General features: G+C 36.7%; 7 protein-coding genes across 11 annotated transcripts in view; 4 read left to right on the top strand and 3 right to left on the bottom strand.

Moving 5' to 3' along the window:
• Positions 1–4859, top strand: part of LOC126708031 (probable beta-D-xylosidase 7) — a 5071-nt gene extending 212 nt beyond the window's left edge. Inside the window, exons 1-6 of the mRNA XM_050407840.1 lie at positions 1–270; positions 403–684; positions 1730–1899; positions 2076–2173; positions 2994–3758; positions 4049–4859. The exon at positions 1–270 is cut by the window's left edge and continues 212 nt beyond it. Of these exons, the coding sequence (XP_050263797.1) occupies positions 1–270; positions 403–684; positions 1730–1899; positions 2076–2173; positions 2994–3758; positions 4049–4614 (2151 nt within the window). The 3' untranslated portion in view covers positions 4615–4859. The remainder of the gene's footprint in view (positions 271–402; positions 685–1729; positions 1900–2075; positions 2174–2993; positions 3759–4048) is intronic.
• Positions 4860–5796: 937 nt separating this feature from the next.
• Positions 5797–10888, bottom strand: LOC126709481 (uncharacterized). The gene is made up of 4 exons (XM_050409736.1): positions 10523–10888; positions 8775–9370; positions 8246–8332; positions 5797–6089 (listed from the first exon to the last, which is right to left on the bottom strand). The coding sequence occupies exons 1-4, from the start codon at positions 10757–10759 to the stop codon at positions 5828–5830; spliced, it is 1182 nt and encodes a 393-aa protein (XP_050265693.1). The 5' UTR covers positions 10760–10888; the 3' UTR covers positions 5797–5827.
• Positions 10889–31479: 20591 nt separating this feature from the next.
• LOC126709113 (uncharacterized) lies at positions 31480–40497 on the top strand. 3 transcript variants are annotated; one of them, XR_007649317.1, is made up of 9 exons: positions 31480–31642; positions 32626–34168; positions 35473–35661; positions 36229–36324; positions 36428–36590; positions 36740–36872; positions 36967–38721; positions 38857–39709; positions 39790–40497. XR_007649317.1 is itself a non-coding variant. In XM_050409208.1 (8 exons), exons 2-8 carry the CDS (start codon positions 32791–32793, stop codon positions 39283–39285), a joined length of 4143 nt encoding a protein of 1380 aa, XP_050265165.1. In that variant the 5' UTR covers positions 31480–31642; positions 32626–32790; the 3' UTR covers positions 39286–40497. The 3 variants fall into 3 exon arrangements, 1 of the variants encoding a protein (XP_050265165.1); XR_007649318.1 differs by having other exon boundaries at positions 39927–40497; XM_050409208.1 differs by having other exon boundaries at positions 38857–40497.
• A 4212-nt stretch (positions 40498–44709) lies between these two features.
• LOC126709151 (uncharacterized) lies at positions 44710–50979 on the top strand. Its single transcript, XM_050409261.1, has 6 exons — positions 44710–44939; positions 47224–47316; positions 47420–47596; positions 48788–48886; positions 49309–49551; positions 50178–50979. Exons 2-6 carry the CDS (start codon positions 47242–47244, stop codon positions 50583–50585), a joined length of 1002 nt encoding a protein of 333 aa, XP_050265218.1. The 5' UTR covers positions 44710–44939; positions 47224–47241; the 3' UTR covers positions 50586–50979.
• A 4321-nt stretch (positions 50980–55300) lies between these two features.
• LOC126709301 (2,3-bisphosphoglycerate-dependent phosphoglycerate mutase 1-like) lies at positions 55301–59993 on the bottom strand. Of its 3 annotated transcripts, none has more exons than XM_050409491.1 (9): positions 59869–59993; positions 58579–58829; positions 58064–58287; positions 57500–57618; positions 57251–57407; positions 56991–57092; positions 56746–56865; positions 55666–55727; positions 55301–55587 (listed from the first exon to the last, which is right to left on the bottom strand). In XM_050409491.1, exons 2-8 carry the CDS (start codon positions 58826–58828, stop codon positions 55683–55685), a joined length of 1017 nt encoding a protein of 338 aa, XP_050265448.1. In that variant the 5' UTR covers position 58829; positions 59869–59993; the 3' UTR covers positions 55301–55587; positions 55666–55682. The 3 variants fall into 3 exon arrangements, with proteins under 3 accessions (XP_050265448.1, XP_050265447.1, XP_050265446.1); XM_050409490.1 differs by having other exon boundaries at positions 59640–59961; XM_050409489.1 differs by lacking the exon at positions 59869–59993 and adding an exon at positions 59523–59633.
• Positions 59994–66324: 6331 nt separating this feature from the next.
• LOC126709178 (protein DOWNSTREAM OF FLC-like) lies at positions 66325–67655 on the bottom strand. Its single transcript, XM_050409292.1, has 2 exons — positions 67397–67655; positions 66325–66837 (listed from the first exon to the last, which is right to left on the bottom strand). The coding sequence occupies exons 1-2, from the start codon at positions 67548–67550 to the stop codon at positions 66512–66514; spliced, it is 480 nt and encodes a 159-aa protein (XP_050265249.1). The 5' UTR covers positions 67551–67655; the 3' UTR covers positions 66325–66511.
• Positions 67656–68989: 1334 nt separating this feature from the next.
• Positions 68990–70383, top strand: part of LOC126708083 (uncharacterized) — a 1727-nt gene continuing 333 nt past the window's right edge. The window contains exon 1 of the mRNA XM_050407905.1: positions 68990–69995. Within this exon, the coding sequence (XP_050263862.1) occupies positions 68990–69995 (1006 nt within the window). The remainder of the gene's footprint in view (positions 69996–70383) is intronic.

Here is a 70383-nt window from a genome sequence, read left to right on the forward strand (position 1 = left end):
AAAACCTCACTACCCATCGGTAAAAGAGCACAAGACCTCGTCTCTCGCCTCACATTGGATGAAAAAATCTCTCAGCTCGTTAACACAGCCCCTCCGATCCCCAGACTCGGTATCCCCGGGTTCGAGTGGTGGTCGGAGGCTTTACACGGCGTTGCCAACGCTGGCCCTGGAATCCATTTCAATGGAACTATCAAGGCAGCCACTAGCTTCCCTCAAGTCATTCTCACCGCTGCTTCCTTCGATACCAGTCTTTGGCATCGTATAGGCCAAGTGAGTCAGTGTTCCACTTTATACTCCACCAAATACAGTCGATCTTAAATATTTTTACTTGTTTTTAGTATTTGTCAACAATGCTTGGAAAGTGTTATCTTTATTGTTATTTGTGAATGTTTTGAATGAAAGGCTATTGGAACTGAAGCTAGAGCAGTGTACAATGCTGGGCAAGCAAATGGCTTGACGTTTTGGGCTCCAAACATCAATGTATTTAGGGACCCAAGATGGGGGAGAGGGCAAGAGACACCTGGAGAGGATCCATTGGTTGCAGGGAAATATGCAGTGGCCTATGTGAGAGGTGTTCAAGGAGACTCTGATCGGCATCTTCAAGCTTCGGCTTGTTGCAAGCATTTTACAGCTTATGATTTGGACGATTGGAATGGTGTGGACAGGTTTCATTTTGATGCTCGTGTGAGTGTTTTTACTTTTTCAAGAATGTTTTTTTTTTTTTTTTTTTTTTTTGCTCTTTCCTGTTTTTGTTTTTGTTTCAACGATTCCTCCTTGGTACAAGTGCGTTACCTTTTTTTTGGTTTTAAAATGAATTTAATGCAAATTAGATTGGTGGATGGGCTTTTATTGTGTCATTGCGTTTTGTGCTCATGATTTGTGGGTTTTGTTTAATTAATTTCTTAGTTAATGACAGAAATAATTGTTTTTCATCGGTTTATCTTTAAGTTTTGCGTCTGTTTGGGAGTAAAAAGCAGCTTCGATAGAAAAGTAGTAAAAGAAAAGCAAGCCACTAGAGAAATGGGATTCTTTTTTTACAAAAGCTGTAGTACATTTGGGACAAAATAGATATTTCCATAATTAACCTGTGAGAGACTGACAGGGTTGTCTTTAGTCTTTACAAAACTGCATCCTGTTTGGTTACTTGTGAAAAAGTTTTATTAATGAATTTAATAGTCACTACACTACTCTACCGACCTTTCTTTTTTTTTTTTTTTTTCTTCTTTTTTTTGAATATGACTACACTACCGACCTGAGTAAATTCTATGGCACTACTCCTATGTACCATAGTATGAACTTGAAATTTTTTTTTTTAAATAAAACAATTATATGAACTTTATAAATTAATGCATTAACTTTTGAGTATAAGATTTATTGTATTATGGGTATCAAATTATAATCATTATCACATCATTCATATTTGGTTTTTACTAACCCACGCCTTTAATATCTATGTTAGTAAATTATTTTAAGAAATTTTTTATAGAAAACTAATTTTGGTTGACAATTTTTTTATAAAAATTTCTAAAATAGATTACATTAACCGGATGCCTTCATATTTTATAAACAAACATTGTATTAAAATTATCTATTTAACATTTTCTTTTGTGTTTAAGTCAAGTCATTCTCACTTCAACAGCTTCTCTTTTTGTACAAAATCTTTATCTACAAGACTGTAACAGCAGTTACATTCAGCTTTTTAGCTACTGATTTTTTACCTGGGTTGCAGGTTTCATTGCAAGATTTAGCAGACACCTACCAACCTCCTTTCAAGAGTTGTGTAGAGCAGGGGAAAGCTAGTGGAATAATGTGTGCCTATAACCGAGTCAATGGGGTCCCAGCCTGTGCCGACTTCAATCTCTTGTCCTTGACTGCTAGAGGAAAATGGGGTTTCAATGGGTAATTATTATTATGTTATTCTATGCATTAATCAATTACAACGTGTGAAGAGGGTTACCAAAAAGAGAAAAAATTATGTGCAAAGAATTGTTGTTTGAAATGATAATTTGAGGAGTTGAAAACCCCTTCCATGCAAATAATTGCTGACTAAATTGCTGCTTTTGAAAAATGATCAGCTACATAGTGTCAGATTGTGATGCGGTCAAAATCATGTTCGATAGTCATGGATATACCAAAACACCAGAAGATGCTGTTGTTGATGTCTTGAAAGCTGGTAGGTGGGATCCCATTTCTTATTTCCTTACCTAATGCTAGAAACAAATATTGTTCTTTATTTTTGTTAATCACAAATATTACAATTTTGAGATTTTACCTTTAATTTGGTCTCTATTATTTTTAATTTGCAATCAATTTTCATTATTGAATCAATGGTAGAGGTCATATTGGCTCTTATCAAAACATAGAGACTATAACAATATTTTTAACTTCTTCTTTTTTGGGTCATAATCCATACGGTTTGAAATAACTTTACTTTTAAGGATAATCATTAACCTTTTTTGGGGTAAAAAGGATAATCATTAACCCCACTATAACCAATCAAATTAATTCTACTATAAAATATGAAAGACATTAAATCTTCCTATAGTACACATATATCTTATTTTCTTTATCTATTTGCATGCGTCTGTCTCTTGTCATAAATTTTCGTGTCATTTTATTCCTCCTTTACTCCTTTTATCCTTTTCCTATCGATTGGACCCTCGACTGCCTGTACACATGATCAAACCCATGAATGTGGACCATTGCTAATCGTGTGGTCCACTAAGTGTGCTCGGTTTTTTGTCCTAAACACTTGCAAAAGTCAATAATTATCAACAACTGGTCCATCACTTCTTCTATCATGGGCCCTTTCCTAGTTGGACTAGCATTCTAAGGGCCTTTATAGTACTTCTCTTTGGAATTTGGACTCTTCTGATTCTGACCAGAAAGAACTCTGCAAGTTAAAGTTGTCGTCTTTTTACTGTCTATGGATTTGAGTCATCCTAGATTCTAGTTTCATTTTCGATTTGATGGGTTTTTATTTATTTTTACAGGCATGGATCTCAATTGTGGATCATACTTGAAAGAACATACAAAGCAAGCAGTAGAGCAAAAAAAATTACCTGTGTCTGAAATAGACAGAGCCCTTCGTAACATTTTCTCCATTAGATTGAGATTAGGACTGTTTGATGGTAATCCAGCTAAACTGCCTTATGGCAACATTGGTCCAGACCAAGTGTGTTCCAAAAAGCACCAAGATCTGGCTCTTGAAGCAGCTCAAAATGGCATTGTCTTGTTAAAGAACCCTGATAGATTACTCCCATTGCCAAAATCAAAAACCTTGTCCCTTGCTGTAATAGGCCCCAATGCCAATGCACCACAAACACTTCTAGGTAACTATGCAGGCGTTCCATGCAAATCTATTAGCCCACTTCAAGCATTGCAGAGCTATGTTAAGAACACGATCTACCATCCGGGTTGTGATAATGTGGAATGTGCTTCGGCTACAATTGATGAAGCAGTCAAGATAGCAAAGGAGGTGGACTATGTGGTTTTGATTATGGGACTGGACCAAACTCAAGAGAGGGAATCGCATGATCGAGTGCACTTAGAGCTTCCTGGGAAGCAACAGGAACTCTTAACCAATGTTGCAAGAGTAGCTAAGAAACCAGTTGTTTTGGTTCTCCTTTCTGGAGGTCCAATTGATATATCTTCAGCCAAGGATGACAGAACCATTGGTAGCATCTTGTGGGCTGGTTATCCTGGTGAAGCAGGAGGAATTGCCCTTGCAAGTATTATCTTTGGCGAACACAATCCAGGTGGACATTTACTTTATTATATACGCATTTACAAATTGATGTACTATCAATCAAAAAAAAAAAAAAAAAAACCCTTAAAAACATTAAAAAAAAAATTAATTTTATGTTGTCGAGGCAATGCTAACCACATTATTCTCACATCAGTTTTTAAGCCTTTTGTAATAAAGTCGGTAGTAATTTTACTGTTTTCCTTTACACAGTTTATAAAAGAAATTCCAATAATTTTAGAAGAAAGATTATTCATTTCCTTCAAGTGCAGCTTTCATAGTGTACTACATTTTGCTATGCAGGTGGAAGATTGCCTGTGACTTGGTATCCACAAGATTACGTCAAAGTACCAATGACAGACATGAGGATGAGGTCAGACCCCTCATCAGGCTATCCTGGGCGTTCATATCGTTTCTACAAAGGCAAAACAGTTTTTGAGTTCGGTTATGGACTCAGCTACTCAAAGTATGCTTATGAAGTCTCATCTATCACAAAAAGTGTGCTCCACTTAAATCAATCATCAACTGTAGCCGATTACAAGTTAGTTTCAGAGCTGGGTCAGGATATATGTGACAAGAAGAAATTCTCAGTCAAGGTTGGTGTAAAAAATCAAGGGGAGATGGCGGGTAAGCATACGGTATTTCTATTTTTGAGAAAGGCAAAGCCTAGCAATGGGAGTCCAATCAAACAGTTGCTTGGGTTCCATAGGATTTTTTTGAAGGCAGGGGAAAGAGCTGAAGTTGAATTTGAGTTGAGCCCTTGCGACCACCTTAGTAGAGCCAACGAAGCTGGTTTGATGGTGATGGAACCAGGATTGCATTTCTTGGTTGTAGGTGATGAAGAATACCCACTTACCACCATAGTTTGAAATTGAGGATTTAAGTTCCAAAAGTCTGGGTTCATATGGTTTATGAACCCAGTTATTGCTTGAAGCTGAACCTCAAATATTCAAGCTGAATGAAATACTCATTTAGCAATAAAAGCAATTCAACTATTCCAAAAATATGTTTTATGTAGCATTTAGTGTTCGTGCCTATCATCTATGTAATCAGCTGAAAACTGTATCGAAATGGTGTACATCATTCTGTTGTAAACAGGAATTTTCAGTCATCATCTTAAAATCCTCAAATGAGAAACGGGAGGGGATAATGTAGACAATCTACGTGAGAATAGCCAGTAATAGAGCAATAGCCAACACTTCCCTCTCTGTATCTCCACCTGAAAGTGGCAGTTAGTAATAGAATCATTGTTACCTCACGAATTCTCTGGCATGCAAGTTACTTTCCAAGTTCCTCTGGCTGGCTTGTTTGAACAGATTCTTCGAAACAAATATTGGCCGGTCATCACCTTGCTCTAAACGATAGCTGCCAAATTGTTGGGATGTCTATGAAGGAATTCTTGGAACCCTTCAGTTCCATCTTATCTAGTACAGCCATTCTAGAAAAAGTTCATTTCTGGGATTCCTATCTGCTCTTCTTAACTGATGAACTGATTAAACAGAATCCTTCTTGAATCGATCTGAGAATTCAGCTGCGCTTCCATGCCTAAGACAACCTCTGAGTCAGGTTCCATTATCGCCCTTCTAGAGCCTAAGCACAGATTAAGCTTGAGACCCCCAACCATTCCCTTTAAAAACCACTACCTATAAAGTCTATGTTTGGTCTGAATCGCATCTTGAGATTACATATTTTACCAATAATCAAATTCAGACAATGACCTATTATAAAAAGGACTGCAAGGACTATCAAAGAAATAAATTATAGGCAGAAACACCCTGATTTGATTTTCCACCCCCACCCAAAAAAAAAAAAAAAAAAAAAAAAAAAGGCCCAAGAGTTTCATTTACCAAAAAATATAAACAAAAAAAGAGCAGTAAGCGTTATCTTTCCTAGGATCTTTAATAAATGAAGAAATAATTTAATTTAAAAATAAATATTACATAATTGGTACACACCAAAAGAGATTATAAAAACAATAATGCACAACACATGAATTATTTTTTAGATAGGTAGATAGTGGGAGAGAGAATAAACTGAAAAGACAAAACTCATTTGAGGCTCAACACATGAGGAATTATTAATTTATAATATTCTTAGATATCTCAAAAGAGGTATTGTTGACAAAAACAAAACTACAAAAGATACATAGGCTATTATAACGTGAGATTCTCTAGCAAGAGAGCAATAACTCACACTTACTGCCCTTCTGTTCCTATGGAAAGTGGCAACAACAAATCCAGGGTCATCCCTTGCATTCCAAGTCATGGCTGGAACAGAGACCTCACGGGTCCCATCTGAGTGAAGTTGATCACAGAATTCATGGGTGTGTGCACTGAAAACAATCCTACAAATAGAGGAAAGATGAACAATAAATTATATGTGAAAATGGAGACATCTCAAGACATAGGCATGGTACTTGAGTTATAAAAGGAGTAATAGAGCAATTCATCAACTAATATAAATGGTGGCAGCATCTTTTAGAGTAAAAGAATCGGGCACCAACCCATTTGAAACCAGTATCAAAATAGGTAAATTGTATCTAAGAGAACAAGAATTCCCTACTTAGTCAGTTTTGATGCAAATGAGCTTTAAGTCAATCCTAACATCGACACTAGTGGGAATCAAACTTGCATGTGGCACTAATTTTACATATGTAGACACTACACACGGTTAAAGGTTGACTACAGAAAGAATCAAATGACTAACAATAATTACATTATAAGTTTATATGGAAAGTAAATAACTCAAAATCAGAATCACACCAACAATGATTTATATATTACAGATGGGAATTCAAGATCTGTAAGCCATGTTACCCGAAAGAAACAACAATAACAACCAAGCTTTTAGTCCCAACATTTTTGGGGTTGGCTATGGATCCTCAATAAACTAGTCAGGGTTGGCCACATTTGATAAAAATGTCAAAAGCCATTTAAATATATGTGTGTGATTGAGGAAACTACTTACAGATTCCATGCACAACAGTAAATGAAAAAATAGCCAAACACTAAGAAATTTGTAACCATTCTCCTGTAATTATTTAAAAAGAATGCTGTGACAAACATTTTTACGCACCAAAGCTGCACAAAATTATTAAAGAGTACAACAAAAATTGCAGATTAAACCAGTGTGATTTGTGGCAAAATGACTTTACCATCTGAAATTCAGAACATGATACCTAACCAACATCAGTCCATCCAACCCCCCCCCACCCCCAAATCCCCAACCAAAAAAAAAAAGTCCCACCTACAAAAGCAGCAGAAACTTCAAAAAGGCATCCAGAATGGCATCTAGCTAAGAGCCTTAACTTGTTTTGATAGTTAAAATTTCCAGGGGTAGACAGTCCTTTGACATTCAGGGGCAGCGAGCAATTTGCCCCAAGGTTAAAAGGAAAACATGAATTTTTTCAGAAAATTCATTAAGAGTAAAGGTTAAGTAGAATAGTAAAACTAACTTAAATCATGCATTCATAGTCAAATAATGTCTTTTTTTTTATAAATCAAATAATATCTGTCAATGATTTTAATATCCAAACCATTGCAATGCGAAGTATACGAGCAATAGAATAAAATAAGCATTTGGTGTCTAAACCATGGTCAATCTCTAATAACCAAGGAAGTCATCTATCTGGTTATTAAATCATGTCTTGCTGGCACACTCTAGTCAGGAAATCATCTGTCGCTTCACCATAGATTTTGGAAAATGTAAAACCAAAGTCTGAATATCAAGAAATTCAATACAAAACAAACATCATAACATTTTACCCTTCCTCTATAAGCATAATAGAATTGTTTGCACTCTCTGTACCTAATCTCAATTCTTTGATTTACCTCAAGGTCTACAACATATCAACTGCTGAAAAGAAAAGACATTTAAAGGACTAGCAGGACAAAAGGCAGAAATTCTACAATGAACCCTTATGCCCAATAAGCTGCTTATAGAATAGCATAAAAAATATGAAAAGTTATATTCCACTGAATCATTTTCCACAAAGCCCACAACATATCAACTGCTGTAAAGAAAAGACATCTAAAGGATTATCATGACAAAAGGCAAAAATTCTACAATTAACCTTTATGCCCATGACCAATAAGCTGCTTATAGAATAGTGTATATTTCACTGAACACTTCTTTCCCACAGGAGTATTCTTTAAAAGAGAGAAAAAAGATGAAAAAAAAAAAATCAAGAGAGGTCACTGACACGACCATTGAAATTTTGGCAATAACAAGAATTCTTTTCACACTTCAACTATAAGACTAAATCTCCAAACTACATTACACCACAGGACTATGTGACTATATGAGGGACACGTTGAAGAGAATCTAAAGTATATTATATTACCACATAAAGACTATTTAGCAATAAGCCTATATAGGATAAACATATAGAAGATTAACAAACAGATGAGATGCAAATACAAGAAAGAAACAGGAGTGAGTAATATACATGTCTTAAGAATTCAAGGACATGGACCTGAAATCAAAAGCATGTGGAGTTACCTTGGTTTAAGAGCCTGAAAAATATATTTGGTAGCATTTCGTGGGAGAGTTTGCGATAACTTGTATGGCCCAGTCTCGGCAAGCCTCCTGAAGGAAAAGTTCAGCAGAAAGCAAAGAGAGCTTTATAAGTGCTTGAAACCAATTGGAAGACACAGTAAATGAGTGGCACATGCATGTCTTAAGATCAGAAGTACGGCTGGCAAAATGAACTAATGATATTGGGGTGGAAGTGGTTAATGTCTTTATTGAAACATCATTTCCCACCATTCCACACAACTTTAATTTTTAAGAGGCAATAATGATCGATAAAATAGAGGAATAGAAAACAGTCTATGATTCAATGAATTGGCATTGGCTGCCAGGAAAGTGGGTTCAATGCAATGCTCTAAGCTTATCATCAAACTCAAAACAAAATTTGCAGAGAACTTCTTTGCGAAAACAAGGTTACTACAAGAAGCAATGATAAATTATTTCTATCAAACTCCCATGAAGAATGAAAATGCTGTGTGATTGAAAGAAATACACCCACCTGCTACCCAGCATATTTGAACTCTCTCGCGAATGTTTCAAAGTCCTCTTAAAAGCATTAAACCCACTACAGTTACTATCTACTGTTTGGTATAAAGGAAAGTGAAGTAGGAGAACAGGACCAGATCCAGATGAAATAGAATTTTCTTTCCAACCAAAGTTATGTTCTGTCTCCCTCAATTTGCTAGCCTTATTCATTACTTCGGCTGCACCTTCAGTTTCTATTTGTAGATCCACACTTTCTCTCTCTACCACTTTTTCAACACCAAACCGTAGATTATTATTGCCACAAAGTAAAGCTACAGCATTAAGCGAGACAAAGCTGATGTTACTAATTTCAAAGGCACCACAACCGGCTGAGTCCAATCCTGGGAAATTGCTAGCCATCCAATTAACCGATCTTACATTTAACTCGCTGCATTCTCCAATGTCCCTGTCACCGAGAATAACATGATAAGGAAGGCCAATAAAAGGGCCTAACAGTCCATGAAACTGATGGAGCACAGATACCCATTTACTTCTTGTCAACTCTGAACCTTTTGCAGAAACATCTCCCAAGACTAGCAGCATATCAGGCTTCAAACTTTCAAAAGATTTCTGGTAGACATGTTAGCAGACTGCATCAATCAATAAATCAATTTCAAAGAAGAAAATCACAAAGAACAGCAGGGTTCTATATATATATAAGTAACGATATTTTATTAATTGAAAAATTACTTCCTGATTGCGATGATGAATACAACATAACCTAAAATAATTGCAAAAGAATTATAAACAAGAGCGAAGTGATTATGTGAAATCTAAATGGAAAATGCTACTTGTAGATCCCACGCACAAGACCAATCAAATAGAGTTCGAATCAACAATGATTTCAACTGAGCCACATATTCTGTATCATAAAAATACAACTATTTTGCTCTTTCCACAATAGCCACATTGAAAAAAAGGGTCAAAGCTCCAAATATTCAATGAGTTGTTATTGAGATTATTGCATCTACTTTCAAAACAATCAATTACACTCTCTTATCAGATGTGAATAATTACTACTACTTATAAGATGTTGCAAACGTAAATCAGCATCGTTAAGTTTTATTAATCTGGTAAAATTCTACCGTGGAAATTTAATCCATTAAGGCCAAGTTCATATGTTTTTAACTTTCCCCATTTTCCGTTTCCAGTTATTACTCAAATTTTATTTTTCAAAAGAAGTTTTGGGTTAAGCAAAGTTGAATATTTGACAACCACAATCGTAAACTGGTTATCAAAACACGCGTGCGCCCACACACACACACAAAATAAGCTCAAATATACTTGGTGGAGCTGTGGACAAGGAGAATTGATTGCAGTAATGTATCAAAAGTAAAAGACTTAAAGAAAATTCAAATAAATAAAGGTAGTGGAAGTGAAGATTGTGGCAGTTTCTTTGTCCACTAGGAACCATGAATATGTTAGAATACAATAAAATTCTAAAAGAGTAGGATCCAAATCCAATACAGTGACGAAATGCTAATAAATATGGATGCAAGTGCAACATTATAACATATCTACACACGTTATTGGGTTTTCAAATTGTTGTCAAATTGTTTAAAATTCTATCTTACATAGTGTAGTAGTTTATTTATGTCACTAAGTACACGACACGACAAAGATACGCTAATTCTTAAAAATCTAGGATAAGATATTATAATCAATTTAAGGTAAAACTAAATACATTTTTGAAGTACATATTGTGCAAAACAAAGAAAATACCCGAAAGAATTTGGACAAGTAATAGTCTCTGAAGTTGGAGTTGAAGAAAGGAGATTCGGAGCCCAACAAGAGCAAATTGGCGACCAACATAACCTTGAGGTCGTCAGGGTGGTCAAGGTCGAGTTCGAGGTCAGCGGTACTGGTTGGTACGAGTTTGCAGGAAGGGATGGAGACCCATTCTTCGTAAATGACGAGAGAGAAGATTAGGATCAGACCCATCACTGGCCTCCACGCCATTGTTGTGAATGTGGTGACGCTTGAATCTAGGGTTTGGGTTTTGACTTTGAGGAGGATGAGGAGGAAGAAGTGGGTTCGCCATTGTGGTTGACCACTTGACCCTTCCGCGTCTAGTTATGTTCCTTCGCTACGGTTCGTACAGCAGTTAGTACTCACTATTTTTTTTTTTTTTTTTTTAAATCTACTTACTTTTTTTAAAAAATATTTATATATATATTATTTTTTATAATAGATAGAAATTCTAATATAGTATATATGTGTATAAAGTTCCATCCTAGATATTTGAGCTTCGATTCTTACTCTCCAGATCCCAGAAGTACTTATACTTATAGACCATTGCTCCAAGAATACGCGGTGGTCTACTTATTAGTCATGAAGAGTATAGACTTTTTTAAAAAATATTATCAAAAAGATAATAAACTTAGTGCGGCCTAAGAACATCCACATCAGTGTGTGGAAACTCTTGTATAATAGAAAAAACTACCATTTTTACACATTTTGAAGCAAAATTACTCTACATCAGTGCTTCCAAAGTCTTGTATAATCATGTATATTTATCCACGAGCTACAGTAACCGTGAATATATACACGGTTACTGTAGCTCGTGTATACAATATTTTAATAATTTCTGGTTCGCTCGTTTTTTTCTCTCTCTTCTCCATCTGCACAACTAACCATCCCTCATCATGTTCTTTCTTCCTCTGATACACACTCCCACAGACACAAAATCAAAAATCAACTACAAATATCAAAAATCAACCACAAAATCAACAACAAAATCAACCACTAGAACAAAATCGTTTGATCGGTGATCGGTGATTGTGGATCGTGGATTGGAGAGGCGATTTGAATCGGTGATGTGAATCGGTGTTGATGGAGATCGATGATGGGTTGACGGAGATCGGTGTTGATGGAGATCGGTTTTAATGGAGATCGGTGTTGATGGAGATCGATGATGGGTTGACGGAGATCGGTGATAGGTTGACGGAGATCTGTGAGATCGGTTTTAATGGAGATCGGTGTTGATGGAGTGCTTGTGATGGTGCTTCTGGGTTGATGGAGATCGGTGGATTGGAGAGGTGTTGTGGTGCTTGTGATGGCTGTGGTGTTGATGGAGTCCTTGCTCTGCTGCCTCTGGGTTTTGACCGTGAAAGAAAGAAGAAGAAAGAAGAGGAAGAAAAGAAAGAGGAAACGGCAGAGATAAAAGAAAAAGAAAGAAAGAAGAAAGAAAAGCTCTGGTGCCTCTGGGTTTTGACCGTGAGAGAAAGAAGAAGAAAGATGAGGAAGAAAAGAAAGAGGAAACGGCAGAGATAAAAGAAAAAGAAAGAAAGAAGAAAGAAAATGATGTATTGGAAAAAGAAACGGTAGGTAAAATAATATTAAAAAAAGAATATAAAAATATTATTTATATAAAATATAGTGTATAATAGATGAACTGATGTAGGTGTTTTGTAAAAATAGATGTGTAAAATAGAAAAAGTAGCTTTTTTTATGTAAAATAGATGATAAATTTACACGAGCTGATGTGAATGCTCTAAAAATCAATTTTTACACTTTCCAATAATAACATCCCACATCATATTATTATAAAAATAAATAATAATAAAAAACAACAACAATCAAAATAAAAAACAAAAATGACATGTAGTCACCGCCCCTCTAAAATCTAAATCAACCTTTCCATAAAACAAAAAACTAAAAATCAAAGCCGAAACTTCTTAGCCTTAGAGTTTCGCAGCCCTTGTGCCACCATGCCAATGATCCACCACTTGTCATTCGACATCACTTTACTTCTCCACCATTGAGAAGCTTGCTTTGTAATTTTTTCTCTATATGAGTTGAGTAGTCTTTCAGAAGTCATAAGTTTTTTGTTTGAGAAATAACTTATTCACGGGTCTTAATCAACTAGAGTGAACCTAGTTAAAGAGTTAGAGAAGGTGTGAGAGAGAATATGAGAAGTTTGGGAGAGGTAGAGGGAGCCATCGCCGGTAGATGGTAATAAGGGGAACGGCAAAAAGTTCAACCTTGGAGGCCTTCTCCATGGTTGAGGCATGATTGTGTCTGTTGAGTTTCATTCCTCAGTTTGTAAGGATGTATAACATAATTTTATACTCAAGTTTTGTCAATTTTTTTATCGAACAAGCTTGAACTTGTTCACGAGTTACTTACTTGTCATTTGTCCACATATAGTAAAATCTTACTTTTTTGCTCGATCTAATTACTTGGAAGACAATTAACTTTTTAACTTTTGCTCATCAATATCCATGGGTATTGCACCCATAACATAGATATTGCACCTAAAACTATTACATAGAATCTCAATCCCATCACATCTATGTTGAGTGTGCCTCGCCCATCTTTGATGTCCATGCCATCTCAGATACTTGGACAATCCCAAAAATAGTTTAATCAATTCACCCAAAAAGAGTGGGTTCTAGTTAGCTCAACTGGTAAAGTCTCTTATGGTTGTATAAGAGATCTAGGATTCAATCCCCACCTACATCAAAAACTGATTGATGTCTTGGTCTGATGATAAAGAGCTATCATCAGGAGCGGATGCCATAAGTTGAAACTCTCTCAAAAAAAAATTCACCCAAAAAGAGAAGAAGAAAAACATATCGTGGAATATTTTAAATATCGTACAATAAAGGCGTTGTATTGAAGGTCCTATGTAAAAATTACGTTGCATCAACCGTATTAGGGCATATTAATAAGTTATAATAAAAAAAATGAAATCTTGTATATATCCTTATTTTTTTCACCTTTTAAATTTCAAATTGTTTTGTTTGGCGAAAATAACATTGAATAAATTCAATCAAAAAGTTTAACTTTTTTATTTAGAATTAAAACACCCCACAATTTTTATATTTTTATAATGACACATAATATATAACTATCACGTGTGAAAAGTCTAGCATAATATATATTATTGCAAAGAACTTAAGTCATGATCTTGTATGGATTGAAGATGAACCTAAATTATTGAGTGATAGATTGAGAAAAAGATAGAGAGTTATATAATTGATTTTTATTTGTTTAAACTTTAATGAAATCTCAATTTTTCCTGTCACAAAAGAAAATAAAAGAAATAAAGCATTCCTTTTTTTAAAGTTTCCAAAATGTCCAATAAGATATTAAAAGAAAGCGTGTGCAAACAAACACGCACACACACATATATAACTAAATTAATCGATAATATAAATGGGAAATGTTAACTAATGTTTTCGGGAGCATTGATTTAGAATAACTAATATATATTTAAAAAAATTATATTTAAATTATTTATTACATATTTTTATTAAAATAGTAAAATATTTAATTCCATTTACAAACACACTCATAATAATGTATATTAATAACTACCATAATTATTAAATTATACATATAAGCAATTTATAAAAATAGTTATAACAAAAGTTGTGTCTCTCTATACATATATTTTTTTAGAGTCATGCGTCCCTAGACCCTAGGCTTTTAAAAATAGGATTTGACTTACCTCTAATACTTTTTTAACTGAAATCTCTTTTTATTTTAATAAGAAACTGTCACATCACCCACTACCCAAATAAAATGTGGAGATTAAAACCTGTGGGATACATAAATTTAATAAGGTAATAGTGCCACGTGTCATATCCAAGGTCGAGGAGGCCGATGCAGTTCTAAGCAGACCATACCCTCGGACGGCATGGCCGGGGAGGTGAGCCTTGGCCACGTCAATGGCATATTACCAGAGGAGGTCATATTGTAGAGGAAGAGTTTCAAAGAGGGGGTTAATCCTGAAGTGTCTGAAGGGATGGTAGTTACCACCACGTTTAATGCACCCCACCAAACCCCCTGGTCGCATTATGTGGAGAAGACTCCTAAACAATGTTGTCTTGGTTGTCGCAACTCATAAAAGATTTGGGAAGGTGTCTGATGGGACAAGTACTCGAGTAGTGGCCTACATGATCAACAAATGGAGGGCCAAGATCAGCTAAAAGATGCTATATAATGTAAGAGATCCTCTTGAAAGGAAAAGGGGGGGGGGGAAGGTTCATTAAGAATCCCAAAGAGAGAAATATTGTAATAAATCGTTCTTGAGATCAATCTAATATGAGTATCTGTCCTCAGACCATGGCCGAGAACTAGTATTCTTCATTGTTCCTTATCTTTTTCTTCTTCTTCAATTGTGCTAGGTTATTTGATTCAAGTTCCCACCTTTACAAATTCATTGTATTATGTTAACTCATTCTTGGCACCTACAATTGGCGTCGTTTGTGGGAAATTTCACTTAATCTACACACGTTCAAGGAGAATGCCAAAGGATGTCCAGCAGGGAAGGATCCGTGAGTTCTCGTCCTAGGTGGCAGGACCAATTCGTAAACCTGGAAAACCACCGGGATCGTGAGTTAGCTAGGTCTGAGTCCAGGAGCTCGAGACTAGCCCGTTTTAGTCAACGTAGCCCTAGTTATTCGAGATTGCGAAGCCATCTCTCAAGTGAGACCGTTGGCCTAAGACGGGAGGTGAACCATCTATGCAGGCAAATAAGGCAGAACCAGAGAAACTGATGGAGTAGGAGTCTCACTGCAAGCTTGAGCTCTAATTTAGAGCTAGAATGGGGCCGGTGTAGGAGAAGTAGGACGCCTCCCAGCAAAATGGAAACTGGTTCTTCCAAAGATTCGCACAGAGAAAGGCAGCATCACAGGTAGCACAAACCCATCCCCCGGGGAGATAGGGGTAGGGACGCCATGAGCAAGACCCTTTCCTAGATATCCAAGTCGCCCTTCACGAGGCGGATCGAGAAGGCCGAGCTGCCTAAACGCTTCGCACAACCCACCTTCACCATTTACAATGGGAGGATCGACCTCATAGAGCACGTCAGCCACTTCAATCAGAAGATGGCCATATACACCGGAAATGAGACTTTGATGTGCAAGGTGTTTCCCTCCAGCCTTAACCTAGTGGCAATGAGATGGTTCGATGGACTACATGAAAGGTCTATTAATTTCTACGAGGAGCTCACCAGAGCTTTTGGTGCAAGGTCCATTACGTGCAGTAGGATGCCGAGGACATTGGACTTCCTACTAGTGTTGTCGATGAGAGAGGGAGAAACCTTGAAAACCTACTCAGATAGGTATTAGAAACTGTACAATGAATTGGATGGGGACTTTGAAGACGTTGTGGTACGCACCTTTAAGAGCGGGCTACCCACCGAGTCCGACCTTTGGGAGTCCTTCACCATGAGACCTGTTCGGACCAAGAAATAGTTAATGGACCGGATAGACGAGCATAAGAGGGTAGAAGATGACCGAGCACAAATTAAGGGAAAGGCAAAGGGTTTCCACGACCAAAAGGATAACCGCTTCAATAAGACAGGGGAAAATTGGCCCAAGGCAAACTTCCGTAATCAAGGACAATTGAGCGAGGTCTAACTGGTCAACTCAGTGTTTAGGGTCCCAATCTACCAAATATTGCAGAAGATCTGAAATGAGCTTTACTTCACTTGCCCACATAAAATGGGTGGAGACCCGACTCGAAGAAATCAGTTAGTGTATTACCAATATCATCAGGATAAGGGGCATACCACTAAGGAGTGCAAAACCCTACGATCGTACTTGAACCATCTGTTTAGGGAAAGAAAGCTGGGAGAGTTCACGAACGAGACCTCGACACAAAGAGGAGCCCCACATCAAGGATACCAAGGAGGGCAAGCACCACAGCCCCCTTTGGGGACATTCATGTTATCCTCGCTGAACCTGAACAAACATCGGCCACTTCAACAGGGGTGATGTTGACATCCCATTTTGCAACCCGCATTTAACCTTGTAAAAGGGTAATTTTGTCTTGGAAATATGCATCTTGATTCTGGTCACTAGTCCTTAATCTCACTTCACTAAAATGATCTTGATGTTGTGACGATCAAATTGACTGGTCATAAGCCCTAATTGGACCATCAAATTGAAAGTTATCATCAAATCAAGTTTTAATGGCCGAGGTGCACTATCACAAATTGAATCCGATTATATGTGATTATGAACAATTGATTTCAATTGATTATAATTATAATCAATTTGAGATTAATGATGTATCATGATTTGATTGGTTATGACTACATTTTATGGTGAGATTGCATACACTTAATTAATTAGATAGATAAACATTAATTATTCAATGAATAATTTGTGCAATTATCTTTTAATTAGGGTAATTTGGGAACCAATTAAGTCTGAAATGGGAGTGATTGGAGTCATTTAATATTAATTGTGAGCCAATTTGAGATCTATTAATGTTAATTGTGCTGAAACTATTTTCTAACAAATGACCTCTGTTCACCATTTCATCGATATCTCTCAGAATATTTTGAATATGTGAATGAGGTTAATTTTTCTAGAAACTAGACATCCGGGCTTCAATTTGAGCACAAGAGTGAGACAATTCTGATCAGAATTGAGTCAAATATGATTATTCGAAATTGGCTCTATAGGCTGTTACAGCAGTTATGGGAAAATCGAATTTTAGCTTGCTCCTCACTCCCACCAATCTTTCTATTTAATGCACCAGATTTCCCCCAAGACTAAAATGAGGTCTAGGTTCATAATTCATTTTCAATTCTCATTAAATGGTTTTCCATTCATATTTCCTTCATCACTACTATATAAACACTTCCTCTCCTTCATTCCAAAGCACACAAAAAACCTCATCTCTTCTATTCTCTTGAGTTCTAGTGAAATTGAGTAGTCTTGTCATATCTTAATCTTCCTGAGACTCAACGTATTGAGTGAGACTCACTCTCACTCTCCCTCTCCTAGCTCTTCTTTTCCTTCACCCTTAGGATCTCCATTAAGAGTCCCCTCCTCCACCACATGAATATTGCATAAATGTATAATCCCCTTCCCTAACTGTTTGTTTATGTTTCCATGATAAGAATTTAATATTAAAGCATGATAATTCCATTGAATATGTTTAAATGTTCTTAATTGTTCTTATGTGTTCATCACATGTTCTTGGTTGTTCATCACATGTTCATGCATATCACTAGATTTAATCTTAGATCTACATCAAAAATATGAAAAACATGTTTGTTTAATAATTCTTTCAAATTCTTGAATCTAGGATATCACCATCCACACACATTCACTAGAATTTATTTTTCAATCCAAATGAAATGCTTAATAAATGGAATTAGGGTTTATCACATGCACACACTTTAAATTAAACATGCAAATTGATTGACATATTGGATGATATGATATGATATGTATGTTGGCCACCATAGTCTAGAAGACCAGTTTAACTAGACAAGGTGGGTGCCTAACACCTTCCCACCTTGTAACATAGCCTCCGAGCTTAGGTCAAAGGTTAGTAGATCAAATGCTTATCCATGTAATTTTTTATTTTTAGATTGTAACTAGGAAATAAAGTTATGTACTTTATCTTAGATTGTATCTAGGATCAAAGCCATGTAATTTTCCTATGATCAATATAAATTCAATTTCAAATTAATAAAATGAGAAATTTTTCAATTATGGTTTTCTTATTTTTTCCAATAATTAAATAAGTAGCGACTCCATTATAAAACCCTTAATCTAAAGGGAAAAATATAACTAGTCGAACCTTCATTTTGAGAAGCAATAACATGACTCTACCCATTCACATGGGTTTGGCCCAACATCCTATAAAAACGAGTCGGGGGCGCAGTCTTTCACAGGTGATGTCCATGTCTCCCCCTGTTATCAACTTTAGCTGAGAAGACCTCTGCAAGAGGGCCAAGATAAGACCCAGTCTGGTCATGGGTTTTTCTGACGAAGACCTAGTCGGTACTGCCCAACCCTATGTTGACACTTTAGTTGTCATAGTGCGTATTGAGGGCTTTGATGTGCACAAGGTAATGGTCGACGAGGGAAGTGGGGCTGAAATCATGTACCCTAATTTGTTTAGAGGACTAGGGCTAAAGAAGAAAGACCTGGAGAGTTACAAAACCCCACTCATGGGATTCGACAGGAAAATGGTTATCCTAAATGGAAGAATCAAGCTACCGGTCCAAGTAGAGAAGGAGGAGGTGTTGGTGGATTTCATTGTGGTGGACATGTATTCACCATACACAGCTATTCTAGCTCGGCCGTAGCTACATGCTCTCGAAGCCGTATCATCCACTTTACACCAAAAGGTGAAATTCCAGACTGAAAGTCGGATCGGAGAGATACAAGGATGCCAAGCCTCGGCGGGACATTGCCTCATTACAGCAATCAACCATCGAACCCCTCTAGAAGGAATGGACAAGGCGCCACCAAAGTTATAGCAGTAAATGCTTATCGCGCCCGAGGCCGAGGACGATAGGGTTAGAGCGGCAGAAGCCTGTGAGAGCCTTACTAAGGTGGCTATTGGGAGCAATCTCAACAAATACTTTCAAGTAAGAGCGCATCTATCACTAGCAAAAAGGGACGAGTTGGTGGCTTTCCTCAAGCAGCATATTGATGTATTCGCTTGGGACCCATATGAAGCGCCAGGGATTGATCCGGACTTCATATGTCATCAGATGAACATGAATCCCGAAACTCGACCAAAGAAATAGCCACCTCGGAGATCCTTCGATGAGCATTCCAATGCAGTAAAAGAAGAAGTCAACAAATTGAAACAAATTAGGGCAATAAAGGAAATTTTTTATCCAGATTGGTTGGCTAACACTGTGGTAGTGAAAAAGAAGAATGAGAAGTGGAGAGTTTGTGTGGACTTTACTGATCTCAATAAGGCTTATCCCAAAGACCCCTTCCCTGTCCCAAGGATAGATCAGCTAGTAGACGCCACCTTCGGACACCCTTTGATGAGCTTTCTTGATGCTTTCTAGGGATACCACTAGATCCCTCTAGTGCTCGTCAACTAGGAAAAAATAGCCTTCAGGACTCCCCTCGGTAACTACCACTACTGGGTGATGCCTTTTGGGTTGAAAAACGTAGGATTCACTTACCAAAGGACGGTGACAAGAATGTTTGAGGTCCAGCTGGGTAGGACTATGGAAGCCTTTATATAAAACATGGTGATAAAAAGTAAAGTTACGTTCGAGCACATACAAGACTTGGAGGAAGCTTTTTCTATGCTCAGGAAAAACCAACTGCGGCTATACGCTTTAAAATGTTCATTTGGGGTGAGCTCGGGGAAGTTCCTAGGCTTTATGATAACACATCGTGGCATTAAGGTCAACCCAGATTAGATCAAGGCCATAAACGACCTACATCCACCTCGGAACCCCAAAGAGGTGCAGCGGTTAACGGGCATGACAGCGGCCCTGAACAAGTTCATATCGTGGTCAGCTGGCCGATGCAGACCATTCTTCCAACTTTTGCATAAGTGGAAGGATTTCTCCTAGACCAAGGAGTGTGATCGGGCCTTTCGAGAACTAAAGGAGTATTTTTCAAATCCGCCAGTGTTGTCTTGTCCTGGGCAAGAGGAGGTCCTCTATGCCTACCTAGGTGTCACAAACCACGCGGTCATCCTCGTCTTGATTTAGGTCGATTCCGGGGTTCAAAGACTAGTGTACTACGTCAACAAATCTTTGCAAGATGCCGAGACGAGGTACCCTCACGTAGAAAAAGCCATCTTAGCCCTCGTCCACGCTACCAAGAAGTTGCCACACCACTTCCAGGCACATACGGTGGTGGTCCTAACTCAGCTTCCTCTACAAGCGATATTATGAAAATTAGACTATTCTGGAAGGGTGGTGCAGTGGGGAACTGTGCTAGGGGCTTTTGACATCAAATACCAACCGAGGACATCGATTAAAGGCTAAGTCCTGGCTGACCTCGTCACCGAGTTCTCGGAAGACCAAACCAAGGAGGGTGTACAAAGCTAAAAGCTGTTAGAGTTTTTGCCGTTGAAATTTCCCCTCCATAAACTGTGTACTCTGATGGGGCTGCCAACCAGAGAGGCTTAGGAGTTGGAGTTGTCATTGTTTCCTCGGACGGGATAGTTCTGGAGAAATCCTTTAGCCTGTCATTCTCAGCCACTAACAACGAGGCCGAGTACGAGGTATTATGGTCAGGATTGGAGGCAGTAAAGGGCTTGGGAGGAAACAACATAGAGGTCTTCAGTGACTCCCAACTGATAGTGGGGCAAGTATTGGGAGAATATGAGGCCAATGATGCAAGCCTATTTGGGCAAGATAAAGCAACTCCAGGCACACTTTCAGGAGTTCACCATGAAGCAAGTACCACGATGCAGAAATTCTCATGCTGATTCACTAGCTACACTGGCAATGATGTCCGATGGTACTCTGCCACGGTTAATCATAGCAGAGGAATTAGACAGGCCGAGGTGGAAAGACCAGAGCCTGACTATGGTGCAGTTTGTTTGAGCTGGACCCAGTTGGATGGACCCCATAATGGCATTCCGAAGGAGTGGAGACCTGCCAAAGGATAAGGCAGAGGCCGTGAAGATCTAGAGATGCACCCCACAATACTGGCTATCTTAAGAGCAAAAATTGTATTGATGGTTTTTTTTTCTGAGCCATACCTGTTATGTATACACCCAAAAGCAATGGAGTCATTGTTGGAAGAGCTACATGAAGGGATTTGTGGAAGATACAGAGGGAGAAGATCCTTGGCTCATAGAGCCCTTACCCAGGGGTATTGGTGGCCTAGTATGCAGAAGTTCGCCCGGGATTACATGAGGAAATGTGATCAATGCCAGAGGTACGCCCCAAATATCCACCAACCCGGAGGGGTTCTTAACCCACTCTCTATCCTATGGCCTTTCGCTCAGTGGGGTCTAGACATTGTGGGTCCATTCCCTTTGGCTACTGCAAACCGGAGATGGTTGCTTATTGGAACAGATTATTTCACGAAATGGGTAGAAGCCTAGCCATTGGCTAATATCCGAGACCAGGACGTGAAGAAATTCGTGTGGAGGAACATTGTCACGCGATTTGGCATACCTTACACCTTTATATTTGACAACGGATCACAGTTCAACAACAAGGCTTTCAAGAGATATTGTAGTGAACTTAGAATCAGGAACAACTACTCTACCCCTGCATACCCATAAGAAAACGGGCAGGCTGAAGCCATCAACAAGGTGATCCTTGATGGACTGAAGAAAAGACTGGATGAGGTAAAAGGGAAATGGGTAGATGAGTTGCCCCATACACTATGGTCATATAGAACTACCCTGAGAAGATCAACTGGGGAAACCCCCTTCTCCATGACGTATGGAGTGGAGGAAGTTATACCCGTGGAAATGGAATTCCCGACGATGAGAACAAATTAGTTTGAAAAGCATAACAATGATAGTCAGTTGTGGGCAAGTCTGGACTGGGTCGAAGAGAAAAGAGAGATGACAACGATAAAACCAGCCCACTACTAACACAAGCTGAAACAGGGTTACAATAAAAAGGTGAAGTCACGACCACTTGTGCCAAGGGACCTTGTCATCAGGAAAGTGGTTTGCAATATGAAAGACCCATCCTGGGGCAAATTGGGGCTAAATTGGGAAGGTCTTTATCGCATCACCTCAGTAACGAGCATAGGTGCATTTAGACTAGAGGATCTAGATGGAAACACTATACTATGACCTGGAATGTAAGTAACTTGAAAAGATATTATTATTAATACAAATATATCTCATTTGTTATTCCCGTGTCATTGCAGTTAAGGGTTAAACAAAACCTCGCCATGCCTAGTCCCTCGGACCACATGCCTTGGGTAAATTAACGCCTTATCAAATTCTCTAAGGGTTAAACAGAATCTCGGCCATGCCTGGTTTCTCGAACCCATGCCTTGGGTAAATTAACGCCTTACATATCTCTGAGGGTTAAACAGAACATTGGCCATGCTTGGTACCTCGGACCCATGCCTTAGGTAAATTAACGCCTCACAACCTCACTAAGGGTTAAATAGAACCTCGGCCATGCTTGGTCCCTCGGACCACATGCCTTGGGTAAATTAACGCCTCAACGAATTCTCTAAGGGTTAAACAGAACCTCGGCCATGTCTGGTCCCTCTGACCCATGCCTTGGGTAAATTAATGCCCTAACATATCTTTAAGGGTTAAGTAGAACTTCGGCCATGCCTGGTCCCTCGGACCCATGCCTTGGGTAAATTAACGCTCTAACATATCTTTAAGGGTTAAACAGAATCTCGGCCATGCCTGGTCTTTCAGACCCATGCCTTGGGTAAATTAATGCTTGACATATTTCTGAGGGTTAAACAGAACCTCAGCCATGCCTGGTCTCTCGGACCCATGTCTTGGGCAAATTAACGGCCCACAAACTCATTAAGGGTTAAACAAAATTTCGGTCATGCTTGGTCCCTCGGACCACATGCCTTGGGTAAATTAATGCCTCAACGAATTCTTTAAGGGATAAACAGAACCTCGGCCATGCCTAGTCCCTCGGACCACGTGCCTTGGGTAAATTAACGCCTCGCAATTTTACCAAGAATGAGACCTCGACATATGCATCATCAAGGGAAAACAATGACTCATGTGGCAACACCCAAATGGAGAAGTCACCCTGGGTTTTGGTTAAAGGTTCTGAAGGTACGTTCATGAGGTACTCTTGAAATAAGAGACCTCAAACACCCTTTTCTACTAAGTGTTTCGTTCATCTCTGAGGACTTAAACATTTCTACCAATTATACAATTTCTAGTACTAACACATAGTCATTTTTCTCACGATTTACGTGGGCTTAATTTACTTGAATTAACAACAATTCATTACCGTTAGCTTTTTGTTAAAGTATGGGTTTTCACCTTTAGAAGCATCATCGGTCTAATTTCTCAGCAAAAGACAGTACAATTTTTACAGCAATCGGAGATAGATATTGCAGGGAAAATGAACGTTCACTTGTCATAAAGCAAAAATTAACATTTGTTCATTAATAAAAAAGGAAAGGCACATCGTAAACCATGACAAACTACCACAACAAAAGAAAAATACATAAGAAGAAAAGAAAGATCCTAGCTAAGTTTGGGATGGAATAGGATCTTTTTTGTTGGCCGGTTGGCAGACAGGAGGATCGGTAGCATTGCTCGAGGTGGCCTTCTTTTCCTGGCTACAACTTGAGGCTTGACCAGCTCGGACTTCTTTGTCTTGGAAACAGTTTCCTTGCCTTGATTAGCCTCTAGGCCCTTAGTCTCCAGCAGAGGTTTAGCTTGAGAGACCACTTTGCTGTGACCAGCCCCTTTGCCTTTAGCCTATGGTCGAGTTCTACCATGGGCAGCCTCCTTACCCTTGGCCACCTCCACCCCTTGGCCTTGGTCACCAGCCTTGCCAGGCCCTTTGGAGGTCTTTGAGGGGGGAAGAGAGGCCTGGGTGATTGAAAGCTGCTCCAATGCAATTTTTGCAGGGGCAGCATCCATCTTAGGGCCTAAAGGTGCTTCAGGAGCTTCTCAGAGGTCTTGTGGATAGTAAACATTCTCAACCCTTCTCCACTCCGAGGTAGCAGGAACTCTGGTCAGGTTCAATACCTCAGTCCACACCTCAAGGCAATAGTCTTTGCAAACCCCAGCCAACTTATCAATCAGGCGGACCTCATTCTCCTTCGCTCTAAGGTCATAAAATTTCTATTCTAAAGCATTCGCATTCGTCTGAGCCGCCCGAGCAGCCTCCTTAGCTTTCTCCAGCTCTGCCTTCAAATCCTCAACTTGCCAGTTGGTCGTGGCTAGCTGTATCTTCGTGTAGTGAAGCTTTTTACGCTACTCCTCAGCTTTCGCCTGAGCGTTCTTGAGGCCAGCCTCAGCACTCTTCCTTTCCTTGTCCTCAGTAGCCAGTTTCAGAGCAAGCTCTTTAGTCCTCTTCTCAGCAATGGCCAAGGACTTGTTGGTCTCTACATGAAGATTGTCCGCGAGTCTAGCCTCGGATTTGGTATCTTTCACCCACTCTTCGGCCATAAATACCTCTTGGATTGCCAACGCAAAAAGGGCAGAGGAATACCCAATCATATAAGAAGAAGATAACCTAGCATGAAGTTAGTAAGATGCGTCGAAAGAGTTACCAATGCCAAGTCCCTCTTCAGGGACAGAAAGAGATCTTGCTGCTTTAAGTTTTTTAGAAAAGCCATATCCTTCGGCAACAAGAGAGGCTGCTTCAAGATGTTTGCAAGATATTGGGCGTTCCTTCCCTGAAACTCCCTAATGGTGGAGTTCCATGGTATAGTGGCCCCGTCCAGCTCTAGCCGAGGATTCCACGTCGGGTTTTGAGGGCACACCTTGGCCACATGCTCAGCCTCCTTACTCTTGGCCGAGGAAGTCCTTTGCTTGCCTTTGACACCGTCAGAGGAACCCCCTCATTGGAAGGGACCAACTCCCCTTCCTCGACTACCTCCTTGTCATTCTTTCTCTTCCTCAGATTGGCAGACACGGAGGGGGAAGCTGAAGGAGGAGGAGGAAGCTGAGAGTTTGAGGCATCCTTAGATGTTGACCCCTTGGACCTACCCATGAGGAGTTCACGGAGGCTTGGCCCTTTCTTCCTCTCCAGTGACATTTCTTCTTCTTCTTCTTCCAAACTACTAGTTATACATGCAACAACAAATCCGGTGGAACGAACACCTAAAGATCTGTCAAGTTCGTCTTCTGAGTCCAAGACCTCAATCACAAGCTCTCCCTGCTCCTCCCTTTCTTCCTCAAGCTGAAATTGGTCTATCTCCTCCTCGAGTGATAGCTGCGAGGAAGCTGTTTCTTTTCTCGGAACCACTTCTTCATGGGAAGAATGATGGGAGGGCAGCTTGACCTGCATGGTACCTTCTCGGGTTAGGAATCCGGGCACCAAAACGTCAATCTGAGCCAGTCGAGAATCACTTGCTTTGATCATGTTGCCCACGTCCTGAAACTTATCGGACAATCCCTGTTGAGATCTGGCACGTTGACAAAGTTAAGATTGGGGGCCACGAATCTTTTTTCTGCGAAAAATTCAAGAAGCAAAACCACAGTTAGAAAGGTGAGTCATCAGTCAAAAGGAAACAAACTACTAAAAAAGTGAAGAAAGAAACAAACTACAAAACTAATTTCCGTGTTAAAGGACCTAAACCTAGGGTACCCTGCCTAGTGCTCCCTCTTGGGTTGGGTAGTGAAGACCGTCATTCCATTCACCTAAGACGATCAGAAAGTCATCTTTCATGCATTTATTTGATTTGGGGAGACACGAGATAAGCCTAACTTTGGAAGACCTAAACTTAAGGTAATAGCTAAAGTCTAGAAGAAGATGGAACTCATACATCCAGAAAACATCGTGCCAGGTGAGGCCCAACTTCATTTGCTCATTGAGAGCGTCTACACTACCTAAGACTCTAAACAGGTTGGACGTACATTGATGAAGGCAAATCCTATGGGCGATCAAGTAGTCCTTGGTCACTCTACCCATGGGAAGCCTTATTCACCCTTCTACAAAGACGATTATTGGAATAATGACCTCCCCATCCCTTCTGAGGGTGTGCCATTCACCCAGAAGGCAATACCGCAAGGAGACACCTCAGGAAATATTATACAGGGCCCTAAACCCCTCCATATTTGCGGGGGTATCTACTAAGTGAGCAAACCTACCCATCTAAGTAGGATAGGGTGAAGGGAAAGAACTTTTTTGAAGAAAGAAATAGAAAACAGAAGGTCGAGGAGACTAGCTGAGAAGAGAAAAGAACCTAAAAATAAGATTGGGATAAACATGGAACTTACAAGAATAATGACTGTAGTCACCTCAGGAGCTTCTTGAAAGTTTGAAGATTTGGAAAATGGGAGAAATGAGCCCCCCAGGCACCTTACATAGGAGGTAGAGTTGGGCGAGAGTTACCCTGCCCAAATTTTGAGGAAAAATATCAATCGTTAGATCTCCATCTCACTGTAGGACGTGGGGAACAAGGTGTCGTATGGAGCATTTAATGAGATGTTATGTACTCCAAAGCATCAGGAGCGATTACAGGGCATACGAAGTGATGTTCTCACATAGGGAAATCAAAGAAGCGTGCGAAACCAATCACCCAAGATCAAAACCCCATTTTTCTCCTTGGACAGGAGGGAAAAACTGGAGTTTTTAGGGGCTATTGTGGGATACAGAAGTTTAATATGGTAATAGTGTCACGTGTCATATCTGAGGTTGATGTAGTTTCGAGAATACCATACCTTTGGACGACAAGGCCGGGGAGGCGAGCCTTGGCCGCGTCAATGGCACATTACTAAAGGAGGTCACATTGTAGAGGAAAAGCATCAAAGAAGGGGTTAGTCCTGACGTGTTTGAAGGGATGGTAGCTGTCACCACATTTAATGCATCCCACCAAACCCTCTGGTCGCATTTATATGGAGAAGACCCCTAAATAGTGATGTCTTGGTTACCGCAACTCACAGAAGATTTGAGAAGGCATCTAATGGGACAAGCACTCGAGTAGTGGTCTACATGATCAACAAATGGAGGACCAAGATCAGCTAAAAAAGGCTATATAATGTAAGAGATCCTCCTGAAAGGAAAGAGGGGGGGGGGAGAGGTTCATTAAGAATCCTAGAGAGAGAAATACTATAGCAAATCGTTCTTGAGATCAATCTAATATGAGTATCTATCCTCGGACCTTGGCCAAGGACTAGTATTCTTCATTGTTCCTTGTCTTTTTCTTCATCTTCAACTGTGCTAGGTTATTTGATTCAAGTTCCCGCTTTTACAAATTCATTGTATTATGTCAACTCATTCTTGGCACCTACAAAACCCACTACAACTTGTCATTGTGTATTTAAAATAAAATGAGATCTCTAGTTTAAAAAGTACTGGAGATAAGCCAAATCCTTAAAAATATATATTTAAATTATTTATTAAATATTTGTACAATATATTTTCTTGAAATAGTAAAACATTCAATTCCACTTACTAACACACTCATAATAATGTATAGTAATAATTAAAAACTACCATATTTATCATATATAATTTGATAATTATGGTCGTTATTAATATACATCATTATGAGTGTGTTAGTAAATGGAATTAAATATTTTACTATTTTAAGAAAATATGATGTACAAATATTTAATAAAGAATTTAAATATAAAATATTAAAAAGAGTTAATATATATGATAGTAATTTATTAGTAGTTTAAAAAATTATTAGTTTTTTTTTTAATGATAAATTGTCTTGGAATGATGGAAATTGCTTTTAAACCTTCAAAATTTTCAATACTTATATGATGTATCTGTAAAAACTTAAAATTTAATTAAAATGTAGTAATTGTATCTAATAGAACAATGAAGATTTAAAAATATGTACATAAAACAATAAAGTAAAAAAAATGCAAAATGAAAGAGCTCAAAAAATTTGGTACGGGACGTGAGTTCAAACGCATGTTTTTAGTTTTTAAACAACATTACACATATTTTCATACATTTTTTTTTCACTCATACGTATTTCCAAACAAATTAAATACTATTATTTAAATACACCTAACAAACGGACCAAAAAATTTCTGTTATCCAATCCTATCTAATCGTGGCTCCAAATCCAATATTACCTCTTTTGTACCAGACAGTTTCAAGATAAGGATTAAGGAGTTTGTGGGCCCAGTATCTGGAAATAACATGGGCCCTATTTTTCTGTTCATTTATGGGCTCCTATGTGACAGCAAAAAATGCTGACCGAGTCATTTTGCCCCGAGTCATGAGGAGAATTTATTTCTCAAATCCAAATTCCAAACTTTTTGTTAAAAAAAAAAAAAAAAAATCCAAGCTCCCCTTTGTTGTTTTTTTTTTTTTTTTTTTTTATAAATATTTTTATCCATATTTTATTTGTTATAAATTTCCAAGCTCCTCTTTGTTGTTTTATTTTATTTCATTTTTATCTACCTTTTAAATATTTTTGGTAGATTATCCAACTTATTTTTATACTTTGAGCGTGCCTTGGGTTTTTGAGTATTAAATAATGCCACCAGCCAAGCATGCCACCAAACTGTATGGTAGTTTGGTCACGCACCAATGCACTTTACACTAAGATCCTTTCTTTAGCAAACACATGAAAAAACAATAGAATCATTTTTCTTGTCTGTTCTCATAATGAAATGTTCATATGGACACAATTTAATTGAGATATGAAGATACGAATATTGTTCATTAAGTTATCAAAATGCCTTCACTTTTAAGGATTAAAAAAATAAAAAATAAAAAACAGAGAGGAAACAACTATGGTTATAAATATTATTCTTTAGATGGGTGATGTGAAATTTTATTTTATTTCACTTTTGTGTGAGTTTTATATTTGAAAAAAAATGATTAAAAAAGAAGAAGTAAATTATGAATTGGTTTAGCACCACTCTCACTCTCTATGTATTAGTTGTTACCATCTTTATAGTAAACTATACCACTATTGCTTATTTCATTGGATTAACTAGTTATCATTAGTAGTAAAAAAAGAAAACAATAAAATTTTGTGAGCATATTAATTTCTTATTTAGAAGTTTTTTTGAATAGTTTCATTTCATGCCTTCGATCTTTCATCCAATGATATATTTTTTTCTTGCCACTTCAAACTGGTAACTGGTAACCAATAACCATTAGTGCAAAGACATTAAGGCTACCATGTACAATGGTAGTGCTTATGAAAAAGCAGGATTGAATTATTCGATTGGAGGGTATAGTCAACCTACTAAATTCAATGCAAAAATCAATTATTTTGAGCTTATAATTGCTTTCATTGATAGCCAATTTGTGCTGTACATGTTTCACACACACAAGTACATAAAATTAGAAAACAGTGTTAACCAAAAAAAAAGAAAAAACAAAAAAAAGAAGAAAACAGTATAACAATTGCCTCATAATTATTCGACACTTTCTTGGGATCTGACCCAATATCAACTAATCGGCAAAATTTGGACGTTTGGGCTAAGTTCTGGTGAGAATATCAATAGTTTCCTAACTACTTTCACCATTAGAATTATTAATTTTCGGCTCGAATTGTCCTCCTATAGGACATTGGTTTGATGGTTTTTCCCATCACTATAAATATCAAGGAGGTGTTTGGTACATGTATTTAAAAACTGAAAATGTGTATTTGAAAATATGTGTGGAAATACGTGTAAGTGAAAAATTGTGTGAAAATATGTGTAATATTATTTAGAAACTAAAAATATGTGTTTGAGTGGGTGTATCAAACGGATCTCTAATTCATCGATTTTGTCTTTATAGTACAAGACCATTGATCATAAGTTTTTTTTTTTCTTCTTATTAAATTATAATTTATATCTTAATAGTCAATTCCTTTCAATTATAAAAATATGGTTGAATAAATTTATTTCATTAATACATTTTATTTACATAATAAATGGTATAACAATGCAATTAAAAGCTGAATATTTAAAAATTATAAATAATTTGAGGATGAAAATAACTAATTTTTTTTATTTAAAAAAAAAAAAACCTATCCTAATTATAATTTTTCTATTTGGATAAAGGTGGCCACCAATGATGATTTGGCGTGAGTATGAGAAGTAATTATAAGCTAACTTTTTGTTTATTTATATATTTTTTGCGAATTCTACACTATATTTTGACTCAGTTTTATTTCAAATTATTTAACATTTTTTTTAAAGTTGACTTTTAACTTTTTGTGCATGTTGCTTATAAGTCAGATTATTGTTTATTTCTTTTTTACTATTTTATGGGTTTTATATGAATCATCTACTTATTTTATTTATAGTACTTTTAAAAAAAATTTCAATAAAAATTTAGATAAATTATTTCGAAATGGACACTTTGCGTGCATTTGGGAAGGAATTATAAATTAAAATTATTTCACTATTCAACTTATTTTTGTTATTCTTCATAGGCTTTACTATACTTTTTGACATTATTTATGGGTTTCACTGTACTATTTTAACTAATTTTTATCTTTATTTACAATACTTCAGTAATAATTCTTTAGTCTCAGTAAAACAAGCAGTATCCAGACACACTCTTTGACTAATATTATAAAAATAAACTACTGAAAATTAGGAGATCAAACGGATACAGATGGCAAAGTGGCAAAATACATGATCTCATGTGAACTTAAAAAAAAAAAAAAAAAAAAATTATTGGGTATGAAATTTTCATGTGAATTTTAGCAACAGAGAGAATAGAAAGCAGTCCCGTTTGTAGGTCCCTACACAGGTGCTCCTTCTAATTAGTACAAAAACTTGTTCTTTTCCACGCACTTTCGTGGAGCGTGCAACCACCCTCCAAAATCTCAAAGTGGCACTGGCAGTCTCGTAATTTAATTCTCAGATCGGCGCACACGAAAAAAAAAAAAAAAAAAATCTGTTCCAATACTTATTGGTCAGTGTGTTTCCTACGCCACAACCGCACGTGGGGACAGTGTTCACTCAATTACTTTTGTTTACTTCTACTACTATTCCCCCAGTAAAATTACCATTTTGCCCTCAAGCTTTCCATTCACGTGGCCCTCAGTGATGGACCCCACTTGTTAACCAAATCAAACGTCCATTACTCGCTGCGGCACAAGATTCTTACTTGTGAGCGTTATACACGTAAGTCCAGCACCACCCCAAAAATCAAATTACCAAAACACCCTTACTCCGCATACGCAGTTCCTCTTATTACTCCCACCAACAACCACCCTTTTTACCCCACTCTAATGAGGGCGATTTGTGTAATTTCAAACCTCGGAATGATAAAAAAGTTTTAAATTAAAAAAAAAGAACTCGCCGGAAAAACTTAAACGGTGGCCGGAAAAAAAAGGGCCGGTGTGAAGGGTTCGATATTTCCTATATAAACCCGTAACCATACCCTTTGTTCCCCACATATTTGCATTCTCTCTTTCTCTCTCTGACGCTCTCTCTCTGCCTCTCTCTCTCTCTCTCTAGCTCTAAACTTACATACACAAAATAGAGAGCCTTCAATCTATTACATCTAAAAATTCCTCCTCTTTAGATTCAAAAGTACTCTCTTAAGAGGTAAAATTCTCTCTCCAAAATTTAATTTAATTTATTTTAATTTTTAATTTAATTTAAATTTGTTTGAATTTGATGGAATGAACTTGAAGATATATATGAGAATTTGTTGTATCAGTCAGTGAATCTGTGAGGTTTGACTATTGGGAATTAGTAAAAGCATTCAATTTTGAGAGTGGTGGAGGTGTTGATTTTTTGATATGACTTTAAAGCTTCGATCTGTGAGGGGGATTTTGTGTGTGTGTGCGGTTGCAATGGATTGGAATGCTTGGTTTCGAGGAGTGGATTAGGTGTGTGGTGTTGGGGATTTGAGCTTTTAGTTGCTCTAACTGCGTGATTTTCTTTGGAAACCCTAAAAAAAACTAATGCTTAGGGTTAGTTGGTGAGTGGTGAGGATTTTGGGATAATTTGATGATCTGGGTGTTGGTTTTTTGTTGCTTGATTAGTGATTGGTGCACTGTTCTTTTACATGTATTTGTAGAATAGGGTTTGGGTTTGAATTGGTTTGTGATGATTAGGGTTTTTTTTTTTTGTTTGTTTTTGGGTAGTTATATGCAAACTGGTTCTACTGTTTGGGTCATTGATGGGTTTTAGTTGGGAAACATTGAATAATACCTAATTAAATCATGTCTGTGTTTGATGGGTATGTGTTATTTGTTATGTTTTTGTGTTATGTGTGCAAACTATATGCTATGTTTTGAGTACTATGAAACTGTTTTTAGCGTTTGAAAAATAGATGTACATGTCAAATTTAAGAACTGGTGTTGGGGTTGGGGCACTCTGTGCATTTAAAGTTATGAATTGTTTTTCTGAACTTTATTGCTATATATGTTGACTCATTGAGATCTAGGTTTAATGTGATCCTTTTTTCTGTTGGGGCTTTTATTTTTTGTGTGTGTGTGTGTTTGTTGAATTACCTGGTATCTAAATGTCGCCTTTCTTCCTACCCTGTATTTATGGATTGGTTTGCAATACTTGATTTGCAGAATACACTGTCCATTTAGAACTTCTTTTACCTGTTCTCTGTGGATCCTTTTGCCTTGCCTCTTTGTTGGCATGTCATGTTCATTTTTTGTTAGAAATAAAACTAGAAGAGCACTTGGAGAACTTGTTTGGATTAAAAGTTTGGATTGTATGCGATTACATATGAGATGGGTTCTCGAGGAAGGCTTTTATTTGATCTCAATGAACCCCCTGCTGAGGATAGTGAGAGTGATGGCGTATTCTGCTTCCAGCCACAGAAGACACTTCCATCAGTGAATCCCAACACTGCCGATTTGGTTGCTGCATCAACTTCTACCCAACGAATACAAAATAATCATGCCTTTTCACATGCATCATCTGTATCTGGCTTTCAGCCTTTCATACGGCCCAAATCCACTGATGGCCCTGAAATGGGAGCTGAACAGAAAAGGGCTGGGGATCAAAATCCCAAGAGTACCTCATTGTCAAAGTCAAGTAATGATGAGGAGATGAGAGCCTCATCATCATTAGTTCAGGGTTCAGCAGAAGCTCCATCTGTTGAAAGAGAAGAAGGAGAATGGTCTGATGCTGAGGGCTCTGCTGATGCATTTGGAAACAATAGCTTGAGTGCAGTGACTAAAGCTTCACAAGAGCAAGGGACATCTGAAGTGAGGGATCTTTTTGCTTCTAGTGGACCTGTTGACAATAGATCTTCTGGTGTCAAAATGTCTCAGAGTATCAAGGATGAAAACAGTAGTCATGCTTCTTTAGGATTGGATCCAGATCACAATGATCAGAAAGTCATTAATGGCCGAAATCTAGATGGCAATGTCAAAGGTGAGTTATCCTTTGATGGGCAAGAAGAATCTAGCTTGGTCCCAAAACAAAGAGAAGTTAAAGGTATTGAAGCAACCCATGCACGCAAGTTTGCAAATAATCTTGGAAAGAGGAAGATAGACCAGAAAAGGGAAGAAATGCTAGGCAAGAAACGTAATAGGCAGACCATGTTTCTTAATTTGGAAGATGTCAAACAAGCTGGTCCTATCAAAACTACAACGCCAAGAAGGCAAACCTTTCCACCACCCATTACCACTCGAACAATAAAAGAGGTCCGTAATGCTCCTCCAGCTTCTGAACGTATTGGAGAAAAGCAGACTCAGCCAATGATGAGGGACCAGAAACTAGCTGACATATCATGTAACGAAGGAGGCACTTCTTTGGAATCTACTGAGCCTAAATCTGAATGTAATGGTGATATGAATTCTGGACTACTAGGTAGGCCTAGGAGGCTAAACAGTGACACTGATATTTCTGCAGAGGGATCCCTGCCTCCCATTCCAAGACAGAGTTCATGGAAGCATCCCACTGATTTGAGGCAACCGAAGAATTTTCAGGTGTCCAACAGGAAGCCAGCCCTGATAAGTCAAAACTCCATGGATCCTAAATTGGGAAACAAGAAAGCTCTTCCACCCAAGAAGCAAACTGCTATTAGTACCCCGTATCAGGACACGTCAGTGGAACGCCTTATACGGGAGGTGACCAATGAAAAGTTTTGGCACCGTCCAGGTATAAACTAATCATATGTTTTGACTATGTTTATAATGAGTTATTGGTGATCTATTTTCCCCTTCTCTTTGAAATTGGAATTGCTTTGTGGCATTCCCTATTATCTTGTGTCAATGCCCTGTTTCTATAATAATTGTGTTTGTGTGTTGTCAGCTTTAAAATTGACACCGCTGTTGATTTACTCAATTTCACCATATAATTGTTATCACCCCCCCCCCCCCCCCCTCCCCCTCTTTTATTTGTTATGGTTCTCATGCTGTGCTTGTTTGTGTGTGTGAGAGATGAAGGTTATTTGCCTATGTATTTCATTTGGTTAACTGGTTATGAGATCTGCAGACTTTGCTACTTAATCTGTGCGTATCCTATTCCTATTAAAATTTGGAATTTTGGATGAAATAGGATTCCTTGCATAAGTTTTTGAATAAGTAAAAGCTGATGTTTGTATTGGTCAGGCCCACGCATAGTGGAGGGGATTCCTACAGCTACATGTGGTGGGCGTCCAACCGTCAGGAGATCCTGTTGGATGGAAGAATATATCTTTCATACTGAAGTTTAGAGTAATTGAGCCATAGTTCTATATTGTTTTAGGGATTCTGTAGCTAATGTAAAATAACAAGGATATTATTTTCTTTGTTGTTTTTATTGCTTTTCTAGCATTTCTGGCACCAATACTTTAGAGCTTTCAGATTTCTTGTTATTTAAATTAGTGAATTTTAGTTAATATTCTCAGTTCTGGTCTCATCATGTGTACATGAAAATACATCTGTAGAGTATGGAAAGTTCCTGGTTAACTTGTTATTTTTATTTATTTTTTCTCTTGGTGGGAGGTTCCTATATATGCATAGTTAGTTTATAAGAAGCAGTATTGTTGCTAATAATATCTGTGCTATTAACAAAGAGATGTCTTGATTAGTTTTCAACAATGCCTTCCGCCACTTTATTGTCTATAGAAAACTATTAATTATAATAATTTTACAATTTATATAAAAAAATATTTTTATTTTTTCCACCCACTACTTCTCTGTACTTTTACTTCTTCCTACAAATAACAACGAATGTTCCCCTCTCCTGTAATGGCTTATTCTATGATTATTAATGAGATTCACTAATTTTATTTCCCTGCATCCTATATTGCATGTGCCCGTGGCAATGTTTTTAGTTTGAGTATTTCATTGCCTGGTTTGTTAATTCTATTGTGTTGTTCATTTTCTTTTTGTATGGTTGTTCCTTTCCGTCTCTTGGAGAGAATTTTGTTTTGGGTCACTTTGTTATATGTGTAACTAATTAAAACTATTCTGCATCAGAGGACACTGAGCTCCAGTGTGTTCCCGGTCGTTTTGAATCTGTAGAAGAGTATGTTAGAGTATTTGAGCCTTTGCTTTTTGAGGAATGCCGGGCACAGCTTTATAGCACGTGGGAGGAGGTAACTGAAACGGTCTCAAGGGATTCTCATGTGATGGTCCGTATAAAAAACATTGAAAGGCGAGAAAGAGGTAGCAAGCCTGATCTTTTCATTCACTTCATTTTTTTTTAGTTGCAAATTTATTTGGAAAATGGAAAATAAATCTAATGATGCTTTCTCACCATGCTATTGTCTTGGATTATTTAGAATATAATTTAATGTGAAAATTTGTAGAACTGTAGTAGTCCTATATATTTATATATAGCTTCAAAGCATGCTTGCTACCTTGAACAGGCTGAAACATTCATATAGGGTTAGTCAATGTCATCAGCAACTCAGTATGAATGTTTGGTTTGTCCCTTTTGCATTCCTTTTTTCTCACGATGCTCTTTTTTTTTTCCTCAACTGCTCCATCCTAGGCAATTTTCTTATAAGTTAAGTGGAGCTGTGTTTTAGGACAATTTTTACCGTACTTTTCATTTTCTTAGTGGGTTTATACGCTCATTCTCTCTCTCTCTCTCTCTCTCTCTCTCTCTCTCTCTCTATATATATATATATATATATTATCAATTCTTTGTTTAAATACTCTGCTGAGATAACGAAGGTATTATTATTGTTCTGGTTATGTTAATTAGCTGAATGTCTCTTATTGGCTTAGGATGGTATGATGTGATTGCTCTTCCAGTACATGAGTGCAAGTGGACATTTAAGGAGGGTGATGTTGCCATTCTTTCATCACCCAGGCCTGGAGCAGGTTTGATACAAGAATAAGATTTTTGCCTTTTGAATTTACAGTATGAATATTGATTATTTTTTAGCTCAGGTCCACTAATGTTAACTATCATTATGTCAAGCAGTCAGGGCTAAGCGTAGCAACACCTCATTAAATGATGATGATGGGGAGCCTGAGATCAGTGGTCGTATGGCTGGTACTGTGAGGCGACACATACCTATTGATACACGTGATCCTCATGGGGCAATCCTCCATTTTTATGTTGGGGACTCATATGAATCTAACAGGTAATGTCAAAATTCTCTATTTTCTTTCCTAAAGTTGGGTGGATGCTTGATGATTATCACTTATCCAGGACTTTTGTTCTATTAATCATAAATGTTTTGTATCCTGTGGCCAATGTGTTGACAATTTTTTTATTTGTTATATTTTCCAGCATGGTTGATGATGAACATATTCTGAGAAAGCTTCAACCCAAAGGCATCTGGTATCTTACTGTGCTTGGTTCTCTTGCAACAACACAGCGGGAGTATGTTGCGTTGCATGCATTTCGTCGTCTCAATTTGCAGGTGACAATTGAATTCATTTATATGATTTTAGTGGTTGTTTCTAGTTCTTATTGCTTTTATGGAATAACAACTTACAGATGTCTCATTTGTGTAGATGCAAAATGCAATCCTTCAGCCTAGTCCAGAGCACTTCCCAAAATATGAGCAGGAGTCGCCTGCCATGCCCGAATGCTTCACGCAGAACTTTGTTGATCATCTGCATAGGACATTCAATGATCCCCAGTTAGCAGCAATTCAATGGGCTGCGATGCATACAGCTGCTGGTACAAGTAGTGGTATGACAAAGACATGGCCTTTTACTCTTGTTCAAGGACCTCCAGGAACAGGTAAGACACATACGGTGTGGGGAATGCTAAATGTCATCCATCTGGTTCAGTACCAGCACTACTACACTTCTTTGCTTAAGAAACTAGCACCTGAAAGCTATAAACAAAATGAGAGCAATTCTGATAATATTCCTATGGGATCAATTGATGAGGTTCTTCAAAACATGGACCAGAATCTCTTCCGTACCCTTCCAAAACTCTGTCCAAAGCCTAGAATGTTAGTTTGTGCTCCTTCAAATGCGGCAACTGATGAGCTTCTTGCTCGAGTTCTTGATCGTGGATTCATTGATGGTGAGATGAAAGTTTATCGGCCTGATGTGGCTCGAGTTGGGGTTGATTCACAAACCCGTGCTGCCCAGGCAGTTTCTGTTGAGCGCAGAACTGAACAGCTTTTGGTCAAGAGTCGTGAGGAAGTTTTAGGATGGATGCACCAGTTAAGAGGCCGTGAAGCTCAGTTGTCTCAGCAGATAGCTTCTCTTCAAAGAGAACTAAATGCTGCTGCTGCTGCTGTTCGTTCCCAAGGATCTGTTGGTGTTGATCCAGACGTTCTTGTGGCCAGGGACCAGAATCGGGATTCATTGCTGCAGAACCTTGCAGCAGTGGTTGAAGGCAGGGATAAAATTTTAGTTGAGATGTCTCGCTTTCTTATTTTAGAAGGTAGGTTTCGTGCTGGAAGCAACTTCAATTTGGAAGAAGCCCGTGCTAATCTTGAGGCAAGTTTTGCAAATGAGGCTGAGATTGTTTTCACTACTGTCTCCAGCAGTGGTCGCAAGTTATTCTCTCGTCTCACTCACGGTTTTGATATGGTAGTCATTGATGAGGCAGCCCAAGCCAGTGAAGTTGCGATCCTTCCTCCCCTTTCTCTTGGTGCAGCACGGTGTGTTCTTGTTGGGGATCCTCAACAGCTTCCTGCAACAGTAATCAGCAAGGCAGCTGGAACCTTGTTATACAGTAGAAGCCTTTTTGAAAGGTTCCAGCAAGCAGGATGCCCCACAATGTTGTTATCTGTGCAGTATAGGATGCATCCTCAAATTCGGGATTTCCCTTCAAGGTATTTTTACCAAGGACGCCTTAGTGACAGTGAAAGTGTGGCAAATTTACCTGATGAGATTTACTACAAGGACTCTTTACTTAAACCTTATGTATTCTATGATATTACACATGGACGGGAGTCTCACAGAGGTGGATCTGTCTCTTATCAGAACATGCATGAAGCACAGTTTTGTCTTCGCATGTATGAGCATCTCCAGAAAACTTTGAAATCTTTGGGTTTGGGGAAAGTCTCTATTGGCATAATCACTCCGTACAAGCTCCAACTAAAATGCCTTCAGCGTGAATTCGATGATGTCTTAAATTCAGAAGAAGGGAAGGATCTGTATATCAATACCGTAGATGCTTTTCAAGGCCAAGAACGTGATGTCATTATCATGTCTTGTGTGCGTGCATCAAATCATGGAGTTGGCTTTGTTGCAGATATCCGTCGAATGAATGTTGCTCTTACTCGTGCAAGAAGGGCTCTTTGGGTATGGTCTTCTATTATTCCTGTCATTTAAGATTAAGATTATCACATAAGCTGCTTCTGCATTTTTACATGCCCACCAGACCAAATGGCTTAATTCTGGGTTTATTTTCTGATATGTAACTTCATGCTTTGACAGGTTATGGGGAATGCTAATGCTTTGATGCAATCTGAAGACTGGGCTGCACTGATTACTGATGCCAAGGCTAGGAACTGTTATTTGAACATGGATTCTCTCCCTAAAGATTTCCTTATACCTAAGGGACCTTCCTACACACCATTGCCAGGCAAGGTCTCCTCCAATATGAGAGGTTTGAGATCAGTTGGACAAAGACCTAGACCATTGGATATACACGCGGAGTCCAGGTCAGGAACGCCATCTGAAGATGATGAGAAGTCGGGTGCATCAGTAGTTTCTAGAAATGGGACTTACCGGCCCTTAAAGCCACCGATGGAGAATTCTTTGGATGATTTTGATCAATTGGGTGATAAATCTAGAGATGCCTGGCAATATGGTATACTGAAGAAGCAAAGTCCTGCTGGGTCTATGGGGAGGAGAGATATTTAGCTGTTCATTGTTGTCTGCAAATTCTCTTCCTCAAGGGGAGAGCTTCACAGTGTTAATTAATTTCCTGATGTTGTGATGCTTGCTCCTATTGCCACTAAGCCCTTGGAGAAAATTCTCTATGCTGAGTTTCTTTGCCGGACATGTTTGATTTGTATCAAGTTTGGACTGAACTGTGTCTGATACAAGGTGGTATCTAGTGTTTCCGCTGCATGCAGTGGAAACGCTAGATGCTTTTTCCTCTGGTACTTGGTCAGGGAATAAAAAGGGATTTGGAAAGAGACAGCGGTACCCATTCATGCAGTTCGCAGCTATGGTGCAAGAGTTGGTCTTTGCATGATTACTGTGATTTCTTGCAAGGAGCTGGATGCTGTTGGGTAGAATTTGGGAAATCATACCTTGATCCACCAGCTTACAGGGTGCAAAGGTAACAGAACTTGTGTATGCTAACATGTAGTTTGTATATGTGCATTTACTGCATGTCTCTGATACATGTAATCCATCCAGAACCATGTAAATCCATCCATCCAGAATCCAGGGGTGGCCTCAGCAAAGCTTCAGCCTACTAAATCTTTTAGATGTATATTTGTGGGGGAAAATCCAGCCCACATTGCCTTTGACATTGGGGATTTAAACTGATGCAGGAGCGGGGAAGGCTTCCTTTGTAATGGCCCGTCACCTTGTAGCTCTCTTCTCAAACGTACAGTTCTCACTCATTGGCTCTTTGGTACTCTGATAAAGATTAGTGCTTTAATTTAGGAAGTAGTAGTTCTTCACATTTTAAAAGATGCTATCTATTGTACATTCTCTGGACATGCAAATGCACTAGGATGACATCTGATGAAGTGGTATGTAGAATTTTGGAGCGTTTTTGGATCTCCTATCTTCTAATTGTTTCGAAGGGGAGGTAAAAAATTGACATACCTGCCTCGGGTGAGATCAACTCAAAAATTCTGTACAGATATGGAAGGAAAAAAAAAAAAAAAAAAAGCACAGGATTTTTATCCAAATTTTGGAGGCATTTGTGGGGGTCCAATGCCCTGTACATACACCTTTTTTTTATTTTTATTTTTTATTACTTGTCAGAATCATAGAATTCTTTTATTTCTTTATTTCGAATTTATTTAGATGTATACCATAGCAAAAAAGCAATTACGTGTTGCCTTTTTGTTGCTTATTTATGCAGTATAAATATTGATAGTTTTGTTTTTTCTAGATGTAAGTATCCGTTTGCAGAAGTCAGCTCCTTTAATGACACGGCTCCAGTAATATATATATTTTTAACGTCAGGTAAGGTGACTTTTAACATGATAGGTTCTTGGTTCACACCACCTGTTGCTGCAAATGCTTTTTGACAAGCATTTGTCTCTAATCGAGTAGGAGAATTTGGTTGATTATTAGGAATTTTAGGTCTTTTAAGTCTTTGGCTCATGTTAGGTTTATGATAGTCCTTGTACTTTTGAGCAATAAGTAATAGGATTTTAGGTTTATGACAAATCATCTATTCCCTTAATAATTTCCGTTAAAGCTTAATGGCTGGTTTCTACCATGTAAATAATATTTTCTCAATATCATTATCACCCTGTATTATGGGGAAAAAAATATTTTCCAACTTGAAAGAAGCAAATCTGTTTGAAAGAAATGAGTTCTCTTTGAAGAAGGAATGTAACCATTATATGCAGTCTCAACTCTCAAGTACAAAAAACTAAAAAAATATAATAGACTACACGCACAAAAAAAAGAAAAAAGAAAAAAGAAAAAGGATTGAGGCACATGTGAGCTAATACAGAGTTTAGCAAGGTAGGTAGGCCACTGTACATAACAGAGGAATCAGTAATGATGACACTTGCCCCCTATGTAATTCCGATGAAGAAACTCCTACACATCTGTTTCTCTTATGTAGTTTTTCTAAAGCTTGTTGGTTTGGATCGGATCTTGGTCTGCACACTTCTAAGATCACCAATGTGTCTGTTCTTTGGTTAAAGACTATATCATCTCTTGCTTAAATAATGAAAATCAAAGCTTGGTCATCCTTCAATCAATGTTTATTGTTTTGTGGTTAATTTGGAATTACAGAAACATAGTGCTTCACCAAGGCTTGAACCCAAATCCCTTGAGAGGTTATACTAACAACCAAAACTCTATCTTGCAGGTACAAGAAGTCTTACGCAGGTCAAATTCATCTTACCAGAAAGCTAAAAGCAGTCAAGTCAGCCCATCTCACAGAGTCACAGTTGCAGGGCCATATCAGCTCATCATCAAATTAGCTGAAGTAAGAAGAACAAAGCCACAAAGGAGTGCATACGCTTTTGTAGTTGTAAATATGCAGGGAGCATAAATATTTTCAAGGGTTAATTGCAGTCTCGCCAACACAACAATATGCACTCTACTTGAAGCAATGGTGGAAGTTGGTATCATAGCTAAAAACTATGGCATTCAGCACGTTTTGTTCTTAACCGACAAGGTTAATCTCCATCAAGTTTTCAAATCGAGGAAAAGCGCAAATTGGCTGGATAGCAGTAGGATAGCTAATCTGAACTTTCTTTCTCAACATGGTTTATTTTGTAATACTTTAGTTGTTCTTCATGTAGTAGCAGTGCCAGCTAAACAGTGGAGCAAGAAATGCGGTCGCCTAAGGCCCAGATAACAAAAACAAATAAAAAATAGAGAAAAATGCAACGTCCACAATATTTTTTACAACACTTTTACAATTATGCTAAGTAATAAGTTGTTACAACCTGTTATTGATGGCAAAAAAATAATTATAGTGATATTTTCAAAGAGAGAGAGGAAAAAAAAAAAAAAAAAGCAACTTAAAACCTAGGATTTGTTGTAAAAAAATATTGTGAATGTTGTACTTCTAAAAAAAATAAGAATAATAATAAGAGTTTAATTAGTAAACTTTTACTAGTTCTCATCTAAATCCACCACTAATACCACTTTTTACTTAATATTATCAATCTATCATATCAACAAGTATGAAAAATTTTGTCAAATTTTTTCTATTTATAAAATTTCTAAAAAAAGAAAAATTTTTATGTAGTTTTTGTTAATTAGTAGTAATTTTGCATCTAAAATAAGATAATCAATTTTCACTTTAGGCCCCCAAATACATTAAGCCGCCCCTGTGTTGTAGTTAATATTGTGTGGTGTTTTGCCAAATAGACTATTAACACACCTTTGTATCACAGGTGGTACAATCCTGCTTTATGTAACCATGTATGAACTCGTCCTTTGTTTGGTATAAAAAAAAAGTTTAGCAAGAATATGATCTCCATTATCAATAATTATATACTACAAAGACAAACTCCAAATACCAATCAAACTTTGCGGCCCATTGGCATGTATATCTCAATGGCATTACTTGATCTATTCACTTGTTGTAAATTAAATAATAATATTAACAATAATAAAACACTTTCATGTGTGACGATTGAAAAGGTGAGGGAGAGGAGAATGCTAAGCATAGCCATGTAATTTGGTGGCCACTTCACATGTGATGTAAGGGGCCCAACTATTAACCAATAATAATCATTCATTCATGCATGTATGTATCCACGTATGCCAACATTGACATATATAATATGGCATGGATAATGCATATTTCGCAGCACACGAGTTGCACGTGGCTTCTTCATTCCTAATCAAACGGCTATGAATTGATGTATGCGCTCGGTCCTACAGACTGTTGGGCAGGTGAAGATGTGCCTGTCTCTCTCTCTTTGGATATATGAGGTGGATGGATCAATCATCAATCGATGTATATCTGTTTAATTCAGACAACTTTTTAAAATTTGGGTCCAGTTTTGTTTTTATTTTGGTGACTTTTATTAATAGCTGGAACTGGAAGAGAGCAGCAGCTCAACTTATTCAAAACGAGTATAGGAAACCCATGATTTCTCACCCAAAAATAAAAACTTTCGAGAAGCAAACACACACAAAGAAAGGGAGAGGGAATGAGTTCTAAATTTACAAATTCTACTCAAAAGTAATTATTTTTTTTAAAATTTAAAAATGTCTCGTCAATATTATAGGCGCCTACCAGCTCATTTTCATTGACATTTTTGCAATTAGAGGTGGGATAAAAAAAGATAAAAAACTTTATATGGAAATGGAGGGACTATTTATAGGCGGAGATTGATCTCCTTTCCTTTTATTGCTTAGGCAGTCCTGCCAAACTTATACTTTGGGGCTGAAGTGTTGGTTTGTAGGGCCATAACTTCTTTGATAAAGAGATAGATCACATCGCATTAAATGTAATGTGAAATAGTTGTAATGTAATAAATGTCAAGATGATCATGTTTGAACAGTCGATCATTCTTTTTAAGGCAAAGTTGAACAGATGCTCATTTTTCGATTGAGCTTGTCGACATGGTGTTAGGATCAATCAATAACATTCATGAGGTTGGTGTCTCTTTGCTATTTTCTGGTTTTGTTTCTTGCTGTTCTTCCTTAGCTTCACGATGTGCTTCTACAAAAATTTCATAAATTGATTCCAACATTTTTTTACATGTCATGATGCCAGCACTGTCATAAAAATAAGAAAAAATGAAATAAAATAAATTTATGTGAATATTTGTAAAATAAATTGATCATACGAAATGTATTCTACCTCAACAAACATTTTTTGGAGTTTTCAATATAAATGTCTAAAATACAAATTTCTTCTCTTCCATTATTGTAATTATCGAATTATTTAAGGGGAAAACAAATTCTCATAGAAATCTTGAGTTAATCTCTCCCTCTTGGTTGATTTGGAAGTTTTTTTTTTTTTTTTTTTTTTTTTGGGTACTCATTGAAAAAGTTAGTAGAATTACAAATAGATTTTACAAAATTTGGGAACAGTCTGACTGTGTCAACTGTCAACAGCTAGCTTCCGGCATCTCGCCAAAACTACATTTAGCACTTTCACAAAAAAACACAACAAACATATGATTTAGATAGGATCAAATGGCTAGTGTGATCTATGACTATGATTGCCTCAAAAGTCAAATCAAAAGGTTAATTTCAAAGTTGAAACTTGGTTAATATAGGATTAGACAATGGACAATGCTCCCCTAGTTGCAAAAAGTCAAAACAACCCTTTGACAAAAAAGGAAAAAAGCCATTAAAGCCATGCACACATTTTTAACTTTAAAGAGCATTAAATGCCCCAAATTCGAAAAGGCAAAAGTGCTAGGATCTCAAAAAAAAAAAAAAAAAAAAATATATATATATATATATATATATACATATGTATTTATATATAGACGTAGAAAAAGGAAAATTGAATGATAGAGATAGGCCATAACTCCACATGGGTTCTAGAAAGTCTTTTTTTTTTTGGAAGGATGTTCTAGAAAGTCTTTGTCCATTAAAAAAAAAAAAAATCTTAATAGTATTAATAATAATATTTAACAACCTTAGCATATGTCGCATTGTGTTTATGGTCTCATCTGTCATATGATTGATGAGTAATATTCCTTACGAAATGGTAGTAGATACCTCATTTGCCTCTTAAGTTTCAATACTAAATCCTAATCCTATTCCTAAGGGACCCTTTGGCTTTTTTCACTGTTGACCCGGTTTCAATGCTCTCTCTCTCTCTCTCTGGCAGCTGAGCTGAGGAGGAGCTCCGAAAGATTTGCGCTTTCTTTGGTTTTTTTTGAATCGGTCAGGTAATTTATATGCTCATTTTAGCACTCGTCTTCTGGATCTTCCTTATTATTATGCTTTTATTGTTTTCATGACTATCTACAACTCCGTTTCTGATGTTAATAATTTAGTGGATACCATGTTGGCAAATGCTAAATTTATGTTTTGGTTGCTCATACCTTTGTGGGTTGGTTGGATTCCATTAAAAAAATGTGGGTTTCTATGTCGAGAAGAACATCAGCATGTACACTTATAGATACAATAAATGAAATCTTAACCATGGACTGAAAATGGAGAGGTACCTAACATGTGGGTTGGTTTTCTTTCTCTCTTTTTTTTTGTGTTATTGGTGTTATTGGGGGAGTGAAGAAGAAAAAGAAAAGTGAGTTGATACGACTTTGTGTTAATTTCACATTGACATGTAAAAGCTAGCAGCTTAAATAGCTTATTTGAATTGTTGTGTAAAGAATGAAAATAACTATAATTCTTATTTATTGTGGGGGTAGATCAAACAGTAGATCAAACAACTCAAGTACCATGTTTTAACATAAACAATCTTGCTTTGTTGGATTGGCAAGACCATATATTTTACTAATGAAAACTTGGGGTTGGAATTGGAGTAATTAATGTTTGATTTTGAGTGATTTTGTTCCCCTCCCACCAAACACTCTCTAAGAGATTGAATGAACTGGCTTTAGTGTTGAACTGGCAATCAAAAAGAAAAAACGTATAATGTTGCTACCATTCCACTAGGGGTGACTTATTATAGATATGGTTTTTGTCACAATTTTAACGAAATTACTAGTCACATCTACCAATGTGGCACACACTCATCCAATCCATATAATCCAAGGAATCGCAATCTCCCCCTCTAAAATTCCCAATGTCCTCGTTAGGCTCCACATTGCGCCACAATACACCTGAGCCACATGGCATTATTATGTTGGTTATGATACCATTTGTCATGACCCAAATAAAAGCGCTAGCCATGTCTGCACCATACCAAAAAAAAGTACTAGTAAAGTTACTCGTTGTAATTGTTTATGTAGCCCAAATTGACCTAGTAAACATTTGATACATGCTTGCACAACACATAGTCATCTCCAATCCAATCCTCATAATTTGTGTTTATCACAGTTTTACGATGCATGTTATCTCAGCCCAGTTTTATAGGCTTGGGCACACTCAAGTTGGCTGCCAAAACGGTTTTAAGTCCTTTTTTACAGAGGACCTGGTGGTAAAAATCATGGATGGTGTTATTAATGTGTTTTGAGGCTATTTGAATTGTATCATGCTTATGTATGTGTTACACTTGGCGTGTCTGGGCTTTTGATAACTGGGTGTACGCCAAAATACCTGATTTTTTTTTTTGCAGAATAATTTGATCTTGTAACAATTCAGATCTTTTGAAGGGTCTATTGTAACTATTCTCATTCTCCGCCTTATTCATCAGAGGTCACTAGTTTGAATCTCCCTTTCCCCCTCCCCTTGGGGCCAAAAATTATTTAAAAAAATCACATCCTCAAAATTTCTGTATTCTAGTTAGAGGCTAAAATATCTGTTTCTTTTTTTCCCAATTTAAAATTAAGATGTATGTACATTTGGAAGATATTCCCAAAATCATTTAATCTTCATTTTGTCTTCCTTTTCCCCTAGTACTAGGCTTGGTAGTTTCTTACCTCTCTAGAAAGGGGTAATTAAATGATGTTGGACATACATCTACAAGATGCAATTTAAAGGTAGTTTAAATTAGTTTTGTCACATACAAGGAGTTCCTGTCTGGATGGCTATGCTTGTGCTCAAGATTTTTCACAATGACAAAATGCCATTTCCTTTAGTTTTAATCTCACTTTCATGCTATTTAGAGCTTATTACCATGTGGTCATTGGAGTTCTTACTTGATTACACCCCAACCCCCCCCCCCCCCCCACCCCCCTTGATTGTATAAAGCAAATTTAATTCTCAAATTTTGTTTTGTTCTATATTTTTCTTAGCAACTAAACATGAATTTAGTGTAATTCAATTTTCTGCATATTTGATAGAATTTTGAAATTTTTTTCCAAAAGGTGCATGGCAAGAACTTCCTTTTTGACTGGCTTGGAAAAAGGAAGAGACAAAGCTTTTTGGCATGTCTTCTTATTAATCTAATAAGTTTCTTTATTGTTTAAATGGGACAAAGAGTTTGCTTTTTGTTACACTTGCTTGCACATTCATTCTACTCACTAAGCAGATGAAGATGAGTTTGTTCGTAGATAGAGACAAACCTAATAGACTTTAAGTTCTGAAGTTCTTACTTTTGAACTACAGGCATCTTCTTTGAAAAATATGAGTTCGGGGTCAAAGAAGTCCCCTTCAAATGGCTTTGAGAAGGCTCTGACATCTGAAGAGGAGCAGACTAAGGTATCTGCCACTTGTATGCTTCTTTCATTTGGGTCTTGAAAATGCTACTGTTATTGTGGGAAGAAAAGCTTGTTAAGCTTCTTCTTTTTTTCTATGTTTGCAGATTAAGGAGGTGAGAAGGTTGATAGGGCAATTGCCTGATAAGCTGTCTATTTATTGTTCTGATGCATGCATCGCAAGATATCTACGAGCACGTAACTGGCATGTCAAGAAAGCAACTAAAATGCTGAAAGCGTCCTTAAAGTGGAGATTAGAGTACAAACCAGAAGAGATACGCTGGGTAAGATTTTATGAGCTTACGTAATAGATCGAGTAATGGATTGGTTTGCTAACGCACTTATAAAATAAAAAAAAGTAATGGATTGGTTTGCTTTTTTTTTTTTTTGAATAGTAGTAATGGATTGGTTTGCTAGTGGTGGGTTAATTTTCTTAACTAGTCTCCTCTTACTCTTCTCTATTTTGGTTATGAGAAATGAAAGAGTAAGATTTGCTTCGAGGAAACCTATATCTTCAAGTTAGACTAGCTAACAATTTCTAACTTGGCAAATCAAGACTATCTTATTTATTGTTTATATCTGAATTTATTTATAATTTTCAATTAGGTAAAAATAAACTTCAACTTCTTAGATTTTTTTAACAAAACAGATCATAACTCATCCTAATTCCTAATCCAAATTGAGTTATTTGAATCAACACAGCACCCCTATCATTATTTACCAAATATTAATTAAATAAGCTAGACACATAACAGTATGCTTCCATAATCTCCATTGTATTCATCTGCAATTTGAAGTTAGAATCCATGGATAGAAAGTGTGCTTGAATACAAAAAAAAAAAAACTTTTTGGTACAGTCTTTTTATTAGAAGGTTTATGCAAATAGTTAGTGATAATAGGAGGCCTGATGATCTTGTCCCACTGGTGCATCTTTTTGTTTGAATAGTTCTCCTTTCCCTCTCTCATTTTCTTGAACTTTTTTAGTTGTATATTTTGATATTTTTCCTTGCTCTGTTCGTTGGGTCTGGTTCAAAGTTCTCAATCTAAGGCCAGTTGCCTCAATGTTGGTTAGACCCAGACCTGATTGGAAGTCTACCCAATTTTCCAAATCAAACTGCCAATGCGCTCTGGCTCAAATTGCATCTCTTTCCCCCACAAGAATTAGTAGATGGTGAGGTCATGGATTCACAATCCTTGGAGGGTTCTGTAAATTACCAATAAAAAAAATCTAAATCCTAATGCTATGTATAAATTAAAAATTTATAGAAAAGTTTGAAATTGGTTAATTAGGCATGGAAGAGCTGCTTGAGTAAAGCTTATTAAATAATTTAAATTATTTCGACGGTTAATAAGCAAGATCAACCTGAAATATTTTAGCCTAGAGTTGTAGGCTTTGGTCAAATTTTGTTAGCTTTGTGATATAATTTCTCGAGAACTGGTTTTTCTAAATGCCATTGATTTTGCCTGTAATGTAGGAGGACATTGTGAATGAAGCAGAGACAGGGAAAATCTACAGATCAACTTCTATTGACAAGCATGGGAGAACAGTCCTTGTCATGAGACCTAGTCGCCAGGTTTCATCTGACAATGCCTCCTTATCTCTCTGCTTTTATGTACCAGTCATCACCTAATAATAGAAGAAAATTTGTTTTTATGTCGATATGTTTTAAGCAGTAAAATGGAGAAAAGCAATGTTTTCTTGTGTACAATGTAAACTGTCTTTTTTAATTTTGAGCCAAAATATTTACTAAATTAGGAAGATTCTTATTACTGAGCATATCACCCATGATGTGAGTCTGAAATTAATTGTTGTTCCCCTTATTGTGCAATTATGATATGGTTATTCAAAATAATATTAGGCTTATAGGATCTATTGGTATATGTCAAACTAAAAGCAATCTTATAATGCCCTGGAAGTTCAAGTTTTAGAATAAAAGTACCTTGCCTTCTGTTGCTTGTTTACTTAATGACATTTGCATATTTATTTTGATTGCAGAACACAAAGTCGATAAAAGGACAAATCAAGTATTTGGTGTATTGCATGGAGAATGCTATTTTAAACCTGGCACCAGACCAAGAACAGATGGTCTGGCTAATTGATTTTGAGGGTTTCAATTTGTCAAATATTTCCGTGAAGGTGACTCGAGAAACTGCCCATGTTTTGCAAGAATGTTATCCTGAACGCCTTGGTCTGGCAATATTATACAACCCACCTAAGTTTTTCGAGCCATTCTGGATGGTATTACCCAAATTAAATTTTGTTTTTCAATGTTATTGTTCATTATCATTCATGAAAAGTTGTTACTATGCCTTCTGGGAGTATAAGGGTTTGATTGTGGACTGAATACTGAGTGACCTATATTTGGACTCTTAGTTTGTAGAGCCACATATTAATAGCACCTTTCTGTCTTTAAAAGGATTTAGGTATTTATGTCTCCTTAAGATTTTGAGTTACTATGAAGTTTTAACACTGTTAAATACTGGATATTTTCAGCCATTGTACCAAAATTTCTAATAGTTCTGATAAAATTTTAGTCTCCAGTATTGTTTTAAACCTCACAAAACTTAATTCAAAATTCAACTTTAAATACTTGATTTAGAAAATTATTGTATAGCCAAAAGTTTACTTTGTTACTATCAGTTTAATATTTTGCTTCTCGTTTAGGGTATTTCCTAGGTGATTACTGAACATTGTGCTAGGGCCGTATTCTGGTGTATTTTGTTCATTGATGGTTCTTTGTTGGGAACGGTAGATTACCAATCCAGCACATTGTGATCTGCTATTTTATCTGTTAGTTGTTAGTAGGTTTGTGCATAACTTTATATACTACTTGGTTTTGACTTCGGAAGAACATGTTAATGCAGGTGGTGAAGCCCTTTTTAGAGCCCAAAACTGCAAATAAAGTCAAGTTTGTTTACTCTGATGACCTCAACTCCAAGAAAATAATGGAGGATATATTTGATATGGAACACCTTGAGTTTGCATTTGGTGGAAATGATAGCATGGGGTTTGACATAAATAAATATGCTGAAAGGATGAGAGAAGATGACAAAAAGATACCAGCTTTTTGGACAAGAGAACACCCTGCCTCAACAGCACTACAACCATCTCTGCCATGTGCTTTAGATTCAATCAACTTAAATTCTGTTTCTGTTTCTGATGCTTCTGATGATGAGAAAACAGATTGTTCACCCTCTCTCCAGGTGGAATTGGAAGCTGTCTCCCCAGGCGAGAATATGGTGGCAACTAATGGAAGCAAACATGCCATCTAAGATGTATATTAGAATGAAGAATAACAAAACTTGAACCCTATCTTGATTAAGGTATGGTGACTCAACCATACAAATGTACCTTGCTGACCGTTTTAATTTTTCATTAGAAACTGACATGAAGACAGTTTCTGTGAGACCTATGTTGTTAGCATTGTGAAGATTCCATGGGTGATTTTCCCATGTGGAGTAAAGCCAATGGAGATTACGACAGGCATTGTATGCATGTTTCTGTCTTCAGCAATCTTTCCTGTGTCTCCAATGTAGTTAAACCCCAGATTTATTCCTTAAAAGGGAGAACTGCTTATTAGGTTACAACACCACTTGTAAGTTGTAACCACTACTTCCCCCATTTATAAATGTAAGAAGTTGGTGTCCCCTTCAATTTGGCAATGAATGCTTATTGCATGTTGTGTTCCTTTCTTTACCATTGCATTTCATAGTAGGTGGCCCAACACTTGTATTTAGAGTTTAAGAGTAAGACACTTGTGCAGTTGTGGGAGGGAATGCAGTGCAAATGAACCATCAGTAAATTGAGATTGCGGCCAGTGTTTTTCAAGAAATTAACCTTTCGTTATCACCAACTATTTGTGTGTGTGTGTGTGTGATAAGAGGTTTAAAATTTTATCGAAATAATCTAGGAAGATACATCTGACTCCAGAATACTCCCCAAACCAGGAGTCTCTTCGAGCCAAACCAATTCAGAGCTAGCCATCTTTGCGAGCCTATGAGCAGCCTCATTGTTTGTTCTTGGAACTGAGTAGAAAGGGTTATTCATAATTTCACATTTCATAATTTAATATATATATATATATATATATTAAAAATTTATAATACAAGCTTTAAAGTAAAACATTAAGGGAAGTATAGTTGATACAAGATTTTCTTGAGTAGGAATTGGGGAAAGATTACTAGTTTAGGACCTTTGGAAGGTAGCCTAAAGACTGAAGGGCAATTTTAAAGCTAGTAAAAAAAAAAAATTCTGAATACAACTTGAAAGGGATGGCTCTTTTAGAGTATTACCATTGGAGATGCCAAGAATTTAGCAATTTTGCACTACAAAAAACTACTTTCTTTATTTTAATATTTCATTTTACAAAACATCCAACATCAATGGTTTTATTTTAGCATTCAATACAATGAAATAATATAAACAACACAATAAAATAATATACTTACTATAATAAACAATAACCACCACCACCAACATAATAAAATAATATAACTTTTAATAAGATATTGTTTTTTTTACCATCTTAGATACTGTAGCTCAACAATCAAATTTTTTGGCTTTCCCTCCACCATGCAGCATGCTTTTTAGTATTGGTAGTGCTAAAAATAGCAATATTACTTTTTAGTACTACCAATGTTAATGCTCTTATAGATAAAATAAGCACTATTTGCATAATGGGAGGTAATTGGAATCAAAACTCGTAGAAAGCAACAATAAACATTCAGGAAGAAATAGCAGTAAGAACCAGTTTTTACCATTCAATTGTCATGCAAAAGTAGTTGAAAGCACAATAGCATCTTGGCATTACGGTGGAAAGACTTGAGAAAGTATGAGCCAAACTTTTACTATTCATTTCACATCCATTAAAAGTAGTCAAAACTCAAAAGTAATAAAAATAGTTCTTTCAATAGGTCTTTCAACGAGTCTTTTGGCTGAATATTGCTAAATTCAAAGTTAATTTGTGTTATAGATATTGTTCCAACTTATTTAGAAATCTGAGGAAAGAGAGTGAATTTCGGCAATACCATTGCCAAAATTCAACAAAAATAGGAGAGAGAAAGAAAAAAAGTGGGAGAGAGAAATTTTTGATTTTCAGCAACACCATCACCGAAATTCCTTCTGCCCATACCTGCTGCCTGAGTGGGTGCTCGAAGTATGAGTGCGCGCAAGGAAAACCAAATGTGGCAATGGCATTGCCGAAATAGGAGGGGAAATTTTTTTTTTCCCTCCTATTTCGGCAATGCCATTGCCACATTCCACTTTTTTTTTTTTTTTTTTTTTAAGAAATGATATGTGCACACAATTTTTACAATATTTTTACAACAAATTTTAAGTGGTAGATTGTTATTGTTGGATTAAAAAAGTAATCTTAGTGTTAAATTCAAATTTTAACTAATAATAACTAATTACTTGTGATTTGTTGTGAAAATGTTGTAAAAATTGTGTGCACATATTATTTCTTAAAAAAAAAAAAAAAAGTGAAATGTGGCAATGGTATTGCTGAAATAGGAGGGAAAAAAAAAATTTTCCCCTCCTATTTGGCAATGCCATTGCCACGTTTGGTTTTCCTTGCGCGCACTCACACTTTGAGCATCCACTCGGGCAGTAGGTATGGGCAGAAGGAATTTCGGTGATGGTGTTGCCGAAAATCAAAAATTTCTCTCTCCTACTTTTTCTCTTTCTCTTTCCTACTTTTGTTGAATTTCGGCAATACCATTGCCGAAATTCACTCTCTTTCCTCATATTCCTAAATAAGTTGGAACAGTACCTATAGCACAAATTAACTTCGAATTTAGCAATATTCAGCCAAAAGACTCTCTTTCAACAGCAATGGTATATATATATATATATATATATATATGATTGTTAATAAAGTTGCCATTTTTATATATAAAAAAAATGTAGTGAAGTTTTTTTTTTTAATACTTTGGTTGTGGAGGAAAAATCCCCAAACCCATTATACGAAGCTTGAAATGTAATCCATTACAATTCGTATTTAGTAGTTGATACATCAGAGAGGAGTTGGGCTTTCACACAAGGTGGAGCTTCCTCCAAGGCTCCAACCAGTACAATGGACTGGAAACATGTTGTGCATTTCCAGCCAACTTATGGGCCACTTTATTTTCATCTTGGGTCCAACCTAAACTAAGCTTCAACCCAAGTCCCAAAATTGAAAATAAATCAAACTAACAAATTTGCAATGAGCGTGCGAGCGCGCGCGTGCACATATATATATATAAATATTAAAATTTTTATCTATTGGCCCAACGTAACATTCAAAAAAGAAAAGAAAAAAATCAATCCATCTAACTAACCCACCAAAATCCAATCTGAAACATGGGTTGCATTTAATTGGATTAGGTTGAAATCATGGATTGAAAGTACAATAGGAAATAAATAGTTAGCAAAGATTAATCTCTAAACAATGATATATATTTTTTACAATAAAACAGTGATAATTTCTTAAAAATCAACTATAGAAATTTTGTAAAAGATAGATAATTATATAGATAGACAAATTAAATAGAAGTAATATTCAGCTAAAAATTTGCTAACTTAATTGTTACAGCTAAAATTCAACCATAAGTTATAACTAAAATTAAAATATTGGCATGACATATAATATAGCATGATTTCTTTCAAACAAACATGATGTTTAAATTATAAGAAGAATATTATTTAATTGCACAGGGAGTGTAATGCAAATAGTTTATATATTATATATACATTTATAATGAGTCATGCATTGATACAATGTAATTTTAGATGACAATGTGATCTCATCTAATGTGACCATTTTCAATAAGGGAGAAATGGCAAGAAAAACTCCAAGATGTTAAACTAGTGGTTCCTAAAACTTTATAAAATCCATGAGATCTTAGGTTCAGAACTCTAAACCAGTATCTTAGGATTACTCTTAACAGATTCCTCCTTGCAACAATTATATGGTTTGTGTGAGGCAAAACTGGACAAAATGGCCTTATGCCCTTTTCACCCAAATTATAGAGTCTTATGCCCCCCTTCCCAAACTAATTAGGGAAATGCCCAATTTTTTGTAACTCGATTTTCTTAAAATCGAGTTTAAAAAAAAAAAAAAAAAAAAATCTGGAGCCCTATAGTGACGTTTTTAAGGGCTTATAGTGACGTTTTAAGGACCTATAGTGACGTTTTGTAACTCGATCTTCATGAAATTGAGTTATAGGCAATTTTAGCTCAAGTTACAAAACGTCACTATAGAACTTAACTCGATTTTGAGAAAGTTGAGTTTTAAAAGAGGGACATTTTCCTAATTAATTTGGAAAGGGGGGCATAAGACTAGAATTTGGGTGAAAAGGGCATAAGACAATTTTGTCCGGCAAAACTTAATGCAAGGGAAAAATGTTAATGTGCCCTTATTTTTTAGAAAGAAGGATATGTCATTGACTCATCGTATCAAACTACAAAAGAAATTATTAATGGAGGAAACAACATTAGTCACTTGACCACAAATACTTTTGGGGGGAAGAGAGCATAAATGGTATTAAGTATCATTTGTGCTTAGGATACAAATTTGATATTTTTAAAAAGTCTTAGTAACACCTGTCGTTAGCCCAAACCTCAGGGAGTTAGGCGTGGATTTTGTTTTTTACCATTAGTTTAAACTAATTAGAGCCTATGTCTTTCTTCTAAAAAAAAAATAAAAAAATAGAGCTTATGTCTTTTTTTTTTTTTGGATAAAATAACTCAACACTAGATAAGTTTTCTTTTTTTCTTTTTATTTTATACTAAATCTCTAATATAAGGTTAGTCTAAAGAGCCTTACTTAGTTACTTTAGTAAGGTTCCACATCATCTTTAACAAATAAATAAAGTTTCTGTTGTTTACCTAAAAAAAAGGTTTCCTTAATGGTAAATAATAATAATTAAAGAGAGGGGGGGGGGGGGGGGGGGGTTCAAGGAGCAAATCACAAACATTAGAAGGAAAAAAAAAAAAAAAAAAATACTAGTAGTGCCAAAATGATATTCTTATTTCAGGTCTGCCAATTACAATTTAAACATTGGGGTTTAAGAAGTAAAAAACAAATATAAGATCTATATGTCTCCACACATCTGCCACTGGAACGTTCACACATCCAAAAAGTACACAGGAATAGCAGCCAGCTTTCTGACCTATTAATTGTAAACTGTACGGATACATACTTCATGCAGCTGGCTCTTACATATGTAACAGTATCAAAAACAATTCTTGCCTTTGTACTCTATTTATGTCATCAACAAACAACAGGTAAAGCCACTGCACAAAGCCATTAAGCAAAATGTTAGCATACTGAAGGAGTTATAAGCCGAAGAGAGCCATTGTAATTGAGGTTACCTATACTTCAAGGCAAATTAATGAAACATCTCATCTAACTTCTGCCTGTATTGAGCTAAACCCTGCAACAAAATTCAAATGTCAGTATTTTACTCAGGATTGATTATTGTAGAGAATATAATTAAAGAGTCACCACTACCAACAACCACCACCGCAAAGCCTTAGTCCCAAGGTCATAACACAGCACTTCTCAAGAATATAATCTCAAAAGGGTCATTCATTATCTCCAAAACAGATATCCCCCCCCAAGCCCTCTCTCTCTCTCTCTCTCTCTCCTAATGGAAGTCATTTCCTGAAACTCGTGTTTTAGTCAGTTGATTCATTCAACAAGCAGTTTCAAGTATGTGACGGGTGCTAAGCATCATTAGCCAGATGATGTTATGCTTCATTTTCATCTTATTATCTTCTGTCCACATTTTCCTTTCTGAGAAGAACACAAATATCACTGAATGGAATCCTACCATTTGACCACCATTTATACTTCTATTTAAAAAAAAAAAAAATTTAGTGATATTTCTCCATCAACATTGAAGCCAAAGGACAGTTATATTGGAGATACCAGCCAGTCCATGTCTGCGACAAGTATCATGGCCTAAGATGAAGGTTGAGAAACAAGTGAAAAAGAAAAGATTTCCAAAGTAATGACTCTTCAAAGAACATCTAGAATTCTCCAAAAATTTCAAGAAAGATTGGCCTAATTTAAGGCTCATCTATCCACCCTTTCTTGTCAACAACAAATGGTTCGAGTGGATTCTTTCCTTCTTCCACACTCCCCTCCCCTTTTTTTTACCCTAAGTACTGTGATATCATTAAATGGAACCATTTTTTTATTGGTATTTACTATTTAGACCTGCCCAGAGAGTTTTGTACCCACATGCTTTACCCTCCACCTTGCTCTTACAAGGTAAGGAGGTGCTATTAAGCTGGGGTTCATGGACGCATTCAGTGGCACCATTTACACAATGCTCATGAATATATGAGTATGAGCTAAAATATAAAATAAAATTATATTGGTGCAGAAAAGATTTTTAAAAAATAAAATAAAAAGAATAACAAGAACAAGAAGCAGAAGTTGCATACCCTAGTATAAGCATAAACTCCTGCCTCAGTAGGTGCTACAGGACTTCCCCTCCTAATGAATTTTCCCTCTTTGAAAATGTAAAGCATGGGTATTCCAGTTGATAGTTCTAAACTGATAACCTGCCAGGAAAAAGAGAAAAGGGGGTTAGGGGGGGAACAGTGACCATGATATTTGTTCTATTGTTGTTAAAAACAAGAGTGCTGCAGAAATACAGGAAATCCCAATAGCAGACAATGTATATTACCTCTTGCGAAGTTAATTTGTCAAGATACATAATGATGGACCTCAATGAATTCCCATGGGCGGCAATCATTACATTTTTTCCTGACAGAAGCTGGGGTTCAATCTGCAGCACAATGTTGCTGTAGTCAGGCGCTACTGAAATGTTATACGATCACTTGAACCTATGATGCTTATCTATTTGATTTTGGACATAAAACATCATATGGAAAAGAAACAGAAAAGAGGAGAACTACATATAAGCAAGCACGTAGTCATCCATACTTGATCTTTGAAATATGCAACAGCTCTTTCAGCACACATTTCCAAACTCTCGCCATTAGGAGGAGGAATATCGTAACTGCGACGCCACTCATGAACTTGTTCCTTCCCATATCTATCTGCCGTCTCCTGCTTATTGAGGCCCTGTAATTCTCCATACCTGAAAGGAAGAACCACATTAGATGCAGGAAAGTCTAAAGCAGAAATCACAGGCAAGAAAAGCAATAACTAAAGCAGAGACAGAAAAATTACATTCTTTCATTTAATTGCCAAGCTGCTATGACTGGAATGGATTGCTTTTTGGTATCTTCACTGAAAATTTCACTCCATGTCCTTGCCTGTTCACTCTCATTATGAATGATTATTGGCACCTGTAAGCAGGCTGATAGTTAACAAGTTGGCATATAAAAGGAGATTGGACACAAATCTTCTACAGCATCAAGACGAACATATTTCCACGAAAAAGTAAAACCATGAATCATAATGGAGTTATTTATATTAATATCTGGATCAAGTGCAAGGAACATGATACAACTTGGTAATGCATTCTTCTTTTTCTTTTTCTTTTTTTGAATTTTTTCCTGGACAAAAAAAAGGTGTTGGGGGGGGGGGGGGGTTAGAAATAGATTCAAAATTCTCTCATCCCAAAATTTATTACTGGCTGGATGACCGGTAACAAATTGCCAATCAACTCTACATGGACATTGAATGCTGAGTAACACTAGCTGAAATGTCACCGAATTCTCAGATTTAGCACCCACGAAAAAAATGGTTGTCTTCGAAGTTTGAACATCTAAAAATATTTCCTGAATTTACCTTCCTGCGACGGTGCTGGGTCATGGCAAGCATGGCAGTCATCTGAGCACGAATCAGTGAAGATGTATAGATCATGTCAACAGGTATATTGCTGATTCTCTTGCCAGCTTCAATTGCTTCTTCCACACCCTTCTTGGTTAGTGGCACATCAACACAACCTGTGAACAAGTTCTTTTCATTCCATAATGACTCACCATGCCGCATCAGAATCAAAGCCGTTTCATCTGAATGAAAAAACAGAACAGCAGTTAGACAATTCCACAATAGGGACAACTTTGGATTCTAAGTGACAAGATTGCATTAAATAAGATATCAATAATTGGAAACAACTTGGTTGTAAATATTTAGCCTCAGAAATTTTTTTTTGTGCAGAAATGATATCTGTAACTAAACCCATAAAAAGAGGACTAAGGCTTATTGAGAAAATATGACTTATGATCAAGAAAAGACATCTATCAATGCTTGTCTGCTCTTCAGATTATTTATCCAATTTAGATTCAATATAACAGGCTTACTTGATTTCTTCTTGGAGTTATTGGTGTTGTTAGTTGAGGGGGATGAAACTGGATCAAACACTGAAGTTTGAGATGTTGAGGCTTGAACTACACAAAAATTCCTCTGGTCAGAGCGATGACATCCTCTTCTTGACACTCCAATTTCGAGCCTGAAACTGTTTGAATTCAATCGCAATGAATTTTCCCTAAACTCGTGATGAAGACTGGAGTAAGGAGTCCCAATAGCTTGGTGAAATACTGCAGCAGCCATTCTGAAAATCAAAATGTCAGAATTAACAATGTAAGGATACAAATTATACATATATGTCCTGTCCATTTTGGAAAATAATAAAACATAAAGTTGGCAGCATATACTTCAGCCCTACCAAAAACTCAAAGGGAAAAGCATTAATAGAAATCTAATTTTGCTCAAGGAATAAAGAGAATGTTATGTATGTTTTACAATGGTCAAAAAGAAGGGGAAAAGAATCAAAAGGAAGTTAAAGAAATGCATTGAACACGATCCCAATCACATGACATAATCAAGGGATTCCATGCATTCTAAATCATTTAGTTATGGTCCTTATGGACCTAAATCAGATTAAACTTAATAGAATAACAGAACAACGATTTGAAAAGGCACCCATAATGTTTGAACTCATAAAAGGAGGCAACAAGCTCAATAAACTTGTTTCACCAATTGAGGATCATAACCCATATAAAATCAAATCCAATGCAATATATTATTTGAAAAAGAAAAACTACGGATCTATACTAATAGTTCTGCATAATAACAAAAGCAACAAGCAAACCCAAATACTCTCAAGCTAGAATCAACAATATCCCACATGGGATTTCCAAAAAAATCCTAAATTAAATAAAACCAACAACCAAACATTGAAAATCTTCCAGAAACACAGACCCACATCATAAGCCAAAAACATCACAGAGACCCAGAAACGCACCTTCCACAAGTATGTAGAAAAAAACAGACCCAGAAACCAAAAATGCCAAGAAGCAAGAAAGAAATGGAAGATGGAAAATCAGAGAGTTTGATAATAAAATGGGTAGGAGAGTATTACCTGATTTTACATATATATATATATATATATAAAGGAGTGAGCGAAGAAACCGAGGAAGAGAATAAGTGCAATTAAGGGGTTGAGAGTTGAGAGTTTATTACAAGAAAAGAAACACTGATGAAGAAGAAGAAAAAGACGACCAGCTATACAAGTATAAAACAAAACCAAAATATATATTGAGAGGGAAAGATAGTTAGAAGAGTGTTGGCTTTAAGCCTTTTATATTTACATTGAAGAAATCGTTGCTATTTTGTTGTGTTTCAGGTCAGATCATAGCATACGAGGAACGGTATGATGACAAGTTGGCTAACACACGCACGCCACGGCCACACCACTGTTGTTAACAGTAACCAAATTTTGGAGGCCTTTTATGGAGCTTACTACTAGGTTGCCTGATATTGACATTTATTATTTATTTTTAAGGTAATTTTGTTTTTATTTGCTTTTTTTATTTAATGAATATACGTAGACTTTTTTTGCTTGATCTTGATCGAATGTATTTTTAGTGTGTGTGGTTTAAAATTTAAATTGACTTGTTTTTAACAGTGAGGTCAATATGGAGCCCATTTTTAATAAATAAGGTAGTTTGTGAGGTTTTAAAAATTATACCTAATATGGAAAATATTTAATCTACTCTTAATTTTAGAAAAATATTAGAGTTACAAACTATTACAATTTTTTTTCTTTGAGAAATATTTTTCAAACTGTTGTTGCAGAATGATTATTGATAATTAAAAATGTGATGTTAATAGTGGGCCTAAATGAAAACTAGTAAAAATTAGCCACATTATTAATTTGTAAAAATGTTGCAAAGAGAGACATAAATGAAATGTGATCACATCATTTTAGCAACTTAATAAATAAAGCTTAAAAATGCATTTTTTTTTGTGTGATTATTGATATACTAATTTGTAAGATTATGCGAAAAGTTAATTAGTCAAACATAGTAAAAATCATAATCTCATAACTTTCCATCCACAATACCTTAATTCTTACATTTACATCTTTAAAAGTATTGTTTTATGTTCAACTTTGCCCTATTTGTACTATTATATTCTTTTGAATTATGAATTAATGTACGGATAGTGTATTTCATGCATTGGATATATGCATCTTCAAGGTGTGAGTTTCACACAACTATAAGACTCACATATTAGAAGAGGAAGAAAGCATATATAATAAATATATAAGATAATTATTGATGCGCCAAAGGCCTTGTAGCTGAATTGACACTTCCCCATGCACAAAGTGCTTGGGGGTTTAGGGGGAAAAGAGTTCGAGTTGCGGGGTTAGTAGTATGTTATAATTATCTCAAAAAAAAAAAAAAAAAGATAATTATTGATGTGATAAAATATGAAAGTTAGTTTTTGTTATTTATTATTAATTGATATTTTATGGCCAAATGTCTCTTGGCCCTGTGGCGCCTCTTAATTCACCTCAAGGGTTGAGTTTATATGTGACCCATTGGCACCTCCATTAGCAACGTATAAAATTGTGAGATTTCATAAGCTAGCTCATGTGGTATAATATTATGAGTTGAACTAAAAGTCAAACTTCTTAAATTATATACTATATTACTATAAATTATAGATATTCTAGATTTTAGATTTTGGAGTTTTATTTTCCTATTCTTAGTTGTTTTTAGAGATTTCCTCTACTTTTTGAAAATTTAGACTTTATGGTTTAATAAAAAATTTCCTTATTTTTTAAAATTGAGTTTAATGTCATTATTTATTTATTTATTTATATAAGATAGAAATTCTACTCTACCCTAATCTAAGTGTATACGTGTATAAAACTCCCTCTTGAAAACTTATACTTATAGAGTGACTTTTGCACCAAGAGTGTGCGGTAGTAATTTCACTACCAATTAAAATCCACTACTTCAGTAAGCCCTATAATCAAATTGAATAGATCCTCAAAACAAGAGCCATCTTAGACTAAAACAAGAAAAAAAGAAAAAAAGAAAAAAGAGGAGCCACCTTAGAGTTTTCTTAGTCAAAATTGTTTCCTTAGTTTATTCCTAGGATATATTTTGGAATATTCTTTCTTTTTTTCCTTGATCTCTTGGGATATTCTTAGTAGGTAAAAATATTTTGTAAAACACACATATATATGCATGCAATGTTTTTGGATTTTATTTCCTTATTTTAATTGTTCTAAAAAAATTTTTTAGTCAGAATCGGGTCCTTATTTATAGTTTATTCTTATGGTATATTTTGGAATATTCTTACTTAGCATTTTTTTTTTATAGGAAATATATTCTTACTTAGTAAAAAGGTTTCTTTAAAAAAAATGGTAAAAAGTTTCTTGAAGTATATCAATATTAATAGACATACAACGTGTAAAAGGGAAAAATAATTCATACATCAATTCTTATTTTAATAAATAACATTTTTGACCACTGCATATTCTTGGTACGATAGTCATTTAACAAGTATAAGTGTTTGTGGGATATAGGAGGCAAAGGCCGGGGTTAAAGTCTCCAGAAAGGAGTTTCACATACATATACATCTAGATTAGGTTAGAGTAGAATTTCTATTTTGTAAAAAAAAAAAAAAAAAAAAAAAAACACTTGAGTTTCTTCTTATTTAGTGAAATTTAGAGCTTTTTCTTTTATGATTTCAAAAGACTTTATAACTTTAAATGTTTATTTTATTGAGAATGAAGTCTATTTTTTTGGTCTAGGGGAAAAAGGCCGGGTTCAAGTATCCAGAAAGAAGTTTCACATACATATACATCTAGATTAGGTTAGAGTAGAATTTTTATTTTGTTAAAAAAAAACACTTTTGAGTTTCTTCTTATTTAGTGAAATTTAGAGCTCTTTCTTTTATGATTTCAAAAGACTTTATAACTTTAAATGTTTATTTTATTGAGAATGAAGTCTATTTTTTTGGTCCTGGGTCACAATTAAATCACAATTATTCTTGTGAAACACTGGCACGGTTTGTCAAACTTTAAATACTCACTAATGCAACTTGCTACAGTAAATTTTTTTATAAAAAATTTCTAACTAACCATTCACGAAGTTATAGGGACCAAACCAAACCCTCCAAAGCCATTGCCATACGATCCGCACACTCTTTTTTTTTTCTTCTCTGTATACACACCTAACAAAGCAACCCTTCAAAGTCTCCAATAAACACCACCTAACCCAACCTCATTTGTTTTGTTTGTGGGGTTTGATATGAGTTTTAACACGTGGTAATGACAATATGACTTACTAATTCTTTTAGACCAAAGCAAAAAGCCCACAACGCCCACCTAACTCCTCTGCTTCAAAAAAACGAGGCCTTTGAACTATGAACTATGTCACCGTGACATGTAAGTACAGATGTATTCTTTCTATTTTCACGTGGCACAGATGGTATCATCTTGTGCCCGATTCTTTTGTTTAGAATATGCTCTCAGAATGTTCTTTCTTGAGAACTAGGGGGTTTGCATTTGCTTATACAAAATTGGCGTTAGGGTGAGGCTAAAATTTTGCAGAATTTTTAGAGAATGATTCATTAACTCGAATTTTGTTAAAAATAAGAATGAAAGATGATCTGATTAAAAAGAAAAAAAAAAAAAAAAAAAAAAAAAAAAAAAAAAAAAAAGAAAAAGAGCAAGAGAGAATGAAAGATGAAGGTCAAATGAACCATAATTATATGGGTTTTATTTTTTAATTGATAGTTACAATAATAGAGAGAGATTTGAAAATTAGTTTTATAAAGGTGACCACTTAATGAAGCAATGTTGTCCAATTACAAGACTCTTGATGTAATTTAACGTTTTAAGAACTAATGAATTATACTTTTATGAGTAGAATCGCGCATGTTAAGACCTTAAAGAAAGTCATGGTTTTTTCTTAATTAAAAAAAAAAAAAAAAAACCCACTTAGATCAGTGGTAGAGATTCATAACATGATGGGGAGAGGGAAAATTTGAATCTAGGATGTTATGAAAACACCAAGAAATGCTACCAATTGAGTTACAGAACTGTTGGGTTTTCTTGTATATTTAATCTCATTGCTCATGTATCCCACCCAGCAACAACGGAAAAAAAAAAAAAAAAAAAAAAAAAATCAATGGAGTTACCTTTCTTGTTTGAAAGTCAGTAAGTTATATAGAAGTCAAAATATCACTTAAGTTTTCTCTTTGGAGTGTGGGCTAGAGGATTAATTATGCCCAAGAAAATTCATCTATTCCACTTTTTTCTTTTACTTTTTATGAATAAAAAAAAGTATAATCAATTATGTAATTTGACACAAGAATTTTGTTTTTTGAATAAATTATGTAAATCCATAATATCAACTGTCATTATTTAGGCTAAGATTAAATGAAATTTCAAAAATCCATGAGCACCTACGAGAAATGGCCATTGAAAAAAAATTACACAATAGAAAATTGTATCATTGCTATTGTGATTACTTTAATTATCGTCATCAACATTAACCATACCCGAGCCCATCAAAGGGAGTCAGGACTAGATTTCCTTCATTTTATGGTGCTCCAAGAAGGATACATTTTTTCCCTTTGTGAAGGTAGAACTTTATAAGTAAAAGACAATCATGGCTAAACAAAAGACGAAAAATTACATATATGACTTATAAGGTTGAACTTTATAAATGACTTACATAAATTGTTTGTGACAAACTCATAAGGTTGAAATGTTATATGAAAATTAATAATATAAGAAGAGCAATAATATAAGAGAAGTAATTTGCATAAATTGACAAGAGGATGCTTGAGAGTCTCAGCTGCTTAGGTGCAATTTGGCGCTACTGCTTCTTCTAAATTTCTAATGCTTTGCTTGTGTGACTTAAATGTTTAGTGTACATCATTTAGTGAATTATGATGGAATTGTGGCTCACTTTTGCTGCATCTTCAAGCTATAACAAACCATGGTTATAAACACAATGTGTATCAAAAGATATACGATAATCCATATCTACTTGTTGGGATAAATCGCTACGAATTAAATTAATATAACCCAAGCAATAGAGAAAGTAGAAATCTACGAAAGCGTCAATAAAATCAACCAACAAGAACACACCAAGAATTACTGGGAAAATCCTCAAGTGTAGAGGAAAAAATTACGAGGCAAATTCGATCAAATCCATTATAATAGAAAATAGAAATTACAACACTCAAATTATATCCAGAACCTGAGTTCCAATAAATTGGAAAAACATAATAATATCTCTAGGAACAAATACAACCTTACCACATAGCCTGGTAGCAAGATCTTTAACTCTTTGTGGTTCTACACCTAAAGAATCTTCTTAAACCCCCAATTTATCTTCCTTATGTGTCTTGAATAAAATAAAATTCACATTTTCTTTTTTCCTTTAGTGTTACACAAAGCACTATTCTTTTTCTTTCAGTCAGTTGTTCTTTACGTGTTTCTCTCTCAATTTGTGTTATTGAAACCACATACACAACTTTATCTAAACGAAATAGCTGCCTGACACTTAATGATAATCCATATATAGACCTATAATAGTAAAGAAGAATATGAGTGGTAGGAAGAGGAAATGTACTAAGGGATGGAGAACACTTGATGTTTCACTAAAAATTGATAGGTCTATACTTCCATTGTTGTTATGGCATTTGTAAAGATTCATTTAACATTAATACCGCCTCCTTCAATAATTGCCTTATAGGCCCACTTTATGGAGCAAGACTCACAAACTTGAGAACCCTAAAAGCATCAAACCCGTAGACTTGAATAACACTCGTTGGAATGGGTGCCCCCCACGGCGGGCCCCTCCCACCCCCCCCCCCCCCCCCCCCCAAAAAAAAAGAAAAGAATAAATAAACCTTCCCTGTCCATTGCTATTTTTATACTCTCCTTAGTGGCAATCATCTTGTGGGGGAGATGGAGCAGAAAAAGCTGCATCACATTGCAATTCACTGGGTATATCATTTAGGGAAATATGAAATCCAGACGGTAGAGTTGAGCAATCCGCTCGCAGTGAGCTACTATTTAGCTACGTGAATTCGGAAGTTCTCTCCCGGAGCATCATCAACTTGGTTTGTTAGTCTGCTGCTTCCATTGAATCATGAACCTAAATCTAATACATGCACGAGTTTCACCATTCGATTTCGTAGAATCCTCCTCTTAATTTCAAATCGATTGATTTCTTTAGTAAAATTAAATATTACAAATATTTAAAATGACAGCTTGTACAATATTAGATAAAATTATAAAAGAGACAATAAGGTTTGGTGACTTGTTTGCAACTCGATATAGTTCCAAATTTTTTCGGCCTAATTTGGTAGTTTGAAGCTGATCCTAAGGAACATGTAACCAGGAAAGAAAAGAAGTTGATGAACACATTACGACCAACTTAATTCATAGCAAACCCAAAAAACACTCAGTAGTGGCCTGACCTTATCAGGCTGATACGTTTGTCACCCTCACAAATATCAATTAAGGATCCCCCACCGCCGGGGAGCAAGGTTCTTAAATATAGTTCGTCGAGGTTCCCTCCAGAAAAGGTGTTTAAGCAAGGAAAAGAGCATTCTTCTCACATAAATGGAGGATGAACTTAATCAATGAGGCCTACTATAATGTGTGAGGAAGTAACTTTGCTAGTGAAATGTGGTTGAATTACTTGTCTATGCAATGTGGTATAGCATGTAATCAGAACCATAATAAGGAATATTAGTTTAATGAAACCAGCAGCGAATCACTACAGTTTCTAGAGATTAAGAAGACCCAAGTTTAATTTAATTAGTAAAGTCCAATTCACAAAGAAATCATCTTCCTCTAAATGTTGAGGTAACAATCCATAAAGACATGAGTAAATAGATACTAGAATAAACCAAACATATATAGCTTAATAACTAGACACATAAAGGGGAACTCAAATCACAAAATCATATCTACTCGTCGTACTCCTGGTACTGCTTGAGAACCTGAGCACAGCCAGACAATGCCTTCTCCTTCATGAAGCCCATTGCATTAGCAAAACGTTTTTGTGATGCAATCCCATTGAGACCCGTGAGAATGACGCGGGCACGGTCACGCCCTGGGGAAACTGTTGCACAGTCACTCTGGGGGCTGCTAACAAGCATAGCATCACAAAGCTGGTCCTGGTGGTCCTCATCAACCTCGATATTGTAGGTTCCAGTCGAGTCGGTTGTTGCCTCCTTGCTGTATACGAGTTCCATTGTGCTCTTGTTTTTGCATTCCACTCTAACCTTGGCACCTATGGATCAGATCAACAATTAAATGCGTTATACTACTACATAAATAAAAGAAAACCTAAAGCTAATATTTTGAGTCACTATCAATTCAAGGTGAACTGAACAAACTGATATGCTAATATGGGCCAATTCATTGGTTTTGATTAAGTAATTATATTGACCAAATTTTAGTTTTTAGAGAACTGAACTAGTATTTTTTTTTTTTTAATAAAAAAAATTAAAATATTAAAAATACTAGACAGGATTTTAGGTCTATGCCTAATTTTAAAAACATATGGTGTCCAATTCTCTACCCCTAATCCAAACAACACCTTAATTCAACGTCATTCAGAATCAGATCCAAACAGATCAAAACAAAACATCACAGAGACAGAGTCACATAATGCTAGTTAGTTTCATAGATCCGCTAAATAAAAGTCACAGATCTAGAAACGGTTACTACTAGATCCCTTTCTAACCCACTTGAAAATTGAAATCAACAACACCAGTTACATAAATATAAACCATAACTAACGCAACACATAAAAACTAGAACATAAGATGAGAAAACAACTTAAGTACCGGGAATGTAGGTGGTGGCGGAGGTTTCGAAACCGGCACGGCAGGTGTCACAGTACACGCGCCCTTGCACGTTGAATGGGTTGCTCATCGGTCGGCTACCGATAGCCAAAGCTGGAAGCACACACAGCACAAAGAGCAACGCTATTTTCGCCATTTTTGGTTTTTTTCAGATTTCAGAGAGATAGAGAGAGGAATAAATTTGTGAAATGGGAAAGTGTATTTGTTAGTAGTGAGAAGTGTGTGAGAGAAGAAATGAGTAATAAAGAGGAGGACAGGCCTCTAGTGTGAAGTAAAGGAAAGCGCTGATAATTTTTTTTGGGGGCAATCAAAGCGCGTGAGCGGTGTTTCTCTGTGTACGCATGCAGGATAAGGAAAAGTGTACGTCTTCATCACATGGTGCCACGTCATTTTATGTGGGTTTTGTAGCGGTGAGTGAGGACACGTGGCGGTTGTAATAGAATGGTGGTGTGTATAGGAGAGAACACGGGTCATGAATCATGGTAGTATGCAGCTGGCGGTGTCGGCTGTCACATGGGAGACACCGATTGTCTGTTACGCAACGAAAAGTAATGTGATCATCAGCTGTATCAATTCAATTCCTGCCTAAATTTATGATTTAGATTTTAGCCGCGTCAAAAAATTGGCTACGCTACGCGGCAACATTAAATTGATCAGTATTGGTATATTCAAATTTCTGTTTAAGGTAGTAATGTCTATTTAGTATTGTTAATGTATATTATATTATATTATGGGCTTTAGGCCCAATTACCTTACTTGTACAACACTTTACTTGTACCGCACACTTACGCCTCCTATATAAGGCTCTGATGTATATTCTCTTATTATGTAATACAATACAATCTTCCAGTATTTCTAACATGGTATCAGAGCCACTGCTCTGACCTTTTCTTAGCAGTCTTGTCTTCATTAGTGTGGCTTTCTTTTTAACAACGCTTCCGCCATCACACTGCCGCCGCAGCCTCTCGCCGTTGAACTTCCGACGTCATCCAGCCGTCGTCCTTGAGTTCCGGACCTGCAGCCGCCGTCGTTAAGGAGTTTCACACTGCACAGACCACTGCTCCGCTGCAATTATTGCTCCGATTACGATTTTGAAGGTACCACTGAGATCGTCCAGCGCCGATCTACACACTCGTGGAAGCCTCGTCGCCATCGGAGACTGCACGCGCCCCCACGCGCCTCTCAAAGTTGTTGTTCCGCCGATCACGCGCCACACGCGCCACCACGCGCCACAGCTTCTTTTCACGCGCCTCCACGCGCCGTCACGCGCCGTCACGCTCCGTCACGCGCCCCCATGCGCAGTCACGCGCCCCCACGCGCCTCAACAGCCTCGCTGACGTCATCGCTGACATCAGCCCTAACAGCTTGCTGACGTCACTGCTTGCGTCATCCGCTGACGTCACCTTCTGAATCTGGATTTGACCGTTGACTTCAGGCTGACCGTTGACTTTGACTGGCCGTTGACCGTTGACCGTTGACTTTTCCAGGGTTGACTTTTTCAGTCCAGGTTCTCCTTACCCAGTTTTTCGCGTAGATTTCATTTTTGCTGTCTGTTTTTGCATATTGTGTCTCTAAATGGATAAAAAGGATAATTTTGTTCCTCGCCCCATCAATACTGTATTGGAGGGGAATAAAAATTACTTATCTTGGTCTCAAGCTATGCGCAATTTTCTTAAGGGTCGCATGCTCTGGCATTATTGTATTGGTGCAATGACTATTCCTGTCAAGGGAGCAAGTGAAGAAGATGCTGTTTTTCTTGGTCGCATGATTGAATGGGATAGTCATAACCACATGATCCTCACATGGATTCGAAACACTTCCATTCCCTCTATTTCCAATCTGTTGGGCAGCTTTGATGATGCAAAATCTGCATGGGATATGTTGGCCAGAAGGTACTCCACTACTCATGGATCCATGAAATATCAGTTAGTGGTTGAATTGCATCAACTCAGGCAAGAACCAGGGCAATCCATCAATGACTATTATGATCAGCTTCGCTACATTTGGGACCAAATTGAGCTTTCTGATCCAACTTGGGCATGTTCAAAGGATGCTCAGCAATATGCTTCCATCAGAGATGAATTTCGCCTCTATGAATTCCTGATGTCACTTCACAAGGACTTTGAGCCCATTCGAGGTCAGCTTCTAAATCGCAGTCCTGCTCCCTCTCTTGATACTGCTGTGAATGAGTTAGTTAGAGAAGAAGCTCGTCTTGCAACCCTTCAAGCCCAGAATAAACTCAATGTTTTGGCTATTACTCCATCTACTCCACTCATAGAGCAACCTCAGCAATCAAGTGATTCCTCTGGCTCTCACAATCGTCGCAAGCAGTCCAACAAAAAAGTCTGCAACTATTGCAAGCGTTCTGGCCACACCATTGAGACTTGTTTCCGTCGCAACAAATCTACTGCTGCTGTTGCTAATACTGAGCCTACTCCGCCAATGGCTTCCACCTCAGCTGAGTCCCAGTTTTCTGGATCCACTATCAACCTCTCCCCCACTGAACTACAGGAAATCATAGCTCAGGTTGTTCGTATGGCTGGTAATGCATCTCTTTCCACTGCCCTATCTGTTCTACCCGGTAAGTCTCAAACTTGGCTTTTTGATTCTGCCTGCTGCAATCACATGACACCTCACTCATCCTTATTCTCCAAACTTGACCCTGCACCACATCCTCTAAATATTCATATAGCTGATGGTTCCACCATGCATGGAAATAGTTTAGGTTTTGTTTCAACCTCTAACCTTTCTGTTCCTGGAGTCTTCCATGTACCTGACCTATCCTATAATTTGTGCTCTGTGGGACAATTAGCTGAATTAGGTTATCGCCTTATTTTTGACTATTCTGGGTGTATTGTGCAGGATCCGAGGACGGGACAAGAGCTTGGGACCGGCCCTAGAGTTGGGCGTATGTTTCCCGTGGACAATCTTCATCTTCCACCTGTTGCTCCTGTTTCTGTTGCTGCTGC

Source organism: Quercus robur, chromosome 12, assembly GCF_932294415.1.
Source record: "Quercus robur chromosome 12, dhQueRobu3.1, whole genome shotgun sequence".
Classification (NCBI taxonomy): domain Eukaryota; kingdom Viridiplantae; phylum Streptophyta; class Magnoliopsida; order Fagales; family Fagaceae; genus Quercus; species Quercus robur.

Excerpts from the sequence above, each read along its gene's own strand:
- LOC126709481 (XM_050409736.1), bottom strand. The coding sequence starts at position 10,759 with ATGGCGTGGAGGCCAGTGATGGGTCTGATCCTAATCTTCTCTCTCGTC. Across the intron at positions 9,371-10,522 it reads ACTTGTCCAAATTCTTTCGG|AAATCTTTTGAAAGTTTGAA; the intron begins GTATTTTCTTTG and ends CATGTCTACCAG. Across the intron at positions 8,333-8,774 it reads TCAAATATGCTGGGTAGCAG|GAGGCTTGCCGAGACTGGGC; the intron begins GTGGGTGTATTT and ends CTTTTCCTTCAG.
- LOC126709113 (XM_050409208.1), top strand. The coding sequence starts at position 32,791 with ATGGGTTCTCGAGGAAGGCTTTTATTTGATCTCAATGAACCCCCTGCT. Across the intron at positions 35,662-36,228 it reads CATTGAAAGGCGAGAAAGAG|GATGGTATGATGTGATTGCT; the intron begins GTAGCAAGCCTG and ends TTATTGGCTTAG. Across the intron at positions 38,722-38,856 it reads GTGCAAGAAGGGCTCTTTGG|GTTATGGGGAATGCTAATGC; the intron begins GTATGGTCTTCT and ends ATGCTTTGACAG.
- LOC126709151 (XM_050409261.1), top strand. The coding sequence starts at position 47,242 with ATGAGTTCGGGGTCAAAGAAGTCCCCTTCAAATGGCTTTGAGAAGGCT. Across the intron at positions 47,597-48,787 it reads AACCAGAAGAGATACGCTGG|GAGGACATTGTGAATGAAGC; the intron begins GTAAGATTTTAT and ends CCTGTAATGTAG. Across the intron at positions 49,552-50,177 it reads TTTTCGAGCCATTCTGGATG|GTGGTGAAGCCCTTTTTAGA; the intron begins GTATTACCCAAA and ends ATGTTAATGCAG.
- LOC126709301 (XM_050409491.1), bottom strand. The coding sequence starts at position 58,828 with ATGGCTGCTGCAGTATTTCACCAAGCTATTGGGACTCCTTACTCCAGT. Across the intron at positions 58,288-58,578 it reads TAACTCCAAGAAGAAATCAA|ATGAAACGGCTTTGATTCTG; the intron begins GTAAGCCTGTTA and ends TTTTTCATTCAG. Across the intron at positions 57,619-58,063 it reads CCCAGCACCGTCGCAGGAAG|GTGCCAATAATCATTCATAA; the intron begins GTAAATTCAGGA and ends GCCTGCTTACAG.
- LOC126709178 (XM_050409292.1), bottom strand. The coding sequence starts at position 67,550 with ATGGCGAAAATAGCGTTGCTCTTTGTGCTGTGTGTGCTTCCAGCTTTG. Across the intron at positions 66,838-67,396 it reads CGCCACCACCTACATTCCCG|GTGCCAAGGTTAGAGTGGAA; the intron begins GTACTTAAGTTG and ends TCTGATCCATAG.